Raw genomic sequence first — 72089 nt, forward strand, 5'->3', positions numbered from 1 at the left:
ACAAATGAAGGAAGCCTTCATTTCATTACCATGATCTAGAAATCTAGATGTAACCTCAATGGGAAAGAAGACTCGCCAACAAAGGAGGAAAAAGAAGGCTAAAGCCAAAATAACACTAAAAATGGATGGTGCGACCACACTAAAAACAAGAGGAAAATGAGTCACAGATGTAGAGGCTGAGACTTTAGCACCCAAGATAGTAGAAAAGAAGAGTGCTAAGATTAGAGAATATCCTAATCCAAGGCACTAATTGGAAATGGTTGACAAGGTTAAGGAGTGGGTGAGGGAAGCCCAAGAGCATCTAAACAATGCCCAACCCATCTTAGAAGAAGAGGTTGACGAACTCTCCAGTGTGAGCATTCATGTCTCACCAACACACATAGAATCAAGAGATGCATCCACATCTCATGCAACACCATAAAACTAGACACCATAGGTAGGCAAATTGCCCAAGATCAGTGGCAAAAGAGTGTAGAGCATGATGAAAGGCAAGTGGCTAGCAGTCTACTTACAACATTGATATTGGCCCTTGTAACTTTGCCAATAGGGGATCTTCTTAGGCAAGTCGCCCATTATGGCAAGAGTTAAAGTAGTTGTGGGTAGAGGGATCTAATGAGTTGAGAGTAGATGACTTGCATGTACATGATGTCGCCACTCAGATACCTAGCCTAATACTAAACTCAGTGCTGCCTAAGTCCTTGCATGTAAATGCTTTTTGGTAGAGCATAGAGATGCACACATTCCTACCAATGGTAGCATTAGGAGATGTCACAAGAAATGGGATCATAAACACAAGAGTGGAAATCAGTGTACTTAGCCATGCAGTCCTGTATGCTTGGGGTAAGCCATTGGTGGGGAGACAATAAGGTTTACTAATGGCATGAAAGTTAAACCATTCACAGTATTGAAGGAATGGCCCTTGAAAATAGCATGTGCCCAGTTCTCAATGAACTTCATAGTTATGAAGGGAGTAGACTATGATATTTTGCTAGGCAGACCCTAGATGTGCAATGCAAAAGTGATCAAAGACTAGGTTAATAGTCCTATATTCTTAGGTAACAAATCAAAGGTAGTAAAAGTCAAGATGGATACCTACAATACCATGCCGATTGACTTAGATGACATCTCCTTTTGAGGGGAGACTCACAAGCCAAAAACTCTTACAGACCACTAATGAATTATATCCCTTGTACTGAGGATAAGTGGGATTGGATGCATGTGCTAGCCACCATCAACTTGCCAGTCTCAAATGATGAAGAGGATTATAAGAAAGCTACAAGGATAGTCAATGAGTCCCATAGAGCCACCACATCTCAGCTGTTACCAAAGGGAAAGACCCTACCATCAGTGCCACTTTGTATGGTAGCCAAAATCCCTAGCAGACAACCAACACCTACTCCTTTCCATATCCCATCTAATAGACTCGAGCTGCAGGGGATCCTTGAGTATTTGACAAGGGAGCTAGCTGCTCACCTAGTTGCCAATCTTAAGTCACTCCAAGACCTCATGGATGAACCAAAATGGTGATGGACTAAAGTGCATGACCTAAACCTGATGTACAACTGGGCATTATTCACGGATGAGAATAGAGGCCTAAACAACAATGGCCAGTCAAAATGTAGCAATTCAAATGATGAGTACAAAGACTGCTATTCCACAAATGAGGAAAGTGAAAATGAGACCGAGATGATAGAGTGCGATTACATAGACGACATAGTGATCGAACAAATAAGAGTGGACTCCAAGTCACGAAAAGTCAATGCCTTTAGAATCAAGACAAGAGTCTTCAGAACAAAATGCGATTGCACTTGGCTAGATCACTTAGGCGTGATAGACTATGAGCAAGCAAGATTGGTCGAGTCAAGCATCATACCTCTCCTTAGAACAGAATCATCATTAGAGCTGCGGACCATTAGGGGAAACCCTTTCCTCTAGCGAGGGTTGTGAGTTTAACTTGGATTAAATGGAAGTAAGCTCTGAGAGCGACCTAGAGATACCTATACCACCTAAGACCAAATGCACCAAAGGGGGACTTGCCAGTCCATCTATAGTGCAAACAGTTGAGGGAGGAAAGAGAGGACAACCAAAGGGGATGGAAGCCAAACAGCCAAAGAAACCCCAAGACCTACCAAAATGCTTCACTAAATTTAAAAAAGGAGACAAGGTAGTTATCTTGTTGGGAGTAAAGAGACCGGAATACGCAAGTGAACCAATTGAAGGGCTACCAAGGTCAAGGTCAACTTAGCAGGGGAAGGAGAAAATCCTCGACATGTGTTTATAGCTGATGACTTGACTGAAGCAAGAGGAGATTGATCTTCTTTCTTTCTTGTAAGAGTACATAGCATATTTTCTTGGAACTCAAGGGAGTCAATCCAAGAGCCATAATGCATAATATCCCAATGATTCTGTATGCAACCCTAGTGAAGTAGTGACCTTATGCGATGAATCCAAAACATACTCATGCAGTAAAGGAAGATATTGATAAACTATTAAAGGCCGGATTTATTTACAAGATTGATCATACAAACAAAGTGTCACCCATTGTGATCATCCTAAAAAAGAATAGTAAAATCTGAGTGTACGTAAACTACAAGAAAGTCAATGCAGCGGCTAAAAGAGACAATTATCCATTGCCACATAGAGCACATGCTGGAGAGAGAGTAGTAGGAAAAGAAGCCTATAATTTCTTAGATGGCTTCTCAAGTTATAACCAAGTTCAAGTGCATCCTGACAATAGGCATAAGATGGCATTCACCATAGAACGGGACATATTTGCTTACATAGTCATGCCATTGGGCTGACGAACACACCTACTACTTTTCAATGTCTAATGTGTGCCATTTTCAAGGACATGCTCAAGCAAGAGCTAGAGATATTCGTTAATAATTTATGAGTACAGTCCAATTGGAAAGAACACCTAGACAAGCTTCACGTAATCTTTGAATGGTGTAGATTGTATAGTCTCTCTTTGAACCCCTTAAAGTGTCAATTTTGGGTGAAACACAAATGTACCTTAGGAAACGTGGTGTCCAGGAATGGCATTGCCCCCATTGACTCCTCCAAACTCAGCCACCCCCAACAACTATAAGGGAGTTTAGCGCTTCTTGGAACACATAGGGTACTATCAGCGCTTCATCCTAAACTATGCATTGATTGCTAAACTACTTTATAAGTTGCTGATTGTATTCAAATGGAACAAGGAGTGCCAATGTGCTCTTACCATAGCACCAATCTTACGAGGCCCATATTGGAGCATAACATTCCATGTGCATATTGATGCATTGAAGTTTACCATGGGAGCTATTCTGTGCTAGCCTGGCAAACATAGCCTTGACTATCGAGTGAGCTTTGCTAGTAGACAAATCATGGATACTGAGATAAATTACTCCATTAAAAAGAGAGAAGGCCTAGCCATGGTATTTGTTGTGAAGAAATTTTGGCATTTTCTTTTGGCTACTCCCTTCACCATCTTTGTTGATGTAGTGGGAGCTCACACTCAACCGCCAAAACCCACGGACCTCTTATTGCTTCAAGCATTTCAAGAAAGCACAAATGGCTATCTCTTACATAGCCGATGCACCCTTCGATCCTATGGGGGTGTAGTGAGCTTACCTTGATGCTTGAATGAGTAGCCTCCTCCCTCAAGCAAGCTAGTAGCTCCACGATTCAACATGAAAGCTCAAGCAACCTCAAGCCTCCTTCTTCAAGCTCCATCCTCCATAGCCACGTGCAACAAGAGAGAGAAGAAAAGAGAAGAAGAAGAGAGGAGATGATTGAGAGCTTCTTCATCATCACGATTCCACACCCTTACACACTGTGGGAGCTTTCACTCAATCGCCAAGTCCCACGGACCGCTTATTGTTCAAGCGTTCCAAGCCGAGCACTAATGGATATCTCTCACATAATCGACACGCCATCCAATCTCTCACATAATCGACACGCCATCCATATCTACGGGTGTAGTGAGCTTATCTCCGTGCCATTCAAGTTACCTCCTCTCCCGTGCACTCCGGTAGCTCCACGATCCAAGTGCAAGCTTCAAGCAAGCTCCATCCTCAAGCTCCACGCTCCAAGCTCCATTGCCACGAGCAAGACAAGACAAGAGAAGAGAAGAGAAGAGAAGAAGAGAGGAGAAGATAGAGAGCTTCTCCTTCTCGGTCCCTCACCCTCACACACTCACTCCCTCACACTCTCACACTCCCTCTCTCAAGCACAAGCTCAAGCAAGCAAGAACATGAAGAAGAAGAAGAAGAAGAGAGCTACTTTTGGCCACACACAAGAATGAGCTTCTCATTCACTTTTCAACTTTATATACAAAACCCTACATCCCTTTTGGGCGGTCATCCCCTTTTTTACATGGCCGGCCGTAGCCTAGGCCCTTTTTTCCATTGTCCTTCTATCTTCCTAGCTTCCTTTCCACCGCCCGTCTACATTTACAAATTGCACGGGTGAGAGCTCGGTGCTCCTTGAATTAAACCATGATGTGCTTGTGCTATTGCGCTTTTCCTTGTGCACCTTTCTCCCTTATTTAGGACTCTTCTCCTTGTGCGTCTTTGTCTTCCATTTCTCTTTGCCTTGGCCTTTGTCTTTGTCTTCTAGTTTAGCTTTTCCGGATTTTCCACCTTCGTTTGTTTGAGGGTTAACATTACCCCCTCCTAGACGAGTGCCAGTTCCATGGCACTCACCGTCGTAGGTAGCAGGTTGTAGCATGCACTAAAGACGTGGGTGACAAGGATGCCTGTGGTTTACGTGGAGGAGTGTTGGTGGTGGTGTGAAAGAAGGTCCTGGGGGCCTGTTGGTGGCCAAGGTGGCTGGTGGAAGGGTTGTTGGAGTTGGCGGTAGGGTGTTCTGTGTTGGGGATTGCATTGATGGTCAGCACAAGTGTAGGTTTGTTGGGGATTCTGCACATGATGATTCTTTGCGGGCTTGTCGGATGGTAAGGGATAAGCATTTAGAGTTGGGTGTTGATGAAGAGAGAACAACACTTTCGTTGGAGTCTTCAACACCTGCAATTGAAAACCTCTCATGTGGTCTCTCCCTAAGGGTAGTGCTAGTCTTCTCTATTGTGCACAAGATATAGTGCAATTAGTTTGGGAGACGGGTCGAACTCTAAGCAAGCTGAGAGTATTGTCTTGTACTTGAGGACCCAAACTGTGTATATACTTTGGTGTAGGTATTATGTGAGTGCTTGTGCATACTTAGATATTACTTAGTTAGAAGACTATCGGCCTGGTTCCTTGTATAGCAATGGGTCAGTGAAGCGAGGGGCTAATTTGATGGAAAATTTTGTCGATGAAGACGGGGAGTACACTTGAAGATTGCTTGAGACATCATTATGGTCTTGTCAAGGTCATGTAGCATAATTGAGCTCCTTGATGTCTAGCTCTCGGTAGATAGTGACTACTTGTAGTGCTTGAAAAGTATGGTGTACTTTTCCATTGTCTTTCATGCCTTGCTTACCACTGTTGATTGTAATGGCATTGAGATGGAGTGCAAAAGAAATGGCAAGTGGTTCAAGGTGACATGTCTAACCATAGGCGAGGCGAGCTCCCTAGGTATATCCTGCCCTTGATGTGCCCTGAACAATTGTGGGGGATGTACAAAGGGCTAGGGAATTAGGGACGGAGCCAGCCGACCAAGGTCACTGGGTGTACCTAATTTGAGGACCCCTAGGTGTGGTGCTGTGATCGTGTGCGTTTTCATTTTTCTTTTTCTTTATTTATTTCTTTCTCTTTCTTTTTTCGTTTCTTTTCTTTTATTTTTATTTTTATTTTATATTATTATTATTTTTTCTTTTTTTTGTGGGAAAAGTGAATACAATCAATGCCATACATTGAGACTGTTAGCCTTTCATTTGGATTGAGAAATGTTGGGATTCAAAGGCTATGAAGAATTGATATTATAGAGATGATTGTGTCACGAGCCTTGATGCTAGAGGAACTATTGTTGAGATGAAGAGATACACTTGAGATTTTACAAACCTCTTTGTAACATGCAAGACATCGAACAGTTGAGGTAGCACTTGGAGTGAGCTGTGCACGGACAAGGGCAGAGCATCTTGCGAATTGAATCTTGGATGATGAAGAGACGTTCGCCCTTGTTAAGAGCATGGCTCTTGCCCAAACATTGAGTTTGACCAAGAAGGAGGGGGTAATCGACGATTATGCTTTGGCCATGCTCAGTTGCAATATGTACTTTTTCTACAGAGGTGTCCTTGGGTTCTCATCCAGTGGCGTTTCCGTCATGGCTTTGGTTTCTTGGTATGTTTGTCACTTCTTCCATAATGGTTCTTTGTGGGGTTGGTGGTCTTGTGGTGTCTTGGATATTAAACGCTTCTAGACCTTAACCTATGTCATTTTGCATCCACTTGTCACTTCGTGAGAGTATATGCTTGCTTGTGTTAAGTGCATCGAACCAATGTAATCATGATAAGACATAATTTTTTAGAATTTTATGATGTTTATTGGGATGTTTATTTCATTGCTTGTTAAGGTCGCATACATTAACAAGAAGTAACAGGAATGTGTACAAATGGGGATCTTGCCCCTTTACTCATAAAAAAACAAAATGTTCTGGCATGTTGACTTGTCGAGCTACTTGTACATCATAGGGATTTAGTCAATAGGTACGAGGCGGGGTGAGTCCGGTTGGCTAGGTGATCGGGGCGGTGCTAGTGCGGGGCTTCCGTGAGGCTAGGCAGGGAACATGTCGGCCGGGACATGAATGGTGTAGTCTCGGGCCGCGACCGTTTCCAAAATGTCCTTAAATAGTTCATTAAATTCTTCCCTGTCCCGGGCCGCCTTTTTTGCCCTTGAGCATCTGGTGCCCGAGCGTACATTGGGGTTTTGTGCCACTGGCATTGCCACCTGCTGCGCGTTTCTTTGAGTCTCGACTTTCTTGACTCGAGAATTCTTCGGCCTTCGTCTGGGATGGTGTCGCTTAGGGCCTCGCTTCTTGGCATACCTCTTGAGGGTAGGCACATAGTGCTCTGGTGGAGGGGCGCGTGCCACATTCTCTCATCGTCTGTGAAGAGTGTCTTTGCATGCCAGATGTCCATGGTTCTCCATGTGTTCCGTCTGGAAGCCTGCAAGATGCAATCCAAGGGTTAGATCTTAATACATGATACAACTGTTAGCATGGAAGGGATTTTAGTGTGGTTTATCAAGCGCATATGATAAGAAGGGGAGGGGTGAGGCATGCAGTGTTTGTCGTAAAGGGATGGCCCCCATGATGATGTTCGTTTTGCCTCCAACCATTAGCTGATATTGGCTTATGCTAAGTTGTGTGGACTGGTTGTCATGGAGTGGGATAGGGCACATCCTCGGAAGGATAGACCAAAAAGGGAAGGTGTATAGAAAGGGGTTGCACCCTGTCTACATCATCAGTGTTGTTGGTCAAGGCTTCCTATGGCGGTAATGTGGGTTGCATGCCCTTCACTTGGAGGTGGGGATGGTCACACGGCTTTTAAATGTGTGACGAGAGGAGGACTTGAGGAGCTTAACCTATCAGTCCCAACTCTTCTCCCTGTGCTTGACTATCATTACTTGTGTGTGTTGATATTGTTTATACAGGGTGACACAAGAATCAGTGTTTATTTATATACATAATGTCACTTCACGAGGATAAAAACCAATTGTAGAACTCGGGGTTGTACTAGAGCGTGGCACATGCATCCAGCACTCGTGGCAGCTTACTTAGTACCAATAGATATTTTTCCACATCGAGCAGCATGGAACCTTGTCCGAGTCTACTGGCAACATGTAACTCCTTCTCAGTGAGAACCTTATTAATCAAAGGGCTCTCTAGGCTAGTTCCAGCTAAGTTCGTACACCGAATGGCAGTCAGCACTCGAAGGGAAGTTGGTGCTACATATGTTGGGTCCCTTTGGGATCGCCATTTGGCCAATCGCTCCTCAAAGACTGTCATGATTTGAGCCCCTACTTCGGCCATTTGCAACGTGGCGTTCACACCAACGTTGTTCAAATTGACTTCGGCCCTCCGTTAGTCGCTTTAGTTGCTCTATGTCTATGAGATTCAGTTGGCAGAGCACTTCATTGAACGTGACGGTTAAGCGCAGTTTGTTAGCCTCCTCGTCAGAGATGAGTTGCATGCGTTCATGTAAGAGCTTGTTATAGTGCTTGTCAAGATGTTTTTGCTCTTCCCAAGATAAGGGAAATGGCAAGTATTCTTCAAGCTGCTCCTTAGGGCATGCGCCCATGTCTGCAAGGATGTAGATACGTGCGAACACTTTGAGCTTAGCATCCAACTCAGTTAAGCATTCTGCGACACTTCTATGTTCAGCGAGGGCTTGCTCGGTTGCCATATCATGCAAGGTTCTAGGAGTTTGCCTGGGCTTTAGCATAGATGGGGGCTCAGGCCTAGATGAGCAAGATTGGTCAACGTTGGGGTTGCTCATGCCCTTGGGGTTTCCATGTTTCTCTAGAGGCTTCGTTGTTGCGTTATGGTTCTTCTTGGATGTGACTAGTATGGTCTTGTCACCCTGTTGTGAGGACGTTGTATCCACTCTTGATTGGTCGATGTGAGTTTTATTGTTGGTGGATTGAGTGTTGAAAGCAACTGTTGATGGCAACGACTGCTTTGATTTTTCAGAGCACACAGATGTGCCTGAGGTTTCACCACTATTAGGGGAGACATCTATGGGTTCATTGGTGGATGGACTCCATGCTTTATTCATCAGCTCTCCATTGCTCTTGGTCTTAATGCTCTTGGGGTCCACAACTACCTGCAACAATTGTTGTTTTCGCTATTTTCTCCTCTTTTTCTTGGTCAGCGCAGGTGCATCTAATGGCTCAGGACCCTGGGCTAGGTCGACCACTGATGTGCTTGGTTGGGCCTCAACATTCTCCTTCTCTAGAGTATCCTTACGGGACATGGCCATGGCCTGCTGAATAGCCTCGCTAGGTTGTGAGAGCACAACTATCTCCCTTTTCGGAGAGTCTAGCTCTTCAGCCAACTCCCTTGTGTTTAACTCCTCTAGCCTAGGCTTTAGGCACTTTGGAAGTGCTGGAGTTGTCAAGGAAGCCAGTTGCGACACCTCCTCCTCCACAGGTAGACTACTAAGGACACGTTCTGCAAGGGGAATTGTCATGGACAAGGGCTGTGACGGCTGTGATCCCTAAGTGGAAGTAGTAGCGGCTAGTCCAGTAGGCTGGCTACTCTTAGTGGATTGTGGTGTGAGGTCCCTGGGGCGATCGAAAGTGGTCGTGTCTTTTGTTGCCCTTTGAGCATTCATTTGTGTAGATCCAACATGAGTTGATCTAGTCACATTAGGTTGCATAGGCATATCCTTGGGCTGAGAGCTACGGCTAGTGTCATGTCCTACCTCTTGGACATTTGGAAGCTTTGATATAGGTAGAGATTGGGATCGAGTAGCTACACTTGACAATTGTTGTGCTTCCTGTGTCCGTTTAGGGGAAGAGGGTATAGCAGATCTAGGACTCTTAGGTGGACTTGGCACTGGCTGAATGATTTGCTCGAGGCTATTAGACGATTGTGCCATTTGCTTTGTTGAGCAATCAGCCTTGCCTTGAGCAATGTTGTGCCTATGATGCTTGTTCTCCCCTTGGGAAATCAAAGGCTCTTTGGGCACTAATGATTTTTGTGCATGTTCAATGGCTACATATGACATCTGTCTATTTAGCATGCTAGGTTGAGGCTCTTTCTTTCAAACAATCATGTCTGGTTTGTTGCCTCGAGACCTAGAGTTTCTCTTAGATTTCCTCCTGTGCTTCATTGCTTTTGATGCACTCTGGCCTTCAGCTTCTGCTGATGGAGGCGGTTTAGCAAGGGATTTTGGTACCTAGATCCATCGGTTACCTACATAATACCCTTGAGCACGTAGCAACGCTTTAGATATCCATCGCGGCGTTGCGCTGACCCTCCATCGATGCCTTCGTCTATAAGGCTTGGGCTTCTTTTAGGGTCTTCTATGATATTTGTAAGTCAAAAGGCTATCCTTGGCATTGTCTCCTGACCTTCTTATTTCCGGCATGGCCTCACTCACTGGTTCTCGTTGTTCGACCTACGCTTGTATTAGCTCTTCCAACAAGTCCTTGCTCTCATCCGCAGGCTTGACTGTTATGTCAGTACCTTGCTTGCCTTTCCCTCGAGGTTCGATGAGGTCACCCTTGCTAAAGGTCGTGACTATCCTCACACCTGGTAGTGTCAGGTGTATCCTCTGTGCTACATAGTCGGCCTCACACTTGGTCGCCCTTTTGAAGGGTCTACCTAGGAGGGTTTCTTTCCCACAATTCTCGCTATTTGGAGGAACATAGAACATGACTGGCAAGCTTTCTGTTTCAATAGTTACAAGGATTCTGCACTTCCCTAGAAGTTCTTGTGGGTGTTCCCCGTAAGGGTTAAGAGTTGCATCAGTCGGTTTGAGCTCTGGTTGACCTAGTAGAGTCCATGCTTCGTAAGTCAAGATATTGAAATTTGCTCCTTCATTAATGAGAGCATCAACACTATGCTCTTTTTCTGCGGTGAGTTTGATCCTAAGATAAGCAGGTGGTACTATGTCTTCATCTTCCGGGTCTTGGCTTGTAAATTTAAGCCTTCTGACAAATGCCCTTGAGTCCTCGACTGTATGACCAGATGTGGATTCTCCACTGGTGCCTTGGATCGTCAGTGCAGTGTTGCTCAAGGTACATCTCTCGACAAGAGTGTCATGTCTAGTCATCCTGGCATTTGTAGCTTGCTGATGTTGCCTTCCGCTCTGACTAGACATGGTCTGAACACAATGTCTTTGTGTTCTCATGGTGTGGCCTTTCTGCCCTTGATGGCTAGATTGGCCCATTGAGGTTCTAGGGTCTCTGTTTCTCTCTGTTCGGGTATGGGCTTTTGGTTGCTCTTTTGTAAGTGAGAATCCATGCTCGTGTAGAGCCATTACTACACTCGGGTCCAATTTGAAGGACTTGTCACGGTGCGCGTTTTCTCTCCAACTACTTGGGGGAGGTGCGGAGGGGACAGAGCCCCCTCTGTAGGGGTCTGGGGGGGCAATCCCCCTCGGCCCGCAGGGCCGTTACGGTAAACACCATGTGCAATTTGGAGAACCGTTTATAGCCAAATTTTGAACTACTTGCTCTAAGTTTCAGCCTAATGATGGATCTGTGATGTGCCTTTAGCTCTACGTGGTCTTTGGGGTCGATTTCGGGGTTTAGATGCGTCAGAATTTGTGTTCTTGATACCTGTCCAATTTTGACAGTTTTTGGTCTGATTCTAAGATGTTCGATTTTCAGGAGTCCGATTATCAGAATCGGACGTCCGATTATCAGAATCGGACGTCCGATTATCAGAATCGGACGTCCGATTTTGGGTTGGTCCGATCAGCCCAGTGGTCCGATTTTGGTCACGTCCGATTCTCGGAGTCGGATCGAAAAAGTGGTCCGATTTTCAAAGTGGTCCGATTCTGGGACTCGGACAGGGCTGGTCCAACTCCCTTAGTCGGACGGTCCGATTTCGAGGATCGGACGGTCCGACCCCAGGATTCTGGTGGCCCGATTCTGGGAATTGGACCGCTGCAAGTTGGTCCGACTGCGTCGGCGGCGGGCGCGATTTCGGCACGTTTGAATCCTTCTCAATGTCTGCTGCACACAATCACCACAGACTTGCCATATTTGATTAGAGCACTATTGGAAAACACCAGACTCACCTGGAGCAGCACGAATCGCTGACGCTTAGAATCGGGGTAGCGCTTCCTCGTCCTGTGAACCAGAAGCTCTCTCTCCCTCTCTCTCTCTCTCACAAAGCTAACCAGAGAAATGAGGTTTGTGTCCTGGACTCCCAAGCCTCTTAAGGTCCTTTCCCAGCATTGCAAAACCTTACAGCCAGTTTCCTGTCCCTGTTTCACCCAGAAAATTGAATCTGGTCCCCTGTTTCCCTGTTTTAGCCTGTTATACAGCAACATAAAACCCTACTGTTTGCTTCTTTTTCTTTGTTTTTCTCCTATCCTAAATGCATACAAATCACAAAGCAATCACCTACACTACTCCAATGTGCTTTCCCAAATCCAAAAAACCAAAAACCTACTTGCTAAGGAGATCAAATACCTCTTCAAACTTCCTCACTTCCTACCTATCTACCTCAAGCACCGGTTCGGGGAAAACCCTACTCCAATGCTCGATTTGAAGTGCACAAGCGCTCAAGGCTTGAATCCATTGGTCCCGGCAACGGAACCAAAATGTGGGAGCTTTCACTCAACCTCCAAGACCCACAGACCGCTTATTATTCAAGCGTTCCAAGTCGAGCACTAATGGCTACCTCTCACATAACCGACGCGCCATCCATATCTAGGGTGTAGTGAGCTTACCTCCGTGCCGTTCGAGTTACCTCCTCTCTCGCGCACTCCGGTACCTCCACAATCCAAGTGCAAGCTTCAAGCAAGCTCCATCCTCAAGCTCCACGCTCCAAGCTCCATTGCCACAAGCAAGAGAAGAGAAGAGAAGAGAAGAGAAGAGAAGAAGAGAGGAGAAGATGGAGAGCTTCTCCTCCTCGGTTCCTCACCCTCACACACTCACTCCCTCACACTCTCACACTCCCTCTCTCAAGCACAAGCTCAAGCAAGCAAGAACATGAAGAATAAGAAGAAGAAGAGAGCTACTTTTGGCCACACACAAGAATGAGCTTCTCATTAATTTTTCAACTTTATATACAAAACTCTAAATCCCTTTTGGGCGGTCATCCCCTTTTTTACGTGGCCGGCCATAGCCTAGGCCCTTTTTCCCATTGTCCTTCTATATTCCTAGCTTCCTTTCCACCGCCCATCTACATTTACAAATTGCACGCGTGAGAGCCCAGTGCTCCTTGAATTAAACCATGATGTGCTTGCGCTCTTGCGCTTTTTCTTGTGCGCCTTTCTCCCTTATTTAGGACTCTTCTCCTTGTGCGTCTTTGTCTTCTGTTTCTCTTTGCCTTGGCCTTTGTCTTTGTCTTCTACTTTAGCTTTTCCAGATTTTCCACCTTCGTTCGTTTGAGGGTTAACACACACTCACTCCTTGACACTCCCTCTCTCAAGCACACACAAGTAAGCAAGAAGGAGAGAAGAAGAAGAGATTACTTTTGCCACACACCAAGAATGAGCTTTTCATCCACTTTTTGAGTTTATATGCAAAACCCTAAATCCCTTGGGATCCCATTCCCTTTTTTACATGATCAAGCATCTTGCCACGGTCCTCTTTCTCCACTCCCTTCTAGTCACCTTATCCCTTCACCCGTGTCCATTTAGACTTTACAACTTGCATAGGAGGGAGCCTAGCGCTCTTATAAAATGAATTATGTTGCACTCCTTACTTTCCTTCTGAGAGCCCTCAGAGATTCTCCCTCATCCTTTAGAGAGCATCATTCATCTTTGAGAGGATCTTCTTCATCCTTGACAAGACGTCCTTCATCCTTGAGAGAGCCCTGATAGAATATTTAGTGCTCTCTTTCATCCTTGAGAGTTGTGAGAGCAGCTTGTTAGAATATTTGGTACTTTCCTTCATCCTTCAGAGCACCTTGCTAGAATATTTAGTGGTCTCCTACATTTTTTCTAAGCTTTCCTTCTCCTTCACTTTTCCTGCTTGTGTTGAATGAGATTCTTCATTCACTTTTTGACTTGGGCTTCCTTGATCTTTCTCTGGTTCCTTTTGGCTACGTCATTCTTATCTGTGACATGTCCTGTAACATTGTAACATTACCCCCTCCTAGATGAGTACCAGTCCCATGGCACTTGCAGGTTTAAACTAGGGAAGATTTGCTGAGTTGATAGGCAGTCATGTGCATTGATGATGATAGGGCCTCTAAAGTTGGCGGCTTGCATTGTTTGGAGGTACCTATAAAGAAAAGAAGGTGCAATGCCTAGGGGTGTGTCTATCTTACCGTGTCGTTCTTTGTGGCTCGTGATGGTGGAATTGGGAGTTGGTTCAAACTACAAGCAAGCCTAAGTGTTGTCCCACACTTGAGGATCTAGTTCATGCATAAGGGTGGTGTGGTGAATGTGGCTTAGGGAGATAGGTCTAACCATAGGTGAGGGTGTCCTCCCTAGGTATGTCTTGCCCTGATGTGCCCTAAGCATGATGTGGGGAATCAAAATGGGCTAGGGGGCTAGGGATGGAGCCGTCCGTCGATCGAAGCCACTAGAAATTCCTAACTTGAGGACCCATAGGTGTAATGATTGTGGCCTACATGTGGTTCATTTCCCTTGTGATTTCATTGGGAGTGAGCTCTTGCTCTTTTCTTTTCTCTCTCTTTTCTTTTCCTTTTTTCTTCTTTTCTTTTCTCCCTTTTTTTAAGGGCTCTGAAAAAGGATGGTAAGAGGGTCACACACATCATTGACCTAGCTATTGCACAGCTATCTTTGTCGACGTTGAGATAAAAAAGAGTGGTAGGAGGCGGTATTCTTGCGAAGTAGGGTCTTGTCTTAATAACCTTCCACTAAGGAGTCGTGTCTTGTTGCCCCCTTTCAAAAATTGGCCATGTGTTTTCAAAACTTCTCCCCTATGCCTAATGGCTCTGCTTCTTTGGGCCTTGCATTTTGCGTAGTTGGACGTGTAGCTCGTGTTTTAGAGCCCTATGGGTGATCTCCAGCTTTCTCCTCAATGATTCAACTGCTCATCCTCCTCAGATTGAATGGAGTCCAAGAGAGTGTTGAGGAAGGTGCATTTTTGGGCTTCCAAAGTCACTTATGCAGCATGTGCCCTGCTCTCTACTGATTCCCTGTCACCTTTTGCAAGGGCTAGCCATTCATCTGCTTTTTTCTTCATTTCTTCCCAGCTTTCGTTATGCCTGTAGGCTAACGCCCTTAGCCTCCTCCCCTATTCCTCGATTTCTCTTTCCAAGCATTGTTGCTCTTCACACTCTGAGGCCATGCTCTTTTCCAGATCTTCTATGTGCTTTTGGTGCCATCAACTCTCTCTTCTTCTTTTGCTACTAGCTGCTCCGTGGAATTTTGTATCTTTTCATTTTCCTTTTGCAAGTATTTATATAGCACTACTAGCTCATCATAATGGTAGTAAACTCATGAGGCTTTGTGTTTCTGCCATGAGCTTTTCTTGCCACCTCTCTTCTTCTCCTCCCTTGGCCTTGAGCTTCTCCTTTAGCTCCTTGATCTCTTTTTAATACATGGCCACTTGACGGGTTCTTTCTAATTAAGAGGTTGCCATGAATCCTTTTCAGCCTCCTCAAGCTTAGTGATCACTATTTTCTTGTCTTCTTTCACCTGCTCCCATTGTGATAGGAGTTCGTAAACATAGTCGTCATAGTTAGTAGACAACGGCAGTGCGGTGGGGTCAGTGGTTATAGATGCTTCTATCTTTTGCCTTTTGGGGTCCCGCCTAGATTCTGCATCCGCAGCTACCTATCTTTTTGCTCTTGTCTTACGGCAGTTCCACCACTTGTGCCTTGAGTTGTCTCTTTATTGGCTAGAAATTACACCCATGCCACAAGGTTGTTGGCATCCACCATGGTAGAAGAGCCTTGGGTGGGTGTAGAGACTTGGTGGTGGGCACTAGGACAGGTAGGAAGGGGTTAAGTGGACCCTTGCCCTCTACTACTAGGGGTGGCAAGCTTTTGGGAGCTTGGGAGCTTGTGTTTGGGCGTTCTTCTTCACAAGGGTTCATGACAGCCAGCTCCTCCTTTCTGGAGGGCTGCTCCACTGAGAGGCGGATGGCTAGGGCTATGTCTTCTTTCTTTTTTTTCCTGAGATCTTCATCTTCTTCCTCAGCTTTTCTCTTTCTCTCCCCTTTGGCTTTCATGGATTCCTCTTTTATTCTTTTTGCCTCATTCTTTCCTTTTCTCTTTCTTCATTCTTTAACACTTTTGGAATCATTATGGGTTCTTCATAGGTCTGCTTTCTCTTTCTTCCTACTCTCCTTTTTAGCCTTCTTTTGCAAAGTCTCTTTCTTTGCTTTCTTGGACCCTCCTCAGCTAGATTTCACTTCTCACCCTTCTTCTTTGTTGCTCCCCATCCTCTTGTTGGATTGCTCTTGTTTTGTAGGAGGGGACCTATTTGGTGTCTCACCGACTTCCTCATCTTCTTGTGCTTCCCCTAGTGCCTCTCTTATGATGGCCATTAAGACCCCTTCAAAGCCAATGGTAGAGTCCTTAGACGACAACAACTTTCTAGCTTTTCCGGCCAAGGACTCTCCCCCCACGCGGGTCTTCCTCCAGTGGCCAATGATTTTCTGAAGTTTCTATTGTTTTTCGCACAAAGCCATTTAGGTTTACTTTGTCCAGGGATTTGGCGATGATGCTCTCCAACATAAGCACATTGATTTGGCTCATCATTGCATTGTACCAATGGCTGGAGAACAACGCAATGGACCATCTTCGCACTTCTGCGTCCGAGATGTATGCAAGACTGATGCCATCATTGGTGTGGACTTAGATCTTTTCCATCCCCACCATATCATATACGTTTCTTTTGGGCTGTCTCTTGACCTTGTTGGGCAGGCCCAACGCTCTTTGCACCAATTCAAGGCTCTGTTTGATCTCCACCTAGCGAGTTTCATTTTTGTCACGCATTGTTACAGTGTCGCGATTCCTGTGGAAAGTTTAGAGGAATTCCATGCATTTCTCGTAGTCCACAACTTGGCTGACTTTGTCTAAGTATTCCTGCATGTTGCATTGCTCTACAATGTATTTTATGGCCGGTTTCTCCATGGCCACATCCTCCAGGTTTAGGATATACCTAAATCCGAACTGGTTGAAGGTCCTTGTCTCTACTGAGAGACCATATTTAGTCTATTCCTCTTGGAAGTTTGTTGCTCTTTTCTACCTGCCATTGTGGATGCCTATCAAAAAACCACAACCCACTATTAGTATTCTTCAGATCATCTTTTCGGAAAGACATGTAGGCAATGGAAGAAATGCTTATGGATAGTGAAATGCTTAAATATGAATATAATTTTTTCATTTAAATAGTCCATGCATTCCTCAAAATTTTTGACGCTTTGACTCAATCATGAGTTGATTTTTATGCATTCTTTTCTACTTTTGAATGTTGATTGAGGTTTTAGGGTTTGTTTTTTATGTTCCTCACCTTTTATGTTTGTTTTTAGGGTTTGTTTTTTATATTCCTCACCTTTTATGTTCCATGATGTTTCATACCATTCACACCTGCTTTTCGGTATTCAATTTTGAAGTTTTGAAGTTCAAGTCATGTTCCCTTTTCCTTTTTCATCTTACCCTCTCCCCCCCCCCCCCCCAAGGAATGATAAGAATCATTTTAATATTGTAGGATAAAGGGTTAAAGGCATTTAAGTGCATGCTTGTTGTGCTTTACTTCATCATGAACCAATTGTAGAAGTTTGAGTTATACTCCAAGTGGGTGTGATAGTCCATATCATGAGGTCTAATGTCTATGTGCGTAATGTAGGTTAGGACATCAGTGAGAAATTCATCGTAGTTCATCTTGCTAGAAACATGAAATTCTTCCTCGGTTAGGATTCGATCAAAATAGGAGTGGGCCATGACATATTTCTCTAAAGGTCATTTGCACACGTGATTGCCAAGACTCGAAGCAAGATAAGGAAGGCAGAAAGAGCTACATAGCATGCAATTCCAAAGACAATATTTATCAGAGTTGTTAAAGATATTTCTTATAGATTATCAAGGGTGTCCACTGAAGTTAGCATGCAAAAAAAAAGGCAGCTTGTAGCCATTCTTTCCCTTCAGGATGCTATTGAAGACTTCATTATTGATTTTATGAACGATGCTTATATTGCTGATACCCATACTCATAGAGTGACTTTGATGAACAAAGACTTTAGTATGGTCATCAAAATCGACAAGGTATTGAAGCCCTTGCCCACTACTGATAAAAAAGCATTAGAGGTCCTTAACGTTCCTCCAAAATTATCTAAGAGAGTGAAATGGCTAGTGATTGAGGAGGTGATACATTTATACCCTACAAAGACCGCCCCCGAACAAGTATCTGCCCATCAAGAACGTGAATAAGTGTCTGCCCCTCAAGAATGACCACAAGAGATTATAGAGTCAGAGGATGAAGTTTGCAAGAGGAAAATCATTGTTCTTGGTCCTATCAATTTGAAGAGAATGGGGACGCATACGGAAAAATGGTTGTGAATGTCTCTTGCACTTCTTTAGAAGAAGACTATCTTAGTATTTCCCTTGAGGACGAATCCATGTTTGTTAAGAAAGATATTCAATTGTCAGATTCAGTAGTCTTTTGTTGCATAAGGTAAGGCTTTTTTGACTCTCTCTCTCTCTTTTGGAATAATAGTGTTGTTCATTGCAACTGACTTTCCTTTTTTTTTTTCTATTGGCTTTAGGGCGTTGATTGCTTCTCTCAGCCAAGAAATCTCTAAAAGTATATTCTTCATTGATCCATTATAATCAGTGGAATTGTTTTCAAGATCTCGTTCAAACATAGAATTATTTTTCAGAATGTTCAATCCAATTACAAACTACCATATTTTTTTTCCTTACGTCGAAAGGTATGCAATTTTGCAAAGGGATTAATGTATACTTCTTTATAGTATGCATTTCTTACTAACATTTTACTTTGCAGAGGACATTGGAGCTTCATATATATTGATATTCTCACTAGAGAAATTATCCTTATGAACTCTCTTAGTGGTATCCACGGTCAAGCAAAAATGTGTGTTGAACACAAATCCTCACTTTTTGGTTTATTATTTATTTTATTTTATTATCTTTTTTAAATAACATATTTCCATTTATAGTGTTGGCAAGTTGGTGGTTACCTTTTTGGACACCACATATGAGGATCTTGTTAATCCTCAAAAACCATATAGCTTTCTCTTACAAGAAGTGCCCTTACAAAATGATGTGTATTATTGTGGATAGAGAGTGATTTCAAATGTTCGTAGGACAATAGATTCAAAGATTTTAAAGATAGATGGGATTAATGCAAGTATCTTTCACATTCTTTTTTTAGCAACATGTCTTTCAATTTTCACAATTGTTGCATTATCATCAAATTTTATCATCATTTCATTTCTTTGTTTTTACTCCCTATAAGTACAAACTATCACTGCTTATAACTTTCCTTGCATTGCTAAGATTACCCAGATTCATACACATGGTGGATAAGAGAGAGATGTATGGCAATCACGCCAATCGACCTCGACTCTCTTGCACTTAAATCCTTAACTAAGAGTAAAAGTAAGGCAAAAGGCAAGTCATGTGGAAAGACAACTAAGGTAAGCTCCAAAAAGATAGAAATGCCAACACTTTCTCATCCATCTCCTCATTAGCCCCCTGAAGAGAAGAGGTCCCCTGTCCAAGTCAAATTCTTCAACCAACCAAAGAAAAAAGCCACTGCAAGGAGATTAGATATCTTTTTAGAAAGTGATGAAGACTTACTGAAAGAAGAAAAATAGATGCAAATGGCAAGATCCTTGTATATCTACACTTCAATTTTGTAACACTTCATTCAATGAAAAGATTTTTGTCAAATGTGAATATCATCAATATTTTCATATTTATGGCTCGAAGCTTACAATTATGGGAGGCAAGCAACTCATATAAGAGAAAGAGCATTTAGCTCTTTTCCCAACTATTGTACTATTTACTTTGAACTTATATTCTAGGGATATACAGTCTAGCATCTCCAAGGTATCCCTTACATCTTTAAGATTCCATTTGGAAATGATATTTACCTCCTTTTCTATAACTTGCAACTTAATATTGAAGGGCGTGCAATCTGTATCCGAATCCAAGAGAATCCTGATGCCTAGTTTAAGTTTGTATCTCCTATAATCAAAACCCTAAACAAGAGTTTGTCGTGCTATATTATAATACAGAGACAAGGATTGGGGGCATACAATACACCTCATGGTATCGCCCTTATGGTTAACCTCTCTAAATTTCCAAAGCTTTCCTATAATGTTATCTAGTTCTACTTCTGCAAAATTTCTACTTAGCCAAGATACTTTTGTTCTCTATAAGTTTTCTATTTTGAAGTAGCCCACAAAGACATGTAAGGGGATAAACCATGATAGTTGTATTCTTCTTGAGATCCTTCCAGCTGTCATGGACTTTTGAATATCTTGACATATTTTTAATTTAAAACTATACATGGTTGCCTTATCAAGAACCTCCCAAATAAGAGATGAGAGACTTGGAAATGGCAAATCCTCGATATGTCCATATGTACTCTCTTTAGACGGAACCATATATTGTGTGTAATATATAAAATTCTTCTCTCACTAAAAGAATCAACGGTCTCATTAGCATATATAATGTTTGCAAAAGCCTTATGAATCGCATTGAAAGTTCTACTCAAACTCTCCACACATTGCCATTCAGTACTTGTTGATGAAAATATATCTACAACCAAGAATTCAATATTAATACTTGCTTAAATGAAAAAAAATATCATATATGTTATCAACCTAAGACTTACAATGTGTCTGCTAGCAAACCGCATTCATTAGCAAACAAGTACATATCTTTGGCCATGTAAACATGTTGCACTTTGACTAACCACCCTTCATGCGTAATTTTGAAAGCAATGATACGCCCTTTCCAGTGATGTTTTATATCCTCTCTTTTTCTTCTTTTGACCTTGTGAGAGCCTTTGCAAGAGGGCAACATGGTCACCCAATCGTTCATGCAAAAGGTTTTGGGCTCCCAATTTCCATCTACTCCTTGGCTATAGATAGTGCAAAAGTTTATTAAAAGAGACGAGCCCCTTTTGGATGCCACACTTAGATTGAATTCACAGAGAAAAGTGCTCACTAAGAAAGGCAAATGAGCAAAGAAAGAAGCTCACCGAGAAAGATGAATGAACAAAGAAGAAATATTGAAAAGACTAATGAAAATATATTGGGAGCACCAAAAGCTCCCAACTTTCAAAAAAATCATTATTAACTTCACAACATCTTCATCATAACAAGTTTTGTCATACTTTATAAGTAAATAAGGACTTTGGGACTACCAAAACATTCAGAGTTTGGAGATTTTGGCTAAAAGAGAGGAGAAAATCACAAAGTGGACTCTACTATCTCCAAAAAGGAGGAGACAAGAATACCATATCCTTGTACACATGACAAACTCTCTTTGGTCCTTTCCTTAATCCCGTGATTAACAAAAGTGTATTTTTTGAAGCGTTTTTTGCCTTAATGGTCTAAACGGACATAGGTGAAGGGATAAGGCAACTAGAAGTGAATAGGGAAAGAGGACCTTGGCAAGCTACCCGATCATGTAAAAAAGGGGGCATGTGCCCAAGGGATTTATGGCTTGTATATAAACCTGAATAGTGAATGAGGAGCTCATTCTTTGAGTGCGGAAAAAGTGGTCTCCTCTTCTTCTCTTATTCTCTCCTTCTTGCTTGCTTGTGTGTTCTTGAGAGAGAGAGTGTGTGTGAGGGTGACGGACCTTGGAGAAGAAGCTCTCCATCACCTCCTCTCTTCTTCTTCTTCTTCTTCTTCTTCTTCTTCTTCTTCTTCTTCTTCTTCTCTTATCTCACATGTGGCTATGGAGGATGGAGCTCTACAAAGGAGGCTTGAGCTTGCATCCTAAATTGTGGAGCTACTGGCTTGCTTGAGGGAGGAGGCTACTCATTTGGGCATCAAGGTAAGTTCACTACACCCCCACATGATCAAAGGTGTATCCACTAGGTGAGAGATAGCCATTTGTGCTTACTTGAAATACTTGAAGCAATAAGTGATCCGTGGTCTTGGCAGTTGAGCGTGAGCTCCCACTATAGTTATATAGTGATTTTTCATCAACCCAAGTGGCATCCTCTTCAAGATATTCTTTCCACTAGATGAGATACTCCTAAGGGTTTTACTTCTTAGAACCCTCTCTCACATGTCAAGTATCCTATGTGCTTGAAGTTCGACTCCTTGACTTGGCATCACAAGTTGTTGGTTGTTAAGTACATGATCAGGGTTAGGAACATAAGCTTGACATGGAATGCATTATGCACTTTCAAGTTGTCAAGGAGTTATAGCTTATAAGCATTAGGTCCTAGACACTTTAGCACCTTATATGGTCCACAATATCTGGGACTTAGCTTCTTGAATCCCCCCCCAGAGATAAGGAACTTTTCTTTGGGAAAATTCAAATAAAAACCGTCGCCTTCTTTCAAAATGTGTTCTCAAGATACAAAATAATAAAATGCTAATCAAGCTGATGACATGGTAGCCTAATGATGGCTCTAGAACAACAAAACATAGCTATAGAAGGCTTGAATCAAGCACCATGCAATAGTCAATTTCAAATGCAATAGTGTGGATGCGATTAGTTGATAGGTAACAACTATCTAGAAAAATCATAGGAGGAGTCTGTACAGCTACAAACATAACACTTTAGGGCTGGTAGAGAATAGGCAATAGTTGGAATAAGTATGAACAGTAGTCATTTGGTTGGATAGCAATGAGAAGCGGGCTAAAAATATCCACTAACAATAGTAGAAGGCTAGGCAGTTGTAATATTTCCACGCAATTAAAAGTTAGTTAGTTATTTCGAAAGTTAGTTAATTAATTAATAAGTTAGTAAGGCTACTAAATAAGGACTAACTAAAGTAAAAACTAACTAACATTAATAAGTAATAATCTTTATTTAATTAAATATATATTTAAAAAAATAGAGAGTCGTAACCTAACATTTTTCTCAAATTGATAGGGACCGTAGCCACCCTTCACAGAAGTTACAGCATGAACAAGAGTTATGAGCCATACTAATCACTAGTGCTAATGTGTATAGTATGGATGGTCCAAAAATATTAGATTTTTGGGCAAAAAATAGTATATTTTAGATATTCTAGATATTAATTATTATAAACGTCCTAAAAATATATGAAAATTTCTAGAACTAGATGTCATTTAAAAAAAAGTAAGTGATTTTATTTTTAAAAAAAGGAAAAAAAGAGAGAGATTGGCAAAATCGTGCACATCCCAATCGTAGTTTATAGGCAGTAAATAGCACCTTCGAATAAGAAGAAGAAAAAGGAGTGATCTGAAAGATTTCTAAACAAGTATCTTGAAGTTTTACCCCCCTTTGGAGTCAAAGGAACCATCAAATTTATGATTTGAGCATCAAATCATTGATTTTTTCAAGATCCTATCCACAAAGAGCTCTTCTTCTCAACCACAACCCTTTTTCTCTTGTTTAGCTATGAATATGAGGTATGGGAAGACACAAGGAAGCACAAGGAGACCCTAAGAGGCTATGATAAGGAGCTAGAGAGAGAGAGAGAGAGAGAGAGAGAGAGAGAGAGAGAGAGAGAGAGAGAGAGAGAGAGAGAGAGAGAGAGAGAGAGAGAGAGAGAGAGAGAGAGAGAGAGAGAGAGAGAGAGAGGGAGGAGTTATCCCGAGAGGTTGCGAGGGAGAGAGTAGCTTAATTCTCCATATCTCGATCTTTGACTAAGCCATCTTCTCTTACGCTCTCCCATCTCAAATTCATTCCTCCTTTATCCCTCAAATCTACTTGCGGATGATGGCCCCCAAGCGAAGAATGTCGCGTGCGGATGGCAATCCCACAACCAACAATGAAGCTTCGAGCAAGGGTATCACTGTCAATACAACTACGGTACCGCATATAAATAATACATTTCTAAGGCTGCTTGCTTTAGTTTTGCATGAGACACATCAGGCCCATACTATGCCGCATGAGAATGGGTTATTGAAAATGATAAATTCATGGCAAATATTCAAAAGATGGAGTTTGTGAAGTGCATGTATCAAGGGAAGTTAATTGCACCTAATTGCATATGGATTATTCGTTCATAGAGCAATTACAAGGAAGATTTGGTCAGGGGTTATGAATGGCATAATCGTAAAAAGAATAACATTAAGAATTGTGCATACAAGTGTTAAGTAAATTTTGCATATAATTGCTCTTTGATCCCAAGGGGGAGAGCGAATATGCGATGGAATTGTTATTGCATCTATTCTTGTATTATTTGGGAAAAATACAGTTGGTTTTGTTGGTTGATCGAACAACACCCTAAATACTTTTACAATCAGCTGATTGTTGGATTGTGGTTTGATGATTATTCCAAATGCTTGTGATTGATGGTAAATTCATGGCGGGGGTCGGTGATGACAACTTGCCATGAGAATAAAGAAATGTTTTCTTGGAAGATGATACTAGGGTTGATTGCCTTGACTATGCTTAATTCTTAAATGAATTAATTAAGGAAAGATAATTTTGCATGGGTGGATCATCTCCAAGATCACATCACAGATTAACCCGAGAAGGGCACTACTTGATTCGTGGACCGAAGGTTGAAAAGGCCAACCACGGGAATGGTGTTTCACTCCTAGGTAGCTTCCAAGTTCGGTGGAGCTCTAGACAGAGCTTTGGACACCCCTTGCCAAGTTGGGAATGGAGTTGAAGACTATCATAGCCCTAATGTCTATGGCGTTGGAAGATCCTATTCTAGATAAAGGATAGAAATTATGGTGTCATGTGATTTGGACCAGGTACTTCTGCAGGGTAGAAAGGACATATAACTTCTCCTGTATGGGCAGGATGCAAAGATTAACTTGAAGATAAGTTAAGGAACTTGATTGACAAAAGGATTGCTTGTTCTGTTTTCGTGTTGGTGCTATAAATTATGCAAACGAACCATGTTCCCTAAAAGGTTTAATTAAGAAAGATGATTTTAAATGTCACACATAAATGTGATAGGACCTAATTAGATAACTAAAGAACGTCCATTGAGGGAAGCGGGTGGATGGAGCCCCTGATAGGTCTATCCTATGGCAGGGTGGTCCCAGAGAACCACGAGGCTTCTCACAAGGTTTACATCATTTGACCCTTAGGTATTATTAGGTTAGAACCCCAATTCGTACCATTTTAGGGGACCATAATGGGACTATGCCCTATGGGCAGAGAGGTTGAGCGGTGCATCCCTCTCGTTTTCCATTCTCTTTGAACCAAGTTCAACATGGATCTACTTCGGCTTGGATATCTCTACATAAAGTAGGATGTCCAAGACCGACACTAGAATGCTGTCAAGAGACCTTGACCACTAGGAACCCAAATTTCAAGTCGATCCTAGTGGGTTTTGGCTGCAAACATTCCGTTGCGAGGTGGTTAGAGAAACCCTAGGTGACAAACCCCATAACACTCCATGGAAGTGCCGGGCGGCGTCGCTTAGATTCGTCTCTCAATGTACCACTAAAAACATGCCTGGATATGAGCACGTTACAGCAGTGGACGCCAAATGGTAGGCAACAATGGTGGACAACTTGGATTGAGATTTCCTCTATGAACAGGGTCTAAAAAACAAAGGTGTGGTACTACAAATTGCAGAAAAATTATTGGATTGAGTGGAGGGTAGCCGATCTATTTATAAAAATTTTATGTCCTCCCCAAGAGGATTTGTGGTTATGGAATGTAGACATTCTCTAGATTGCATTTATTTTTAGTAAAGAGGTTTAATTCATTAATTAAGCATATTTTGGGGTTATTTGAAAGGGGCTAAGATATTTTTAGCTCAATACCCATTCTTAGACACAAAACTAGAACCACAAAGGAACTATACCAGCGCAAGCCCAAATAATTTTCTTTTTCTTTTCCCCAAGGTGTCCCACCTAAATGTAGCTAGGGCATCAGGCAAACAATGCACATTGGCTACCCCTAGTAACCAACCAAGACTATAGAGGTGATGGCTATCTTACCAATTGAGCCTAGCTAATCACCCCAAAAAGGCCAAGGCATCTAGCAAAGGGTGCTTGTTGGCTACCCAATGGCCTACTACGACCTACAAAGGCAAATGGAACCATAGTAGACTCTGCCTCTTTTTATTGTTGAGGCCTTTTTAATTGTCTTAAAATTTATTTAACTTTAAGTGAGGGTTTCAATTAGTGTTTTCCCTATTGAGTGATATGCACCCCTTAGGGAAAATAAATAAATGGTCAAATCCAATACTTTCACAAGATGAACAAGCTAGCCCAATCACCACTAAGCGTCAATGATGAGAAAGATTGTGTGAAGAAGTTATGGGGAGTATATATACATGCTAAGTGAAGCAAGGAAGTGAGAATACTCTACGATACTAAAGTGTGACACCTGTTGCAAATATGGTGGACCTAGAGTATACCATTACAGCAAGAGGTATCAACTAAAGAAAAACCAAGTATGGTTATTTCTTTATAGGCTTTAATTAAGATGAAAGATCCTATGGAAGATTCTGATGTTACTATCCTACATGATGATGGTAGTTTTTATGACATTATTTCAAAAATAGTGGTCATCAAGGAGATTACAACTAACTAGTCCTTCCTTATATAGGTTAAGTCTTCATTTCAAGGTATTAGATATAATGGAATATGAGAAATCAAAGGGTTAGAAATTTTTATGGCTACATACAAAGAGAAATGTGGTTTCCTAGTTGCACCTCTCTAACCAATAGAGGTCATCGTTAGTATATCAAGATTGTGGGAGAGAAGGAAGGAGTCTCACTTGAAGCTTTCGTGCTTGCACAATGGGGGAATACACACAAGGGTGGAGGCTGAAAACAGTTTTCCTCTTCTTAGTTGTGTAAGCCAAAAGAACTCTAGTACAAAGAAATAGAAGAACCCTATATATGGGTCTCAAACCAAACTCAACTAACTAAGGTGGCATACTAACTGAGCCACGAACTAGAGTAGATAAGGATAGCTATCATGTAGCTATTATTCATGGGCGGTGTATCAACCGCGTCTGCAACTGACAAGTCGGTGACATAAATACACAACGGTCACCCTGGCGTATCACGAGTGGAGCTCGATATCTCAACACTCCCCCTCGAGCTCAATCCCAATTCCTGCACACCAAGCAGGTCTCTAAACTTGCACAGCTTCTCTGCGCCCAATGCCTTCGTGAATATGTCAGCTACATGATCCTCTGTGCTGACATAAACTAGATCAATAAGACCTAGTAAAACCCTCTCTCGCACATTGTGATAATGCACCTCAATGTGCTTTGTTCTAGCATGATAGACTGGGTTATTTGCCAAGTGTATACTACTCATGTTGTCACAATAAATGACAACTGGCCCATCTGTAGACTGATGCATATCATAAAGTAGCTTATGCAACCAAGCTACCTCACATGCAGCCATTGCTGCACCCCTGTACTCAGCCTCTGTGCTCAACAAGGCAACTGTAGGCTGTTTCTTGCTGCTCCAAGTGACTGCAGCACTCCCAAAAGAGAACACATATCCACTGGTAGATCGTCTATCATAGATACTACCAGCCCAATCAGCATCAGTGTATCCATGCAACTGTATCTGAACCCCAGTCTCATAAAATAGTCCATACTGCAATGTGGACTTCACATACCTGAGTATGCGTCTAGCCGCATCCAAATGTGGTTTTCTTGGAGCCTGCATAAACTGACTTACCAATCCAACAACATAGCTCAAATCTGGCCTGGTAATAGTCATATAAATCAAACTTCCTACTATGCGTCTGTACATAGTAGGGTCTTCTAGAAGCTCACCTGCATCTGTGCTCAGCTTCACATTCTGCTCCAAAGGAACTGAAATAGGCTTACAGCTTGTCATCCCATATTTGGACAGCATGTCCAATCCATACTGCCTCTGCAAGAGCTGTATCCCACTTGGTGATCTAGTCACCTTAATGCCCAAGAAATAACGCAGCTCTCCCAAATCCTTCATCTCAAACTTCTACTTCAATAGCATTTTCATATGAAGGATATCTTCATCACTGTCACCTGTCATAATCAAATCATCAACATAAATGACAAGTAGCATAATACCTTTCTCTGTTTTTCTCACATAAAGTGAGAAATCTGCCTTGGAAATTTGAAAGCCAATAGTGACAAGATACTGTCCTATCTTGTCAGACCATGCTCTAGGTGCTTGCTTCAAGCCATACAAGGCTTTTTTCAACCTGCAAACAAACTCAGGATGAACAGCATGCACATAACCTGGTGGCTGCTCCATATAGACCTCTTCTTGCAAATCACCATGCAAGAAGGTATTCTTTACATCCATCTGATGTAAAGACCATCCCTTTGATGCATCCATAGCAATGACTGCTCTTACAGTTGCCATCCTTGCAACAGGACTGAATATTTCTTCATAGTGAATGCCATATGTTTGTGCATACCCCTTCACTACTAATCTTGCATTGTATCTGTTCACAGAACCATCTGCATTGTGCTTCACCTTATAAACCCACTTACAGCCAATTGCATTTTTACCTTTAGGCAAAGGTACCAATTCCCATGTAGCATTTGCTTCCAAGGCATCCATTTCTTCATCCATGGCTTTCTCCCATTTTTCTTTTCCCATGGCTTGCTCAAAAGAAGTGGGTTCTGGTTCTTGTATCACTTTGACCATATATGCATAGTGAATGGCTGTAAATCCATTATATTTCAGCCTATCCACAGGATACCTAGCTCTGGTAGACCTGCGCAAAGTAGGTTCACTCCCAGGTGCTCTCAAAACATCCCTGGTCTTCCTTACTCCAGGTGTAACAATAGAAGGAATACCCAACTCATCATCAATGCTCTGTTCTGAGCCACTGGATTCACCATCCACATAAGAGTGACCTGCATTCACATCAAACATGGGTTGATCAACCTTCTCTTTTCCTTTTTGTGATACCTGCACACCACTATCTGCATTACTTTGAGAAGATTCTCCTGATCTCAATCTGCCTGTCCATGGCGAAGAATGTGAACCACTACTAGAGGACGCTCCAGGTCCACTAATATTTTGTGACTGCTGCTGTGAATTCTGTGCAGCATTACCATTTTGTGCATCTACATCATCAATCACATTTACTGGTTTATACCAGCTACTCATCTCATCAAAAACAACATCTCTGCTCACTGTAAACTTACGAGTAGAAGGGTTATAACATCTATACCCTTTTTGCTGCAGAGAGTAACCAATAAAGATGCACTTCTCAGCTTTTGGATCCAACTTGGATCTCAACTCATCTGGCACATGTACATAGGCAATGCAACAAAAAATTTTCAAATGAGAAATATCTGGTTTCCTACCAGTATACCTCTCCTCTGGAGTCATTCCATGTATTGCTGCAGTGGGAGTCTTGTTCATTATGTAGACTGTTGTAGCAACTGCTTCAGCCCAATAAAAATCTGGCAAGTCTTTTTCATTGAGCATGGCACGAGATACCTCTCCAATATGCCTGTTTTTCCTTTCTGCAATTCCATTTTGTTGTGGTGTATGACTACATGAATATTGCTGCTTTATGCCATGCTCCTGTAGGAACCTTCCAAACTCATTTGAGAGGTACTCTCCCCCTCCATCTAACCTTAGGCATTTTATCTGTAGGCCTATTTCTTTTTCAACCATCGCTTTAAGAGTTTTGAAATGCCCATAAACTTCACTTTTCTTTTTCATAAAATACACCCAAACTTTTCTGCTATAGTCATCAATAAAACTGACAAAATAATGACAACCTCCAAGAGATGCAGCTTTAGTTGTCCACACATCACAGTGGATTAATTCCAATGGCTTCTTACTCTCTTGAACATGTCTAGGAAATGGTTTCCTTGCATGTTTTCCAAACTGACAGGCTTCACATACCTTATGCATTTCTGTAACCTTGAATTTTGGCAAACCTGCAACAATATTTTGGGCCTGCATTGATTTAAGTCGATGTACATTAACATGACCAATGTGTTTATGCCAGATATCAATATCTGCAACTACACCGGTCCCATGTGCGAACATTGCTACACTCAATTCAGACATGTCTGCATCCAATGTAAACATTTTGCCCTTCTTCTTTCCTTTTGCTATCAAGCGACCTTTATTTTTCATATCCTCAACAAAGCATCCATGAGGATTAAATCTGACCTGCAAGCCCTGCTCAACCATTTGACCAACAGAAACCAAAATCTTGGTGATATTCGGGATATGAAATACATCGGACAGGTATTTCTTTTTCCCATCCTGCATAGACAAGGGAATTTTTCCAATCTGCACAATAGGATGTGCAGTATCATCACCAGTCTCCACAAATCTTGGTTTTTCCATTTTTCTTGCATCCTCCATCCATTTTGCATGACCTGTCATGTGGTTTGATGCACCTAAGTCAACATACCATACATCATTGCTTTCTTCTGCACTTGTCACAGAATTGTTCATGTGCTGCACCATAAACAAGTGCTCATTTCTATCATCACCCTGTCTACTAGAAGATGCATAATTCCCTTGTTGCAGTTTTCCATTCATGATGTCATTCTGCTTTTTATAGCAGTCTTTAGCCATATGACCCATTTTACCACAGTAGTAGTATTCAACATTACTGTTTGCATTTTGGCCTCTTTACCATCCACCACGACCTCTTTGGCTCCCCCTGCCTCTAGAGTTACTACGTCCTCCTCCATAGGACTGGTTTTCTTGAGTTTGCTGCATATTCTGATTTCTGCCACGGCCTCCAAATGGGCCTCCTCTACCTTTGCCTCTACCTCTTCCAGCATTTGAGTAGAAGACAGCTTCTTTTGAAGTTCCTCCTGAAGAAGATGCACTACCATTTCTCTGCTCCTCAGAAATTAGAAGAGCAATCAACTCCTCAAAATCAGGAAATCTTTCACGGACGGAAATGGATGTTCGGAACTGTGCATAATCCTTTCCTAGACCATTCAAGGTCACGGAAACTAAATCATCATCTTCCACTGGCGACCCAATGGAAGCAAGTGCATCTGCAATCTTCTTCACCTTCATGTGGTAGTCGTTAATGCTCATACTTTCTCTTTGCACATTATGCAACTCTTGCTTGAGCTGCATTTTCCTGGCTTGCGTATTTGTGCTATACATTTTTGACAAAGTATCCCATGCCTCCTTTGGCGTACTTGCATCCTGAATATGCACAATCATAGAGTCTGAAATACTGATAGACAGCCAATACATAACTTTCCTGGCTCTCTCATGCCATGTTTTGAATGCCTGCATTTGCTGTTGATTGGGAACATCAGGAAGAACTGGTTCTTCTTCATTTCCTACAACAAATTCCCAATATCCTTTTCCCATAAGGAAATTTGTCATTCTAAACTTCCATGCTTGGAAGTTGTTCTTGTCAAGCTTTTCAGTGACAATCTGTGAAAGAGAATCAGACGCCATTACAGAACACTGCAAAAAATTCTGTCACTGCAAAGAACACAGCTTCAACCTCACAAGGGCAAATCTGCAAAACTGACGAAAGTGGTATTTGACCACACAGTCACTTCCTAGTGATGATTTTGCATCAACAGGCAACAGGGATGATTCTGTAACTCCCAATGTCTCTGCGCATAGGCATACAATGCAATTTCTACAGTAACTTTTCACCGACCTGTAGAACAGTGATCGCACAGCATAAAACTGGGCCTTTTCCTGAGTGCATGCAGAAAACTTCCGCCTCCAAAACAGGCCTCGAAATGGCCTCAAATAAAAAAAACAAGGTCGCCAAGGGCTAAAGCCCTTGTCCCGCAGCATATATTGCCCTCTTGCTTCATCGCGAAGGGCGTCTCAACCTGAGACAATGCACTCCTGCACTTTCCGGATGTGCTACCTGCAGAGATCTGCTCCCAAAACAGAAAATGAAAGCAACACTGCTCCTCTTACCAGAACACCGCGAGCTTGGCTTGCTTTCTTGAGCTCCTTACCACGAACAAGGCTCTGATACCATGTCAAGATTGTGGGAGAGAAGGAAGGAGTCTCACTTGAAGCTTTCTTGCTTGCACAATGGGGGAATACACACAAGGGTGGAGGCTGAAAATAGTTTTCCTCTTCTTAGTTGTGTAAGCCAAAAGAACTCTAGTACAAAGAAATAGAAGAACCCTATATATGGGTCTCAAACCAAACTCAACTAACTAAGGTGGCATACTAACTGAGCCACGAACTAGAGTAGATAAGGATAGCTATCATGTAGCTATTATTCATGGGCAGTGTACCAACCGCGTCTGCAACTGACAAGTCGGTGACATAAATACACAACGGTCACCTTGGCGTATCACGAGTGGAGCTCGATATCTCAACATAGTATGCCATCTGTCAGCTTTCAGGGATGCAGGTAGTGAGCAAGACACAGAGTGAAGCAACATGCTTCCTCTCTCAATTCTTCTCATTATTCATTCAACACACACTTTGTGCATATACAACCTAAGGTCATAAAGACCATTCACACCAGAAGTAGAACCGACTTATTTAATGTACCTAACTGATCTAGCCAGACTAGCTGTGTCTAGATCATGTCGGTCAAACACACATGTAAGAGCTTGATATTCTAACACTCCCCCTCAAGCTTAAGACAACATCTGTACTCCAAGCAGCTGTCTAAAGCCACAGAACTTATCTTTACCCAAGGACTTAGTAAAGATATCCACAACCTATTCATATGTCTTTACATGCATAAGATCAACTCGTCCTACAAGAACCATCTCTCTGATGAAATGGTAGTGTACTCTATGTGTTTCGTCCTGGCATGATAGACTGGATTCATAGCCAGGAGTACACTACTCAGATTATCACATAGTAACTTCACTCGAGCATCTACTTGTATGTCCAAATCAGCCATAAGCTTGAGTGGCCATGAAATTTCACATGCTGCCAATGCAGCACCCCTATACTCGACAAAGCAACCATAGGCTGCTTCTTGCTGCTCCAACTAATCATGCCGCTACCAAATCCAAATGCATATCCACTCGTAGATCTACGATCATATGAGCAACCTGCTCAATCTGCATCCGTGTATCCAGTCAATATCAAGGGCTTATCTTTGACATAGAACATCCCATACTCTACAGTGGACTTAACATATCTCATAATGCGTCTAACCGCATCCAAGTGCAGCTTTCTAGGCTTTTGCATAAACTGGCTTATGAGCCCTACAACATAGCTCAAATCAGGCCTAGTGATGGTCAAGTAAATTAAGCTGCCAACCATCTGCCTGTACATAGTCACATCCTCTACTTCAGCCCCAGTGTTCATGTCTAGCTTGACATTCTGATCAAGAGGTGTATCCAGCGGTTTGCATTCAGCCATGCCATACTTCTTCAGCATCTCTATGGCATAGTGCTTCTGCATCAGCCATAACCCATTGTAAGTTGGAACTACCTCAATGCCCAAGAAATACTTTAGTTCTCGTAGGTCTTTCATGTCAAATTCAGATTTCAACATCTTCATTACATGCTGTATGCCTAAGTCATCATCACTAGTGATTATCAAATCATCAACATATATGACCAGCACTACTAAACCATTGTCAGTCTTCTTTGTAAATAGGTTGTGATCAGCCCTGCCAACAGCAAAACCCAATCTCTGCAAGTAGTTGCTGATCCTAGCATGCCAAGCTCTCGGAGCCTGCTTCAGCCTGTACAATGCCTTTTTTAGCATGCATACATAATGCTGAAAATCGGGGTGAACATACCCTTCCGGCTGAACCATATAAACATCCTCTGCTAGGTCACCATTAAGAAATGCATTCTTAACATCCATCTGCTACAATTTCCAGCCTTTAGCAGCAGCCAAGGCAATCACAGTGCGAATGGTTGCCATCATGGCAATAGGGCTGAATGTTTCCTCATAATCAAGTCCATATTCTTGGGCATACCCCTTTGCGACCAGCCTGGCTTTGTATCTCTCCACACTGCCATCTGACTTGCATTTGATTTTGTAGACCCATTTGCAGCCAATGGTCTTTTCCCCTTCAAGCAGTGGCACTAAATCCCATGTCTTATTTTCAGCCAAGGCATTCATTTCTGCATCCATGGCTACACACCAATTCTCATCTTTCACTGCTTCAGCATATGTACCTGGTTCTTTGACCTCCATCACTTTTGTCATGTAAGCATAATGCTTTGCGGAGTAGCCACTGTATGTCAACCTGTCAACAGGGTATCTGACCCTCTGCGAGCGTCTAAGCTGTGGTGCACTACTCAATTCCCCTCTCTCATGAGGCAGAATATACCTGCTCTGCCTTGTGCCAGGCGTATAGACAATCGGAATACCAAGTTCGCTGTCTAAAGTATCACCAGACTCATAGCCAGAAGTCATTCTGCGAGGTGTCATCATACCACATGCATCCTCAATAACTTTCTCTTTTCCTTTGCTATCCAAGACATCATGTCTCCCCCTCACTGACATACTGGTGTCAGTGGATGGCGAGCTCCTCAATCTCCATGTCCATGGGGATACTGTCTGACTACGAGGTCCTCTTATAGTAGTGCTCTGCTATAAATCAACTGTAGAAACATGAGTGGAAGGCATATCCGCTGGCACTGCAACTGGTGATACATACCAAGAGCGCATCTTATCAAAGATAACATCCCTGCTTACCAAAGTCTCCCTGGTAGAGGAATCATAGCATTTGTATGCCTTTTTCTTCTGTGAATATCCAATGAAAACACACTTATGCGCTTTGGGATCCAGCTTCTTCCTTTTCTCATCTGGAATATGCACATAAGCAAGACAGCCAAAGACTTTCATGTGACTTACATCTGGCTTATAGCCATACAGCTTCTCAAACGGTGTCATCTCATGAATACCTGCAGTGGGAGTCCTGTTCAAAATGTATACGGCTGTCATAACAGCCTCTACCCAATAGTAAAGCGGTATATTCTTTTCATTCATCATGGCCCTAGCAGCTTCCATCAGAACCCTATTCTTCCTTTCAGCTACTCCGTTCTGCTGCGAAGTGTAGCTGCAGGTGAGCTACCTACGAATGCCATTTTCAGCCAAGAAATCATCAAATTCATTTGATATATACTCCCCACCACTATCAGATCTCAAGCAAGAGATGTTGCATTCAAACTCCTTCTCAACCTGTGCTTTAAATTGCTGAAAAATAACAAAGACCTCATCTTTTATTTTCAATATGTAAAGCCAGGTATAGCGACTGTAGTCGTCAATGAAAGATACATAATATCTGGAACCTCCCATAGATACATTATGAGTTGCCCCCCAAACATCAGAGTGCACTAACTACAATGGACGTGTACTCTGTCTTACATGCTTGGCAAACGACAATCATGACATCTTACCGAACTGGCAAGCCTCGCATACATGACCAATATCTGAATATTGAAACTTGGGTAACCTGTAACCAGCTGTTTGTTTTGCATAATTTGCAGCCTTTGCAAATTGACATGCCCCACTCTCTTGTGCCATATTTCCAAATCCCTAACAGTGTCAGAACCATGGGCAAACATAGCTGAATTCAGCTCTGGCAAAGAAGCATCAAGAGTAAACATTTTGCCATTCCTGTGACCACGAGCTATCAACTTGCAGCCATTGCCAAACTCTTCAATAAAGCAGCCATGCTTATTGAATCTAACCTGCAAGTTCTGCTTCATCATCTAACCGACAAACAACAAGTTCTTCGTAATTGAAGGGACATGCAATACATCATGCAAATTTTTCTTTCTGCCATCATGAACCACAAGAGGCACTTTGCCTTTATGCTCAATGCTATGCTGCGTGTCATCACCTGTGCATACATAGCCATGCTTTTTAGCCACCATATCCGTGAACCAATCACCACGAGGGGTCATGTGATTCGACGCCCCTGAGTCAATTTACCACACTGCATCATCAGATGATTTTTCAGCAGCCTTATCTTTGACATATTGCATGGCAAACAATCTATCACCAGAGTCATTTGCCTGACTGGATGTAGCATAATGTCCATGCTGCTTGCCCTTCTAGTTTCCTTGCTTCTTCCAGTAGTCCTTTGCAATATGCCCATACTTTTCGCAGTAATGACAATCCTTATCTTTATTTGGATTGTTTGACTGAAGCTGTTGCCATGAACCTCTGCCACGGGAGTTAGATCTCCCCCTGCCTCGAAAATTTCCACCACCTCTTGCATTTGATGACTGCTAATTGCTATTACCATAGGATGCATTATGCTGGCCTCCTCTGCCAGATCCATAACCCCTGCCACGGCTGGCACGGCCATGCTGATTCGAGTAAAAAACTGCATCCTTACTCTTTGAACTACTTGACCCTGTAGCTAAGCCAAGCTTCACCTCTTCATGAATCAATAATGCAACCAACTCATTAAAGTCAGGCATTTCATCCCGCACAGACACTGAAGTTTCAAAAGGCTTGTACTCAGGACCCAAGCCATTTAAGGTCACTGCAACCATATCCTCATCTTCAACCTATAAACCAACAGATGCCAGCTGATCTGCTATGGTCTTAACCTCTGTGATATAATCTTGTATGGATCTGTTCTTCCTCTCCATGTTGTTGAATTTCTGCTTCAATTGTATCTTCTTGGCACTTGTGGTTGTGCCATAGTATTTGACCAATATACTCCATGAATCTACTGGGCTCTTACAGTTCATGATCTGCATCACCATAGCATCCGAGATACATAATGACAGCAAATGTAAAACTCTATGAGCTCTTTCCGTCCAAGCTCGATGCGCTCGTCTTTGATCAGCTGTAGGATTCCTTTTTGGAACTTCAGGTTCAGCCTCAACACCTGTCACTAAGTTCCAGTATCCTTTGCCTATTAGAAATTTCTCCATGCAGAACTTCCATATTGCATAATTGTTGCTATCAAGCTTTTCTCCCACAATCTGGGTTACATTATCAACTCTATCAGCATTTGCCATGTTGTAGACCTTGCCTGACTACTTGCAAACCAAGATCTTCTTAACAGTTCTTCAACCCGAAACTGTTTATGACAGTTTTCTGCAATTAATTGCAGTAAAAAATAGGGTATTTCAGCCCACTGACAATCCAAAACAGGCCACAAGCAAGTGGCCTAACTTGTAGGCAAAACAGTCAGTACAGATGCAATGTATTTACTTCAGTTGAACCTCTTCCAACCTCATTGCCAGGAGACATACATGCAGTCTGAAAACTGTAATTCTGTGAATGACCAGCAGTGATTTCAAGCCCAAAACTGAGTGATATATATGTCATACATGTCCCAAACCTTCATAGACATCTGCTAGTACATGTAGCAATCCAAGCATAACCAACGGGGCACAAGTCAGTGCATAGATAGTAGGTATAAGTATCAAACCTTCTGCTTACAGATTGCAATCAGCAATTTCTCAATAAACCAAAGTCTATCCAGCTCCAAAACAACCTCAACTCATGTTAGACATTCACTTTGAAGTGTTAGATTCAATACATGAGCATTCAGGTAACTATAGGCATCCTGCCTTCATGAATCCAATTCATAGATTGCATTTACTACTCGCAACCACTGAGACAATGCCACTGCAGTAATTACCAGCCTTAGACTTCAACTTCCATGATCACTTAATGCTCAACTCAATCCATAAACCTCCAGCAGACATATCCCATGTCATACATATGATAAATGCCAGCCAAGTGTTGTGTAATGCTTCAATGGAAGCTAATGCTTGCTGCCCACTGTTTTGAGACAGGTTTCCAGCCTGTTTACACTTCCAGATTTGAGTACTTCCTTCAAGAAATTTCAGCTCAAAGGCATGAGAACTGATACATATGTCTTCCAGAGTGCTCTTAGGCTCCAATGAGGTCCATAAAGCATGTCAGAGAGCTTCAAGCTCCAACCAAGATCAGATACAAGCTGCCCTATCACTGTTTACAACTGAACTGCTGCTATTTCAGATCTGTAGATCATATCTATAGCTCATAACTGAGCACACATCCAAGTAATAGCATGCCAAGACCTTCAACCACCTTCCAAGGTGTATAAGAAAGCTGTAGATTGCTTGATGAGCTCCCAATGCCTTGTGTTGCAGTGAGATATGCCTTCAGCCACAGTAGGCGCAAACATGTAGACTGGTCTGGAGTATGCAGCAGTAGCATTCGATGACAATGATGACCATAGAGCACACTCTAGTGCTTAATGATGCCCTGAGAGACTGCCCAACAAGCTATAATAAGCTCTTGCATAGATAGAATGCATAGACTCTGACACATACCTTGATAGAGTAACAATGGCAGCCTTGCTACTTCATAGATACACTCTATCTTCAAGCTTCAAGTCTTCTTTTCCAGTGCATTCCACCAGTGAGCCCATTCATGGCTCTGATACCATGTTAGCTTTCAGGGATACAGGTAGTGAGCAAGACACAGAGTAAAGCAACATGCTTTCTCTCTCAATTCTTCTCATTATTCATTCAACACACACTTTGTGCATATACAACCTAAGGTAATAAAGACCATTCACACTAGAAGTAGAACGTACTTATTTAATGTACCTAACTGATCTAGCCAGACTAGCTGTGTCCAGCTCATGTTCAAACACACATGTAAGAGCTTGATATTCTAACACCATCTAGATATCAATTTAATCCTAGCATTGACTAACATACTTATACTATCACTTTTGAATTTCAAAGCCAAACTATCTCTTTGATTAGTGACCATGAAATTGAATTGTTTCAATTGAATAGTCACACACAAGCTAAAAGAGTATTTAAATAGGAACAAAAGGGATGTATGATTTTTGTGATGACTGAAGTAGAATCACCTAAATCTTCTACAACATTGACACATACATAGAAAAAGTTCTTAGATTCCTATAAGGACTATTTTGTGGATGATTATCCAACCTAAATTGTCACCATCTCGTGGAGACTAGATTACAAAATTGAACTTGTTCCTACACTACAAGGGAAAGGGAGAATAGCGACACCATGTTCCGATGCAAATTAGCAGTGTCGCTATTTGCATCGCTACTTGCATTGCAAATGTGACACAAATAGCGACGATGCTCAGACAAAAAAAAAGTGGCCAAAAACTAAGTGCAACATTTTGTGAAAGAGTTTGTGAAAGAGAGAGTGAAAGAAAGAGCGAAAGACGGAGGGAGAGGGAGAGAAAGAGAAGGAAAAAGAGCTTATCCCCGCTACCGCCACCATCTTCGCGCCGCCATTCGCGAAGAAGAGAAGAAAGTGTATGAAGGGCGAAGAGGAGCTGTCGCGAAGAGGAGACGAAGAATCCATCTTCGAGCCTTTGCGGTGAGTACATTGCTCCCTCTTTCTTTGTTCTTGTTCTTTCTCCTTTTCTTTATTTTTATTTTTATTGAGAATGAGATGCATTGAGGGAGAAAGAGAGGAAATGAGAGAGGGAGAAGAAAAAAGGAAAAGGAAAATGAAGAAAGAATAAGAGAGAGAGGGAATAAACATGAAACATAATAAAGAAAGAGAGAAAGTGAGAGAGAGAGAGAGAGGGAGGGAGGGAGAGATGAGAATGAATGAGAAAACACGAGGGGGTAGAGAAAAACAAAGAGAGACCGTAGTCATGCAAGAGGAAATTTCATGGTTAAAATCTTGGTGAAAGAAACTCCCTACACCTTAACACATCACAAGGGCCATTGCACTTGAGAAGGAGTAACCAAGTCTTCACTAATAGGAAGCTCAACTCAACTCACTTTTTTGGACACCTTTAAGAGTGTTTTCAAAGTGCTAGATAGAGACAAAAGAGATTATGTTAACACTTTTGATACACTCACTTCCAAAGTAAGTGCTAAAGGCTCACTTCATACCTCGAGAAGTGAACTTTCACATAGTCAACTTAAAACTATTCTTAAGCTCACATGGAACCATTTGGTGAGTGGAGGTAGCACTAATAGTGATAGTCAAGCCCTCGGACCTCATGCAGCTAGATCATCAAAAGTAACTACATCTAAGACATGAAAACCCTAAGAAAACTAGGATCTCACCTTAATTAGCCTACAAAATCACTCACAAGTGGTTGGATCATCAAAAAAGGGAGTTCACACATTGTGTAGCGTTGTAAAAATTGTGATTGAATGCTTGTTTGCATATGTCATAATTGAATTGGAAGCTTAAGCACCATCATCATGAAGATACTTGCATTTATATTGAATCACATTGATTGTGGAAAACAAAAGCCTAGTTGTGCATGGTGCACTTACATACACTTGCAAGTTAGAAAAATGGACCTTATCATAAAAAATATTCTTAATCTTACACACCATGCAACAGAGACCACATCACTAAATGAGCCTTACTAGCCAACAATGACAAATTAGGCAACAAGATTTTTAACACCTAGAATACTACATATCGAGCATATAACAAATTTGGAGAGCAAGAGGTGTCTTCCTCCACTTCCTTGCCTGAACTAATCACTTATTAAGATCGTAGTCATGCGGGGGTAGAGAAAAACAAAGAGAGGGGGAGAGAGGAGAATAAGTGAGAAAACGTAAGGGGGTGGATAGAAACAAAGAGAGAGGCAAAAAAGAAAGAGAGAGAGATTAAGATAGGAAATGAGAGAGGGAGAAGAATAAATAAAAATGAAGAGAGAATGTGTGTGTGTGTGTGTGTGTGTGAGAGAGAGAGAGAGAGAGAGAGAGAGAGAGAGAGAGAGAGAGAGAGAGAGAGAGAGAGAGAGAGAGAGAGAGAGAGAGAGAGAGAGAGAATAAACTTGAAAGACAACAAAGAAATGGAGAGAGAGAGAGGGAGAGAGGGAGACATGAGACTGAGTGAGAAAACATAAGGGGGTGGAGAGAAATAAAGAGAGGGGCAACATAGAGAGAGAGAGAGAGAGAAAGAAAGAGAAATGGGAGAGAACATAAAACGAAGAGCACAAAGAAAGGTGCAAAGAATGTGGGAGAATTAAAGAAATGGGGAGAAAACCAAGATGATAGTTGACGTTATTTTTGTTGAGTTACAAGAGAAGAAATCCCTTCTCAAAAAAATTCAAAAGAAAAAGAGAATGATAACAAAAACAAATTGTTTGTCGTAACGTAGACAAAATGGAAAACGATGAAGGTCGTGATGTTCAAGATTGCGAGGCGTATCTTAATCAGTGTGTCCCATGTCCTTGCTCTCAATGCAATCTGGCAATCAAACGAAAGCATCGCTTATCTATAGGACACGTAGACGCTTCAACAAGTTCAATCGGAGATCATTGATCAGTCGATCTCAGAATTTGAGCAAATGGTAAGAAAAGTGTGTATCAATCATGCATTATATTCGCAAACTAATTGAATATCATATACAACAACATTGGATGCGACCGTAAAATTTATACAGGGAGGTGATGTCTCATCCCAAGGAGGAGTGCACCTATTGCAGGCAATTAGAAGAGTTTGTGAGCATGCGATGGATGGAGTGCCTAAGCCAATCCATTCTTGGAAGGCAACTTAATGCTGAGTGAACTTATCACAAAGAAGCGACTTATAGAAAATATGTCGCTGGCAAAGCAAAGCGCTGCAGAGCTAGCAACATCATTACTGGTGGCAAGATTAGGAGTTAACCAAGGCTCAAGAACCAATTGAGAATCCTTGAAACTGCAAAACAAATATAAATTACCAATCGAGTAATGACCCATATAGTTTTGTAGAGTCTTTTGAGCAGGTCTGTGAGGCTAATGGCCTCATGGATCTTGCCCAACACTCACAAGCTTTTAGCCTGTACTTACATGATAAAGGACGGATGTGGTACACCAGTTTGGACAATGCTGAACGCAATGAATTTAACACCCTCAAGAGTCTCTTCATCAAGAGGTTCTCTGAGGCGGGATACTTTGACAACCTCATAGTTAGATAAATGGATGTCAAGCAGAAGGACAAGGAGGATATCCGAGACTACATCACCCATGTGCGGAGTCTTTTCAAGAGACCTAGCAAGCGAGCAGTCTCCACTGTGTTCATAAGTGGAATCCAAAGTGAAGAGCTTTACAAGGCCTTGGTGAGCAACTCAACCCTGCAAAGGGATGTGCTAGCTAGGGTCTTCAAAGAAGCCATACATGTGGATGATCTGCTCAAAGAGAGGAGCTTAAGATCCACAACTTGAGACATCACTGCTCCTGGAACCTTAAGAAGAAATCTGAGCGCTAGTGATGGATCCAGCCAAGGTACTCAAGACAAAGGAAAGAATGTCGATTACATCCAGGACTTGGTAGACATGAAGCTAGAGTTGGCTAAGCTACAGGAGATGATGAGAAGGCCTACGCGGTCCCATGTCCAATGTGTGTATTGCGGTGGAAACCACCTTCTAGCTAAGTGTCAAGACCCAAGATCCTGACATTGCGCTAACTGCGGTAGGTTAGGTCCATGATGCCATGCACTACAGACAACCTTGCAGAGACTCCCATATTCACAACTTTACAGCCATCCTTACATAGGGAATAGACTCCCATATTCACAACTTTACAACTAGCCTTACCTAGGGAATAGACCTTCGAATTTCTTTCGGAGAGGAGCCCCATTGGCCCTCGCACAACCTAGCGATGCAAAGCCATCCATCCCTAGGATAGAGATCAATCCCATAGGCATACCTAGGCCATTTGGACCCTACATAACCCATCCACCACCTCCAATCCACTACCTTGAGGAGCCTAATGATGAGGAGTCATATGTGAACCCTTATGTCTCATACGACAAAGAGAGAAATCCAGTCCTCATGGACTATCCAATGGTGTCAGTGATGGCATTAGGAAGGGGGAGAGGTAGAGGCTTAGGAGGCCAGGCCCAAGAACCAATTTCTTATTGGACTTCTGGTCACCTAAGACACATCTCCTCGTGCTGTAGGAAGCAAGAAAATCAAGATAAGACTGATCTCAAATACACTCAATGTGGAACCACTCACCTTTTAACCGATTGCCCTAGGCAAAAGCCATCCTCTAGTTTGGCAATCATGCTATTAATACCACTTTGCATGATAGCTAGAAACTCTAGTAATCAACCAACACCAGTGCACTTACCACAAGCACCTCATGCTAGAACCACCCACAAATGTAAGAGTAGCCACCATAACTGAGATTGAGGAAGAGGGTGAGGAAGTGGTGTCCCTTACCTACCTGTGCATATCAATGACCACCGAGAACACACACGTCTTTGATGCACTTATTGATGAGGGGGATGACTATAACATCTTTACACATGATTGTTGGACCCTCATTGGTCAGCCCCAACTACAGTCGACCAACACTAAACCCAGTCCATTTAGAGGACAGTCCTACTCACTGTTGGGAAAGTGCAAAATAGTGGTCTCTATTAAGACTGAAAGCCTATCTATGATCTTCTACATGATGCTTAACAGCAAGGCTGCTAGTAAGGAATGGTTGCTACTAGGATGCACATTCAAGAAATAAGTACACTGCAGTGTCAACTATGAATTGTAATTCATTCACCTTGCCATTGGCAATGTTCCGATAGTTACAGCTTTCAGTAAAGGCAACACAACTCCATCAAAGCCTGCAATCTCACTAGCATAGAAACCTAATGCAAGGTCTAAGGAGGGGGGTTGTAACTTGACCCATCCTGGAAAGACAAGTCGGCTACAACCTATGGGAGATACACCAAAGACCACTCAAACACAATCAATAGATTGCAAAGTGTCTATGCAATGAGTATGTAATTCAACACAAACCATCGATAGTACCCCGTGTGGTCGCACTGAACTCCCTTGTAGTTGTTGGCAATGGTAAATCAACAACCACTAACTTTGGAAAAGTTGATAGCAATGTTGTTTTTTGAGACCACATGTCCTAGGATACATCCATGCTTTACCCAGAATTGGCATTTTAAGGGGAAAAAGTATATATATGAACATTTGTAAGAGGAATTGAAAGAATTGGATCCCATATATCTTCATTGTTTTTTTAAAAAACTTAGATCTGTAGAGTCTCTAGTTGGGGCTCTTCTTACACGGCGCAAGTTGCTCCAATCTTTAGACCCAACACTTTCCATGCAATAAATACAATGATATTTTACATTTGCCCCATTGCATATTTCAAGCATACATTTGATAGTTTTCACGTCAGCGCTCATGTGCCATTCTACATTAAAATTACCAACCCCATCAACAACCAACATTTCTCCTTCACTTTGAGACTTAATAATTTTTGGAATACCTGCATGAGTAAACAACCCTTACAGTGTTTGATGATTCTCAATTGGTACCTGAGCTGCATCAACCCACCAAATCTCCATCTCAGACTGGAACTTATGCATTGATGCTTGACCCCCACCATTGATGTATTCCAATACCATGTTCATGATGCAAATGTTGACTATTTTCATCTTTTGTCCTTTTTGAATATGTGCTTCATCTAACTTCAAGGCAAACTTCAAAACACCATGACATTCCTCTAACGTGAGTCTATACATGTGAACCATTGCAATCTGCACTCTTCTTAGATCAATCCATATATTGTTAAATATATTGTATTCAAAACTAGATTTTCTTTTTGTCTTTTTATATGGCATAGATGCTTCAATATGAATGCATTCCCTGAAAACTTGTGGAATGTTGCGATTCATGGTAGTCCTTGCAACCGATACTGTTAGGGCTCGAGGTAACCCAAATGTAGTTATTCTATTACATTTTAGATTTTATAACCATAATCTTGAGATAGCTCGATAACCTTTTTGACTAATGCCCACAGTATCATATGTCTTTAGAATTTTTTTTGGTTTTATTGTGTCCTTTAAGTCCTTCACCAATTCTTTGAGAGTTAGGCCTCTCAAATTCATATTCATAGGTGACCTAAGAATCCTCAAAATACCATTCTTATTCATGGTCTCTTTTAAAAAACCAATTCTCTCCTCACTCTCTCAAATATTAATACCTGACATGTTAGAGACATATTTCTTTGCAAGATTCAATCTTCTTTTCTTTACTCTCTTAATGGTCTATTTCTCTCTCTTAATCCTATTGGAGTTTTCTTTAAGTGTACTAGCTTGTCTCGTAATGACTTATTAGCATTTTCCAAAATGCCAATCTTATTTGTATGTGTAAGATGTAGAGTACAACCTTTTACAATAGCCAAACATCCCATTATAACCTTCCCCAACATATCTCAGGTAGTCATGAATATTAAAAAAATTAGGAGGTTTACATGTTGAAGGATCCTTGAAATAAATATTTCCATCCACCCGCAAATATATATGTTTCTTTCCTTGAGTTTGCAATCTGTCGGCCTCCATCTCATTTGTTAGTACTCAACGATGTATACGTCTCCAAGATGAATAAATTGGATCTAGTTGGATGGTAAGTTTGTATTTGCATGTGCTTGCATCTATATTACTTGCAGAGGTATTGCTAAACATTTTGACAGATCAACGATCACAGTGATAAGAAAGTGAGCAGAAGGAAGAGAATGGCGAAAGAGAATAAAGAAAGAGCGTGTGAAAAGAAGACGTGGAAGTAGACAAATCGCGATATAGGTGGACCTTTCTCGAAAGTACAAATTCTCCCAAGTTCCAAGACAAAAAATGATTGCAAAGGTGACCCTGACATAAATTAAAGATAAGGGACATTTAATGTTGAGCTCTTTAATGAATTCAATATTATCTCATTAATCACATCTGAGCAACCAAATTTGGTGTTTCATTCTTCCAAAATCTCAACTAATTAGCAACTTAATCATTTTCTTACAAGTGTCTTTTTTGAAGCGTTTTTGGCCCTAATGCTTTACAACTTGCACAGGAGGAAAACTGACGCTCTTATAAAATGAATTACATTGCGGCCTGCACTTTCCTTGCAAGATCCCTTGGAGGTTCTCCTTGATCCTTGAGAGAGAATTCTTCATCCTTGAGAGAGCCTCCTTGATCCTTGAGACGACCTCCTTCATCTTTGAGAGGACCTCCTTCATATTTGAGAGAGCATTGCTAGGCAAAACTGTTTCCAACAAAGCTTAGCTTCACCAGTAAGACGAAGACGAGCAGTCATGGACTGATTTGCATCAGTAGTTTCAATGGCTAGGAAATAGTCATCCAAAGCCTCAATCCACGCTTTTGCATCTTGCTCCACTTTGGGTCTTTCACTACTAAACCTAGGTATCGGTGTCTGCTTGAGAAGAAACTTCTTCTCTTGGAGTTCCTTGTATGTTTCATCAATTTGCACTAGTTTGGTGATTCTGATTATCTCTGTAACTTCTTTATTACAAAATGAGGTGTCTCTAGGAATCAAGCATATTTTGGGAGATTAGGATACTCTGGAAGCTCATAAATTTTTGACTTTACACTCTCGGGTAAGGGTTATCCTATCGGGAGAGATAACCTTCGTATATTGGTCGTCATACACCCAATGATGTAGGGTCATCGGCTCCCCATTAATTGCCACAGTATCATTAACCCTATGTTCTTCAAATAAGAAAAATTGAACTAGTTTTAGTTTTTCAAGCCATTTCAACAACTTGAGATGGACTTTCACATCTTTGCATAGAGTACAGGTAAGGGTCGTCCCTTCCCCAGATTTGGGCTCCAGTTTTAGCCCTTTTGTAAGCTTAAGCAATTCCATAAATGAGTCTTCTCTAAGATAGCCATTACGTTTTCTCTTAATTCCAACATGTTTGACTGGCACACAAGCAGTGGAGTACATGATCTCAAAAATAACTTGCATAAAGTGTACTTCATCATTAACTTATCAAAGCAGCTCAATTATCATCATACGCTCAAAAGCTCATAACTCACACTCTTCAAAAACAATAATGAGGCTTTATATTTATGAAAAGTACTTACAAATATGTATTTAATCATACTATGATCTACCAATACATCATCTCATGGATCATTTCCTCATGAAAAGTATCAGCGTCTATATTCTCATATCTTGGGGGATCCTCATGTACATGGCAAACAACATAATGTGGTGGCTCTTGGGGATAGCCAAAGCATCCAGTACCAAAATAAGGCCTTCTTGATACTACAACTCTCTCATATGGTACTATTTGTAGCACTTTCTGATATACCCTCAAAGTTTCAGGTATAGGCCCAATGTCCAGTAACTGTTCAAAAAAGGCATTGAACACAAGATATATTTTAACTATCCTTAGTCGTTCAGCCCATCAAATCCTCCATAACTCATAATGAAGAAGGATGTTCTGCCCACAATATATCCCCATATGTGATCTATTCATTGGCTAGAAATCTCTCATGTATCATGAGTTAGGATGAGGTTGCAATATAATTGGAGGAATAAAGATCATTTCCATTATCTTAAATATAGCCTCGCAAAATGAGAAATTATTCGACCCTAAGGCTACTTCATACATGATGGGAAAAATATCCCACAAACATGTAACTTCCTCATCACTAAGTTCCTGATGAGCACAATATGGATATTCAACAATAGTTTTCTTCAAATAATTGTGGTTATTTTATTAATTCATTTTATACGTTGACTAATTAACCTTACACTAAAATCTCTTTTGAAACCTAGGCTTTGATACCATGTGTGAGGTTCCTCCTCCAACAGACCCGGAGGAGTTCTCTAGTAGTTGACTAAAAATTATATCCATGCACATCACCATCCCGTCTCCCCATGGGAAACCTTATACTTAGTTGAACATGGGAATCTCAGTTCTACTTCACAAGGGAAGTGTGGATAAGTCACCCCTAATAGAAATCTAATGCCCACCTAAGAAAGACCACTTTATAATTAATCAAAGGTAGGAGTGAGGTCAACACTGCACTTGGTTCAAAGAGAGTGAGAGATAGGGGAGAGTGTAACTCGATCCCCCTACCCATAAGGTAAAATCTCAGCTCCGGCCCCCTAAAACGGTGTTAAAATTGATAATTAATCCTACCCGTATTGGGAGGGTCACAATTTAATAAGCTCTATCTAATGTTGAAAAGTTACCAACTTATCGGGTCCACCCAGCCATAGACATCCAATCATCAGGATCGAAACCTCCCACTTTCCTCAATGGGTTTGCTTAGTTTTCTAATTAGCAAAGCATACTATCACACTGTTTAGATATATACAATCACCTTTCTTTTATTACCATGTTAGAATAGGTTCATTAAACTCAATCTTTAGCACACCAAAAAACAATTTGAAAAATCAGATACTTTATTTCATAATAACATCCAGAGCCATCACTCCACAAACTGGTACAAAACTGTCTTTCCACAGAAAGACACCATCCAACCTAGGATAGGACCTTCCAATCCCTCGAGATTGGGATGTATGTAATTGCACTTCGTCCGTGGTCAATAGGGAAATTTACTGGCTCAGAGCCCCTCTAAGCTTCCCTAAGCCTCAAGAGCCATCCTACATAACAGGTGTACTTACCACTCGTCCCTTTGTCCTCTAAGGTGCTCGAGTGATCAAATAAAAAACACCTACCTCCCTCGGGAGCATAGGACCCCCATCCACAGGTGAGTTTTTCCACACTCTGCAGAGTGTAAGGGAGCATTGGGTTGGGGATCCCAATGTCCCAAACCATCACAATCCACAATTCATCCGGTTGTGCAAACTCGGAATCATAAGAGCCATAATTCATCATTCACAAATCCAAAAGCAGTCATAACCATAAGACATTTTAATATAGTTGTCAATGTGATGCATATAATCTATCCTCTTCATCAATTTTTGTGTTCCTTCCTAAAAAGCACTTGATAATACTAACGTGCTTTTACAAGTCTAAGTAAGTTTTAACTAATCATGATCCATATCTTAGGTACTAACCTGATTATCTCTGTTTGGCCATCCATCATGACTACGGTTTATAACCGCAACCTCGATTTGTTGTGGGATGGTTGCGGTTTGAATGGGTTTGGGGTTAACTTCTACTTGTGCTTCAGCATTGTGTTGAGTTTCGTCAGTAACAGTGGTGACCACATCCTTGTGTTGGGGAGGTCTTTGAGTGTGACCTTGCTTAGTATCTTGATGTCTCTTGGGATCCATGAAAGAAGCTTGATGGGTTTGGGCAGAGCTTCCACATAGGGGTGGAGAGAGAGAGAGAAAGAGAGACTCGAATGACTGTAGCAGAGCTTCATCGCATAAATAGCAGCAGCAGAGAGACTTCTACATGGGTTGTTGTGTGTCTGTGTCTTCTGATGTGATGCTCTATCCCTGTTTATATAGTAATCAAGGGGGGAGGGTAAATAGAGGGCGTATGCTTTTTGGCATTTTTTATGACATCATCGGTGTCAAATATTTTCATTTATTTTTGTCTTACAACTTGTTCGAATCATAACTTCGTCATATGAACTCCAAATATAGATATTCGAGTACTCAAAATGATCGGAACATATATGGTCAACAACCTTGCATGGGTGAAATTGCAAAAAATCCATAAAAAATAGGTAAAAATAATTATTATTTAAATCATATTATTTTAAATGATATTTTGTCTTGGATGACTTAGTCTCTTCAAAATAAGTCACAGTATAGATTTGGATCCATCTAAAGTGGAAATTAAGTCATCTAAACATGATACTAGAGATTTCAAACTATTCTAGTAAACTAGTCCTACTTCCTGTAAATCCTGTAGAGATTCTATAGTTTTTTTCGATGTGTGGATATGCAACATAAATCAATTTTCTTTGAAATGTATACACACATTGTTTATTAAAATAAACTAAGTAATGGGGACATTACAATTACTCTCCCTTATCGACAGTAGGATTGGTTCAACAATAGGATGAAAAGAGAGATTCAAGTGAAAGTAATAGAGTTACCTCTTAATGTTGATAAAGAGTAGTACATGAATCCCAACTAATCAATATTTAACATAATCCATCATCAATGGATTAAGATTGAAGATCATAAGGCTAGCTTCAAGAAGACTTTGTCCCATAATGATTACTTCCATGTAATTTCAACTCCTAGTCATTAGATTACTCCAATGCATCAAGAGAATCCAATGCTTGAATAGAAGTTTGCAATGATTTGTTGGAGAAGATCCTTTGAGCCTTGAAGAATGCAAATTCTTGATAGAATCAAGGTGATAGAATTAAGAATTCCAAGAATTTTCAGACATTGCTATATTCAAGAGGCTGAAAATGCTTTCAATCTTGAAGGAATGCTTCAATGTAAGCCCAATCTTGATAGAATCTAAGGCATTGAGATATTTTTGAACTATTCCAATGCCCAATTTTTTGAGGTGGATGTCCAATCGGATAGAGAGGCCTAGTCCGATTCTGATTTTTAAGAATCTGATATTCCTAACCAAATCAGATTGTCCAATTTTGGAAATCGAACCATTCGATCCCATCTGCATGTGTCAAGAATCACGTGTGGTGGGGAACTTTTCTTGAGCTATTGCACCAAACACACACTATTGCATACACAAGAGGAAGCTCACTCAAGAACACAAGAAGAGAGATGGAGACCAAAACATTTTCTTGCTAATTTTTTCTTCTTCTTCCACACACTATACAATGTACACAAAGTATAGATAAGATACAACATAAAGGAAAGTTGCCTTCTAAGTCAAACACTGCATGACCGGCTACACTAATCGACTGGCGCTATATCTTTTCCAGCTGTAGGTAGGTGTAATGACCTAAATATAATAAGTGATAAGCTAGTGGTCATGTGAGTGTCATAATGACCACCAACATGCTAAGTGTAGACGTGCGAACCCATCTAGCTAGGCGGTCCATCATCAATGTCTGCACGTGTTGAGCTTGCCATCTCAACACTCCCCCTCAAGCTCAACTCTATCTCTGCAACTCCAAGTAAGCTTCGGAACTTTCGAAGCTTCTCTACACCCAATGCCTTTGTGAAAATGTTAGCTATTTGATCATGTGTGCTAACATATACCAAGTCAATCTCTCTTGCTAGTACCTTCTCATTCACAAAGTGGTAGTGCACCTCAATGTATTTTGTCCTGGCATGGAACACTGGATTCCTAGCTAACTGTATTCTACTCATGTTGTCACAATGAATGACAATTGGACCATCTCCCTACACATCCAAATAACCTATTAACTTTTGCAGCCACACCAACTCACATGCTGCCATAGCAACACCTCTATACTCAGCCTCTGTACTCGATAAAGTAACTGTAGGTTGCTTTTTGCTGCTCCATGTAACTACTGCACTACCAAGGGAAACAATGAATTCACTAGAAGATCTTTTGTCTGACATGCTACTAGCCCAATCTGCATATGTGTATCCAAAGACCTATATATCCTTACCCACCTCATAAAAAAGTCCATAATGTAAAGTGGACTTCACATATCTCAATATACGTCTAACTGCATCCAAATGAGGCTTTCTAGGCATCTGCATAAACTGACTAACAAGGCCAACATCATAGCTCAAGTCTAGCCTTGTGATAGTCATGTAAATCAAACTCCCTACTATCCTCTTGAACATAGTAGAAACTTCTATCTCATCCCCAAAGTTGGCACTCAACTTCACATTTTGCTCCAATGGTACTGAAAGAGGCTTACATGCTGTCATACCATACTTGGATAACATATCTAAGTCATACTGCCTTTGGAATAGCCATATACCATCATCACATCTGATCACCTCAATACCAAGAAAATATCTCAGCTCACCCAAATCTTTCATCTCAAACTTCTTCTTCAAGAAGTCCTTAACTTCAGTAATCCCATTGTCACTGTCACCTGTAATAATCAAGTCATCCACATAGATGACTATGATGACCAAACTTGCATCTCCCTTTCTCACATAAAGTGATTCATCATCATCAGAAATACAAAATCCAATATTGACAAGATACTCTCCAATCTTGTCAGACTATGCTCTAGATGCTTGCTTCAGCCCGTAGAGTGCATTCTTTAACCTGCACACATATATGAGATGCTCTAAATCCTCATAACCTACTGGCTACTCCATATACACTTCTTACCATTCACCATGCAAGAAGACATTCTTAACATCCATTTGCTGCAAAATCCAACCTTTGGCTTCTGCCAAGGCAATCACACATCTAATAATTGCCATCCTAGCAACTGGACTAAATGTCTCTTCATAATCTATGTCATATGTTTGAGCATAGCCTTTTGCAACCCAGCCTAGCTTTATACATGCTAATTGAACCATCTGCATTATGCTTGACTTTGTAAACCCACTTACAACTAATAGCTTTCTTACCCTTAGGTAAGGGTACCAAATCCCAAGTTTTATTGGCTTCTAATGTATCCATCTCCTCATCCATTGCTGCATCCCAATGAGCATGACCAGCAGCATCCTAAAAAGAAGTGGGCTCAACATCCTTAACTAATTTTACCATATAAGCATAATGGTGAGCTGCATAACCTTCAAAACCAAATCTTTTAATAGGGTATCTAACCCAGCTAGATCTGCGTACCACCGGATCACTCAATGGAGCCTTTACATTAATATGAGCTCTTTGTACACCTAGTGTCCTGACTGAAGGAATACCAAGCTCATCATCCAAACTCTCTGAACCACTAAAATCTCCGTCAAATCCCAAATGATTGGTAGGTGCATTATTACCATCCAGCACTTTCTTATTTCCTTTGTCCTTCCCTGCAACACTTATAGATCCACCTGAAGATGTGGGGCTACTCCTTAGTCTCCCAAACCAAGGGCTCACTGTAGATATAGTACTAGATGATATTTTTGGTCCACTAAGACTCTATGATTCTTGTTTTTCTTTCTGCACATAGCTGTTCTAATCATTATCATCATCTAATATATCACCATCAGGTGCATACCAACTGCCCATCTCATCAAAGATAACATCCCTGCTCACTTTGAAATCACCTGTGACAGGGTTATAATAGCGATACCCTTTCTGATCTAAAGAGTATCCAATAAAAATATATTTTTTTGTCTTTGGATCAAGCTTCTTCTATAGCTCATATGATACATGAACATATGCAACACATCTAAATACCTTCAAGTGTGATACATTGGGCTTCTTGTTAGTAAAGTATTCTTTAGGAGTCATCCCATGAACTACAGATGTAGGGGTTCTGTTCATGATATAGATAGCAGTATGGATAGCCTCAGACCAAAAATGTTTGGGTATATTCTTTTCAGCCATTAATGTCCGTGCGACTTCTGCAATATGCCTATTTTTTCTTTCTGCAACCCCATTTTGCTGTGGGGTATACCTACAACAAGTAAATTGCCTCTTTATCCCATGAGTCCTCAAGAAGCCACTAAACTCATTAGAGAGGTACTCTCCCCCTCCTACTGATCTCAAGCACTTCACTTTTAAGCCTGTTTCTATTTCAACAGGTGCCTTAAAAGATTTGAAGTACTTAAACACATCACTCTTTTCCTTTATGAAGTATACCCATAACTTCCTTGAATAGTCATCATTAAATGTGACAAAGTATTTGCTGCCACCAAGAGATACATTCTGCGTAGGCCCCCAAATATCTATATGCACTACATCAAGTATTTTTCTACTCACTTCTCTATCATGTGAGAAGGGTTGCCTTGCCTACTTACCAAACTTGCATGCTTCACAGACTTTATGCAATTCTACAACTCTAAGTGAAGGCAACCCTGTAACCAATCCTCTGGACTGCATTAATTTTAGCCTTTGCACATTTGCATGTACAATATGTTTATGCCATATTTTAATATCTGCAACTACTCATTTTTCTTTAGCATACATAGTAGCATCCATTGCAAGAATTCCAACATTTAAAGTGAACATGCGGCCAACTCTACTTCCTTTTGCAACCAACATGCACTTATCAGTAAAGTCTTCTACAAAAAAAACTTTTGCATTGAATCGGACTTGCAACCCCTACTAGATTATTTGTGATTGATGACACATGTAATACATCTGTCAGACTCTTTGTCTGGCCATCATACAAGGACAAGGAAACCTTTCCAATGTGTGAAATTGGGTGGCATGAATCATTACCCGTCTGCACATAAACTGGATTTTGTAAGTCCTGCATCTCTCCAAACTATTCAACATGACTGGCCATATGATTAGATGCACCTGAATCGACATACCATACATAATCATGTGTCCCCTTTCCTGTAACTGCATTCATCATATACTACATAACAAACAAACGCTCATTTTTATCTTCATTCTGCCATAAAGACGATGCATAGTTTCCTTGTTGCAATTTACCACTGCGAATATCATCATTCTTAGCATAACAATTGGCTGCAATATGACCTGTTTTGCCACAATAATGGTAAAAAATAGCAAAATTTCAAGAACCTCTATTCTACCATCCACCTCTTCCTCTAGAGCTCCCCATGTCTCTAAAGTTTCCTCGACCTCTTGAAACATGCATTTCACCAAATTGCTTATTGAACATGTTTTGCTGGTTATCACCAGCATGGTCCCATACCACGACCTCTCGAAGAGAATCTACCACGTCCCCTTTCTCAACTTGAGTAAAATGCTTGAACCCATTCACCATTTTTTCACATGAGTCACCCTGCATATTGATCTCTTCAGTAATCATGAGAGAGATCAACTCATCAAAATCTGAAAATGGCTTTTGTATGTATACTGAAGTAACAAATGATTTCCATGCCTTCTCATTTATTAAGGCCACTCAAAGTGGATGAAATCAAATCATCATCATCAGGCATTGCATCAATCACTGCTAAAGTATCTGCAATGCTCCTTATCTTCAACAAATACTCATTGACAGACATTTTTCCTTTCTTCAAGGCATTCAACTCTTGATCGAGTTGAATCTTTCGTGCCTTTGTATTTACTAAAAACCTGTTCTCAAAAATTGTCCAAGCTGCATGTGAAGTTTCTGCATTCTTAATATGTCCCAACATCATATTATCAATTACTGCAGATAACCAGTACATCACCTTTTTGTCTTTCGCATTCCATTCTTTCCATGCTTTTAATTCATATGCAGTTGGAGGGATGCCCAGATCTAGCTCATTTTCTTCACCTGAAACAAACTCATAAAGGTCATTTCCAATGAGGAAGTTCGTTATACGGAACTTCCATGAAGGGTACTTGTTCTTATCGAGCTTCTCAATAATGGGATTTCCACTGTTCTCTGTCATTATCACAAACAAGGATACAACACATCAAACTACTCTTCTGCAATCTTTCACAACACGTGCACAACAATATACCAAGTAATCTTTTTCACTGATTGCTCAATAGTACATGTAATTTGCAACCTGTTTGCAGATAAATCTTATGTTTGTTTCCTATAAACACCTGAAAAATTACAGATTCGAAATCTGTAACTTGTGCACCCACTTTCGATCAATACAACCGAAATCACAGTGTACCCTAAAACTACTGTCCGCAAACTTGCGGCTCTAAAATGGAGCTTGAAATGGCCTCAGTCGCCAAAAATAATTGCGGTGGAAAAGCACTAAAGGGTTAATCTGCTGAATATACAGTGCTCTGCTCGCACACCAAATCTCACAGCAATCTGAGTTTTTTTCTCTATCCTGCTTCCGGTGCCTCCACAATCACTATCTAAGAGAGAGAGTGGAAGAATGGGAGAGCTTCTTACCCATTTCTTGCTTGCTCGAACATTGCTTCTTCTCCTTCACTTTACCTTCAAAATCAGCCTCTCTTAGTGGTGCGGCTCTAATACCATGTCAAGAATGGCGTGATGGGGGACTTTACTTGAGCTGCTGCGCCAAACACACACTGTATACACAAGAGGAAGCTCACTCAAGAACACAAGAAGAGAGATGGAGGCCAAAACATTTTCTTGCTGATTTTTTCTTCTTTTTCCACACACTATACAATGTACACAAAGTATAGATAAGATACAATATAAAGGAAAGTGGCCTTCTAAGTCAAACAGTGCATAACCGATTACACTAATTGATTGGCGCTATATCTTTGCTAGTTGTAGGTAGGTGTAACGACCTAAATATAATAAGTGATAAGTTAGTGGCCATGTGAGTGTCATAATGACCACCAATGTGCTAAGTGTAGATGTGCGGACCCATCTAGCCAGGCGGTCCAATCATCAATGTCTGCACGTTTTGAGCGTTGCTTTCTTTTTCTTTGTCCAACACTAGGGTTAACAAGTAGATGCATCATTACCATTCGATAGTTTCTTCTTTCCTTTGTCCTTGCAACACTTATAGATGCACTTGAAGATATGAGGCTACTCCTTAGTCTCTTAGACCAAGGTAACTATAGATGTAGTACTAGATTGTATTTCTAGTCCACTAAGGCTCTATGATTCTTGTTTTTCTTTCTATACATACCTATCATGATTATTATCATTATTTAATGCATCACCACTAGATGCAAATTAACTACTCATCTCATAAAAAATAATATTCATGCTCACTCAAAACTCACATGTGATAGGGTTATAATAATGATACCCTTTCTGCTCTAAAGAGTATCCAATAAAAATACATTTTTCTATTTTTAGATCAAGCTTCTTTTGTAGCTCATATGGTATATGAACATATGCAATACAGACAAATACTTTCAAAGTGTCTGAATTGGGCTTCTTGCATGTAAAGCATTCTTTAGGGATCATCCCATGAACTATAGCTACTGTGGAAGTTATGTTCATAATATAGAGAGGAGTATGAAAAGCTTCAAACTAAGAATATTTTGGCATATTTTTTTCAGCCCATCAATGCTTATGAAACTTCTATAATATAATTATTTTTTATTTCTGCAAACCCATTTTGCTATGCGATATACCTAAGTAAATTGTCTCCTTATCCCATGAGATCTCCAAAAGTCACTAAACTCATTAGAGAGATACTCTCCTCCTCCATTTGATCTCAAACACTTAACTTTCAAGCATGTGTCTATTTTAATAATAGCCTTGAATGTAATATTTCTATTAAAAAATATCAATGACCCTAGATCCCATGCAAAAGCGATTCAAAGTAATCTCCCCCAGCAAGAAAACTTTGGGCTAAGTGCTCCATCCTCGTGCATTAACAATACCAGCCCCTGCGTTGTGCATAGGAAAATGTGGGTCAAAACCATAACCCACTGCGGGAACTCCCCTTCAAGGGAAAAATGATAATGAATTAATTATAATTTTTTTTATAAACTCCCTCCCCTTCACCCATTTCATGGTGGGGAGAGGGAGTATGTGTAGGAGCTTGTGGAGGGGCATGGGGAGGAGGGCATGCAATCTGCCACCTATGTGGCCACCCCCCCTCCACCTTCATCCTATAAAAACCCCCCCTCCCAAGTTGGAGGGGGCATCATGAGGGAGCTTCCCGCTGTCAACAGCCTGCGCCACGCCATCGATATGCCGCCGCCGCCAGTCTTCGCCACGGGCTGCTACCGCCGCCAACACCATCATCATCATCATCCTCCTCATCGTCATCCTCACCATCATCACTCCAATCATCTCCCCATCACGTCTCCACGTCCTCTCCCTGTTCATCTAGAAGCTTGAGAAGCTTCTATTGAAGCTTCTCTAGGCTAAGTTCACCTGTGTCTCCCGGGGTTTTTAAACCGTGTTCCCCAAGGCCTATTTCCCGTGTCGTGAGGGAGATCTCGAGCAGTAGGCAATTTCGGAAATCGAAAAAGGGGAACAAGGGAGAGTTTGCTGAGTCGAATTTTACTTCATCAATGGCTCCTAAGCAAAAGTCGAGAGGAGTGCACGACGTGGGAGCTTCCACCCAAAGTACGAGAGTGGACAATGCCCCGCTATTGAATGCCCAGGTTCCGAAAAATATTCCCGCATGGAAAGGATGCATAAAGCATGTTTTAATTCACGTAGGGAAACTTAAATCCATTGGAAAATTTATATACTTGTTCGATTTACAAAGTTCAGTGCATGACGAGTACTTGCATTTGCTTGCATTTCCATGGTCAAGGGTAGTCGCATTTTGGAACGTATGATGCATAAGTTATAAGTTGAAATTGTGCGAAGGCGTCCTTATTGCATCATACAAAGGATAGGGCATAAACACATAATACACTTATGTAATAATTTCCTGGTTGTGACTCGTGTATAAGATAATCATAGACAGTCATTAAATGATGTCTAAATAGTTGCAATGAAAGTAAAAGATTTATGAACTTTGACAAAAAAAAACATATAGTATGCAATTCACATGCAATTGTAGCTATATTTTAGGTTGAGAAAAGTGATAAAGGTGAATTGAATCTATGATGTATTCATAGGCATCTGGTCATGAAAGAATGTTGCGTCTATGCATAGAGTTATATTATCAAATTCGCAATCGGGAAAGGATGCATCTTCATTAAAATACTAAAGCTTTGAATTCGATGCATCAACGTAGGGTTTATAAGAATTAGCTCTGAATGTCAATCATTATAGTATAGGGAAAGAAAAAGAAGGATCACTGTAGATCCTATAGTTGCATAAAGGCAAAAAGATCTATGTTCTAGAAATTGTATGGAATGATACATCTCACACATCTTGCAGTTACTTACATCTTTTAGGGAAAGTACTTGCAAGTTTAGAAGAAAGTATTTGCATCTTTAAAGGGAAGATCATCTTTAATCGTGGGTTGGTTAGACCAACTAAATAATTCAGATGTAATTGAGTAACTTACATGAAATTCATAAAGATATGATTAGTTAGCATATGACGATCACCCCAATGTGTTAGATAGGGTTAAGCTATGGTAAAATTCTGCTTAGTATCACACTTGGGATGCCGATTTAATATTTTTTATCTTAAAAGTTCTACCCACATTCATGAAATGTTAGGGTTATCAAATCGCTCGTGTAAGAATGATCTAGGGTTCTCACTCTAAGGATCAGTTGACCAAATGCTAGACTTCCGCAAGGAATTTACGACCCTAGGGCCAAAACGTTTATCAACCTAGTAGGATTAGGGTTTTGGATTGGGGTCAATAGGACTCCCAAACCCTATATCGTGATCAAGAAATACCGAATGATGGGAGATATAATCCCACAAGTTAGATATTGACACCTATCTCATGCAACAAGCTGCAACGTCATATGCCCTTGCGTCTAAATCACAAATAGTATTGCTACACCTTAGACCGAGTTTTGCGAATTCTAATTACAAGTCAAATTTTCTAGGAATTGAGTAGTTGCCCTACTACAATACTCCCGAACTATTTTGTTAAGTTTAGGGCAGTGGTGAATTGCCAAGAAGCAATTTGACCAACCAAGTTAGGACGAGGGGTTGTCAGCTATTCAACTATAATATAAGGAAACCTAAGGTAGTGAAAATTTGGGGTCAACAGGGCATAAACCCTGACCCAAGGAAAAAGATAAACAAGCAACTCAGCTTACGAAACCCTCAGGATCTTACCAAGTCGCGATTGATCCAAGATCGAATGATGGAGGTATTCGGGGAGAAGGAATCACAAGTTAGCAGTTGGCCATACGAATGACCACTGGAATGCTCGTGATTGTACACTTAGGTGCACTGTTCGTACTTCTTTGCTCAAAGAACTAATTCAGGAAAAACAACTAATGCTTCAAGTTAAAAGCCTGGAGGGAGAGGCAGTATCAATTACCTCCGACTGTCTGCATGACCCTATCCAAGGGGGTTGTTAGCCGCGTCGGGTACGTGGATGGAACCCGCCGCGAGAGGTCTCTCCGTGGGTGCTACTTGGAGCAAGAGGATGCTTGGGTGCCAAGGGAGGCTCTCACCATAAATTCCTTGCCTTCGAATCCTGCACAAGAGGTCGACGTGATTCGAGATGGGATTTTGAGGCCCGCATACTAGTAAACGGGCGGAACTTGGAATAACAATCCCTGAGCATTGTTGGGATAGCCTTCGGGCAGGTTATTTCATGTATTCCAAAGACCGATAAATAAAGATCAAATGTTGAAAAAGGAACTTGCTTGACATTGTTTTTCTGTGTCAGTGCCTAAGTTACGTGAAGGAACCAGTGATTAATTGGTTAATTAAGGAAGTTGTTTTTGCTTGTCAAACTAAATGTGGTAGGTAATTAGGTAACTAAGCAACCCGAGGAAAGTGCGGTGGACATGACTCTAGGTCTGTCCTACGAAAAGGTGGTCCCGGTTGGCTGGGAACTTTTCTCGAAGGAATTGATAGTAAGGTAGCAATGACCTAGAATCAATAGAGTTAGAGTCCCGATTTATGCTGTTTTAGGGGAACGGAATCGGACTAGGCCTTACGGGTAGAGAGGTCGAGCTTCGCATCCGTCTCATTTTCCATTCTCCTTGAACCAAGTGCAGTTTAAATCCGCTTCAACCCTGATGTTTCTGTGCAAAGTGGTTCATCTGGGGCTCGACGCTAGCTACTTCCTAGAAACTTGACAATTAGGAAAACCCTGATACAGGTCGGTCCTAAGTGGCAACGGCCAGTTGCTTCCACTTCGTGGCAGACTTCGGAAGATCTTGATCGCAAACCCCGTGACATTCCTTGTGAGTGCCGGGTGGCTCTTTCTAGACTCTCTTCCCGATGGGATGCTAAGACTTGTCCTACAAGTGGACAGGGGGACACATTACAGTTGGTATCAAAGTGAACCAACATGATCTAATATTTACAAGGAAACTTAATGAGGGAAAGTAGAGTAATGTTGCCGTTAAGAACATTTCATTACTTACTTATGGATGTTGGGCACTGTAGAGTCGTGAAGCATGGAACAAATTCTTGGTGTTCCAAGTTATGTTTATGACTGCAATGCGTGCTTTGGAGTATCGACAGCGGCTAGGCATGATGAATATTCTAGACCCCATCTACAATCCTTCACCCCTGTACGTGGAACAGAGATGAACGGGTGAATCAGGAATATATTACATAGCGGCCCTCCAACTTACGTACCTTCAGACCAACTTGAAGAGAATCAAGTGGATGGAGGATTTAAAGATCATGAAGCTGTTCATCTTTGTCGAGGCTCATGCAGACGCAACCCTACATGTTGGTAGTTGGAAAGTCAAGCAGAACAAGTATGTGTACGAAGAAGTGACTCGAGTAATCCCTGCCGACAGAATCAAGGTGTTGGGACGTTATGAGAAGAACGGGTATCAAAGGAAGGGATGCCCCAAGCTTCCTATGACCTATCGATTCCTGAAAATCCATGACCCCTCTCCATATTATTACTCAGTCCCCATGGTCGAATGTAACACAATCTTATTTTTCCCAAACTGATGTGCCAATTAGCTTGTTCTACCTTCCCAAAATAAATATACTCAAAAGGGCTATGTCCACATGAATGAATAAGATTTTTTATCACAGTCTGCCATGGTTATAAGGGTTGGTAAAGGAGTTAAGTGATTAGGTCACTTGGCTAAAAGATGAACTGGGCATATTAATGTAATGAGAGAAAAGTTTAGCAAGTTTTTAACGTAAAGAATCTTATTGCCTAGGCGCAACCTCAAGTGCAGATTCCTAGTTTGACCCCTGCACTAAGTACAGCTGTAATTCAAGAGAAGAAACTCATTCTCAAACAAATCAAGCCACATGAATTCGATGGTAAAAGAAGGGCTGTTCAAATTGATGCCGAGGTCTGGATCGAATCCATGGAAGATTATTTCGAGGCAGCAGGAACTGCACCCACTAACCAAGCTATTCTCACCAAATTGAAGCTTACCGACGAAGCAAGACATTGGTGGAAACAATGGTGCAAAGATAAAGGGATCTCGGAAGGGTCAGTTACTTGGGAGAAGCAAAAAAAAGCTGTGTGAGGGAGATATCTGCCACCTGCCTACCACACACAGAAGATGAACGAATTCTATGAATTAAAGCAGCTTGGACTATCCCTAGATGCATATTATTCAAAGTTCGTCTCTCTCTTAAAATACGTGCCACAAATGGATATGACACAAGTGTCAAAGTTTTGTGCTGGGTTAAATCCACCCATAAACACTCGCTTGGAATCAATGCGCCCAATGGACCTCCAAGACGCACTCATTCGAGCTACTCCCGTAATACAGGAGCTGCAAACCAAGCCAAGGAATAACAGGACTTGGTCTTACAAGGATCAGAACAAGGGAATGTATAGGTCTCAGGCTAAGAGAGCATAGGGTCAAAATCAGGGACATAGGAAGAAAGCTAGGGCCAACACTGTCAACAACTTCGTTCCTACACAAGGTAATGGCTGCAATCTCCATTGTTTTCATTGTAACGAGCCTGGACACTTCAAAAGGCAGTGTCCCAAGCTTAGCAGAGCACAACGTCAAGGGCCATTCCAAGGAGCCATCCATGGCATCATCCTCACCATCATCACTCCATCAATCATCTCCCCATCACGTCTCCACATCATCTCCCTGTTCATCCAGAAGCTTGAGAAGCTTCTATTGAAGCTTCTCTATGCCAAGTTCACCCACATCTCCCGGGGTTTTTAAACCATGTTCCCCAAGGCCTATTTCCCATGCCGCGAGGGAGATCTTGAGCAGTAGCAATTTTGGAAATCGAAAAAGGGGACTAAGGAAGAGTTTGCTAAGTCGAAGTTTACTTCATCAATAGCTCTTAAGCAAAAGTCGAGAGGAGTGCACGCGGGAGCTTCCACCCAAAGTACGAGAGTGGACAACGCCCCGATATTGAATGCCCAGGTTCCAAAAAATATTCCTGCATGGAAAGGATGCATAAATCATGTTTTAATTCACGTAGGGAAACTTAAATCCATTGGAAAATTTATATACTTGTTCGATTTACAAAGTTCAGTGCGTGACGAGTACTTGCATTTGCTTGCACTTCCATCATCAAGGGTAATCACATTTTGGAACGTATGATGCATAAGTTATAAGTTGAAATTGTGCGAAGGCATCCTTGTTGCATCACGCAAAGAATAGGGCATAAACACATAATGCACTTATGTAACAATTTCCTAGTTGTAACCCGTGTATAAGATAATCATAGACGGTCATTAAATGATGTCTAAATAGTTGCAATGAAAGGAAAAGATTTATGAACTTTGACAAAAAAAAAAAGTATGCAATTCACATGCAATGGTAGCTACATTTTAGGTTGAGAAAAGTGATAAAGGATGGATTGAATCTATGATGTATTCATTGGCATCTGGTCATGAAAGAATGTTGCGTCTATGCATAGAGTTCTATTATCAAATTCACAATTGGGAAAGGATGCATCTTCATTAAAATACTAAAGCTTTGAATTTGATGCATCAACGTAGGGTTTATAAGAATTAGCTCTGAATGTCAATCACTATAGTATAGGGCAAGGAAAAGAAGGATCACTGTAGATCCTATAGTTGCATAAAGGAAAAAAGATCTATGGTCTTGAAATTGTATGGAATGATATATCTCACACATCTTGCAGTTACTTACATCTTTTAGGGAAAGTACTTGCAAGTTTAGAAGAAAGTATTTGCATCTTTAAAGGGAATATCATCTTTAATCATGGGTTGGTTAGACCAACTTGTCAAGATTGTGGGAGAGAAGGAAGGAGTCTCGCTTGAAGCTTTCTTGCTTGCACAATGGGGGAAGACACACAAGGGTGGAGGTTGAAAACAGTTTTCCTCTTCTTAGTTGTGTAAGCCAAAAGAAATCAAGTACAAAGAAATAGAAGAACCCTATATATGGGTCTCAAACAAAACTCAACTAACTAAGGTGGCATACTAACTGAGCCACGAACTAGAGTAGATAAGGATAGCTATCATGTAGCTATTATTCATGGGTGGTGTACCAACCGCGTCTGCAACTGACAAGTCGGTGACATAAATACACAACGGTCACCCTGGCGTATCACGAGTGGAGCTCGATATCTCAACACTCCCCCTCGAGCTCAATCCCAATTCCTGCACACCAAGCAGGTCTCTGAACTTGCGCAGCTTCTCTGCGCCCAATGCCTTCGTGAATATGTCAGCTACATGATCCTCTGTGCTGACATAAACTAGATCAATAAGACCTAGTAAAACCCTCTCTCGCACATAGTGATAATGCACCTCAATGTGCTTTGTTCTAGCATGATAGACTGGGTTATTTGCCAAGTGTATACTACTCATGTTGTCACAATAAATGACAACTGGCCCATCTGTAGACTGATGCATATCATAAAGTAGCTTATGCAACCAAGCTACCTCACATGCAGCCATTGCTGCACCCCTGTACTCAGCCTCTGTGCTCGACAATGCAACTGTAGGCTATTTCTTGCTGCTCCAAGTGACTGCAGCACTCCCAAAAGAGAACACATATCCACTGGTAGATCGTCTATCATAGATACTACCAGCCCAATCAGCATCAGTGTATCCATGCAACTGTATCTGAACCCCAGTCTCATAAAATAGTCCATACTGCAATGTGGACTTCACATACCTGAGTATGTGTCTAGCCGCATCCAAATGTGGTTTCCTTGGAGCCTGCATAAACTGACTTACCAATCCAACAGCATAGCTCAAATCTGGCCTGGTAATAGTCATATAAATCAAACTTCCTACTATGCGTCTGTACATAGTAGGGTCTTCTAGAAGCTCACCTGCATCTGTGCTCAGCTTCACATTTTGCTCCAAAGGAACTAAAATAGGCTTACAGCCTGTCATCCCATATTTGGACAGCATGTCCAATCCATACTGCCTCTGCAAGAGCTGTATCCCACTTGGTGATCTAATCACCTCAATGCCCAAGAAATAACACAGCTCTCCCAAATCCTTCATCTCAAACTTCTGCTTCAATAGCATTTTCACATGAAGGATATCTTCATCACTGTCACCTGTCATAATCAAATCATCAACATAAATGACAAGTAGCATAATACCTTTCTCTGTTTTTCTCACATAAAGTGAGAAATCTGCCTTGGAAATCTGAAAGCCAATAGTAACAAGATACTGTCCTATCTTGTCAGACCATGCTCTAGGTGCTTGCTTCAAGCCATACAAAGCTTTCTTCAACCTGCAAACAAACTCAGGATGAACAGCATGCACATAACCTGGTGGCTGCTCCATATAGACCTCTTCTTGCAAATCACCATGCAAGAAGGCATTCTTTACATCCATCTGATGTAAAGACCATCCCTTTGATGCAGCCATAGCAATGACTGGTCTTACAGTTGCCATCCTTGCAACTGGACTGAATGTTTCTTCATAGTGAATGCCATATGTTTGTGCATACCCCTTCACTACTAATCTTGCCTTGTATCTGTTCACAGAACCATCTGCATTGTGCTTCACCTTATAAACCCACTTACAGTCAATTGCATTCTTACCTTTAGGCAAAGGTACTAACTCCCATGTAGCATTTTCTTCCAAGGCATCCATTTCTTCATCCATGGCTTTCTCCCATTTTTCTTTTCCCATGGCTTGCTCAAAAGATGTGGGTTCTGGTTCCTGTATCACTTTGACCATATATGCATAGTGAATGGCTATAAATCCATCATATTTCAGCCTATCCACAGGATACCTAGCTCTCGTAGACCTGCGCAAAGTAGGTTCACTCCCAGGTGCTCTCAAAACATCCCTGGTCTTCCTTACTCCAGGTGTAACAATAGAAGGAATACCCAACTCATCATCAATGCTCTGTTCTGAGCCACTGGATTCACCATCCACATAAGAGTGACCTGCATTCACATCAAACATGGACTGATCAACCTTCTCTTTTCCTTTTCGTGATACGTGCATACCACTATCTGCATTACTTTGAGAAGATTCTCCTGATCTCAATCTGCCTGTCCATGGTGAAGAATGTGAACCACTACTAGAGGACGCTCCAGGTCCACTAATATTTTGTGACTGCTGCTGTGAATTTTGTGCAGCATTACCATTTTGTGCATCTACATCATCAATCACATTTACTGGTTTATGCCAGCTACTCATCTCATCAAAAACAACATCTCTGCTCACTGTAAACTTACGAGTAGAAGGGTTATAGCATCTATACCCTTTTTGCTGCAGAGAGTAACCAATAAAGATGCACTTCTCAGCTTTTGGATCCAACTTGGATCTCAACTCATCTGGCACATGTACATAGGCAATGCAACCAAAAATTTTCAAATGAGAAATATCTGGTTTCCTACCAGTATACCTCTCCTCTGGAGTCATTCCATGTATTGCTGCAGTGGGAGTCCTGTTCATTATGTAGCCTGCTGTAGCAACTGCTTCAGCCCAATAAAAATCTGGCAAGTCTTTTTCATTAAGTATGGCACGAGATACCTCTCCAATATGCATGTTTTTCCTTTCTGCAATTCCATTTTGTTGTGGGGTATAACTGTATGAATATTGCTGCTTTATGCCATGCTCCTGCAGGAACCTTGCAAACTCATTTGAGAGGTACTCTCCCCCTCCATCTGACCTTAGGCATTTTATCTGCAGGCCTGTTTCTTTTTCAACCATCGCTTTAAGAGTTTTGAAATGCCCAAAAACTTCACTTTTCTTTTTCATAAAATACACCCAAACTTTTCTGCTATAGTCATCAATAAAACTGACAAAATAATGACAGCCTCCAAGAGATGCAGCTTTAGTTGTCCACACATCAGAGTGGATTAATTCCAATGGCTTCTCTCTCTTGAACATGTCTAGGAAATGGTTTCCTTGCCTGTTTTCCAAACTGACAGGCTTCACATACCTTATGCATTTCTGCAACCTTGAATTTCGGCAAACCTGCAACAATATTTTGGGCCTGCATTGATTTAAGTCGCTGTACATTAACATGACCAATGCGTTTATGCCAGATATCAATATCTGCAACTACACCGGTCCCATGTGCAAACATTGCTGCACTCAATTCAGACATGTCTGCATCCAATGTAAACATTCTGCCCTTCTTATTTCCTTTTGCTATCACGCAACCTTTATTTTTCATATCCTCAACAAAGCATCCATGAGGATTAAATCTGACCTGCAAGCCCTGCTCAACCATTTGACCAACAGAAACGAGATTCTTGGTGATATTCGGGACATGAAATACATCGGACAGGTATTTCTTTTTCCCATCCTGCATAGACAAAGGATTTTTTCCAATCTGCACAATAGGATGTGCAGTATCATCACCAGTCTCCACAAATTTTGGTTTTTCCATTTTCCTTGCATCCTCCATCCATTCTGCATGACCTGTCATATGGTTTGATGCACCTGAGTCAACATACCATACATCGTTGCTTTCTTCTGCACTTGTCACAGAATTATTCATGTGCTGTACCATAAACAGATGCTCATTTCTGTCATCACCCTGTCTACTAGAGGATGCATAATTCCCTTGTTGCAGTTTTCCATTCATGATGTCATTTTGCTTTTTATAGCAGTCTTTAGCCATATGACCCATTTTACCACAATAGTAGCATTCAACATTACTGTTTGCATTTTGGCCTCTTTGCCATCCACCACGACCTCTTTGGCTCCCCCTGCCTCTAGAGTTACCACGTCCTCCTCCATAGGACTGGTTTTCTTGAGTTTGCTGCATATTCTGATTTCTACCACGACCTCCATATCGGCCTCCTCTACCTCTGCCTCTACCTCTTCCAGCATTTGAGTAGAAGACAACTTCTTTTGAAGTTCCTCCTAAAGAAGATGCACCACCATTTCTTTGCTCCTCAGAAATTAGAAGAGAAATCAGCTCCTCAAAATAAGGAAATCTTTCACGAACTGAAATGGATATCCGAAACTGTGCATAATCATTTCCTAGACCATTCAAGGTCACAGAAACTAAATCATCATCTTCCACTGGTGACCCAATGGAAGCAAGTTCTTCTGCAATCTTCTTCACCTTCATGTGGTAGTCGTTGATGCTCATATTTTCTCTTTGCACATTGTGCAACTCTTGCTTGAGCTGCATTTTCCTGGCTTGTATATTTGTGCTATACATTTTTGACAAAGTATCCCATGCCTCCTTTGGCGTACTTGCATCCTGAATATGCACAATCATAGAGTCTGAAATGCTGATAGACAGCCAATACATAACTTTCCTGGCTCTCTCATGCCATGCTTTAAATGCCTGCATTTGCTGTTGATTGGGAACATCAGGAAGAACTGGTTCTTCTTCATTTCCTGCAACAAATTCCCAATATCCTTTTCCCATAAGGAAATTCGTCATTCTAAACTTCCATGCTTGGAAGTTGTTCTTGTCAAGCTTTTCAGTGACAATCTGTGAAAGAGAATCAGATGCCATTACAGAAGACTGCAAAAAATTCTGTCACTGCAAAAACCACAGCTTCACCCTCACAAGGAAAAATCTGCAAAACTGGCGAAAGTGGTATTTGACCACACAATCACTTCCTAGTGACGATTTTGCATCAACAGGCAACAGGGATGATTCTGTAACTCCCAATGTCTCTGCGCACAAGCATACAATGCAATTTTTACAGTAACTATTCACCGACCTGTAGAACAGTGGCTGCACAGCATAAAACTGAGCCTTTTCCTGAGTGCGTGCAGAAAACTTCCGCCTCCAAAACAGGCCCCTAAATGGCCTCAAATAAAAAAAACAAGGTCGCCAAGCTAAAGCTCTTTCCCGCAGCATATACTGCCCTCTTGCTTCACCGCGAAGGGCGTCTCAACCTGAGACAATGCACTCCTGCACTTTCCGGCTGTGCTACCTGCAGAGATCTGCTCCCAAAACAAAAAATGAAAGCAACACTGCTCCTCTTACCAGAACACCGCGAGCTTGGCTTGCTTTCTTGAGCTCCTTACCACAAACAAGGCTTTGATACCATGTCAAGATTGTGGGAGAGAAGGAAGGAGTCTCGCTTGAAGCTTTCTTGCTTGCACAATGGGGGAAGACAAGGGTGGAGGCTGAAAACAGTTTTCCTCTTCTTAGTTGTGTAAGCCAAAAGAAATCAAGTACAAAGAAATAGAAGAACCCTATATATGGGTCTCAAACCAAACTCAACTAACTAAGGTGGCATACTAACTGAGCCACGAACTAGAGTAGATAAGGATAGCTATCATGTAGCTATTATTCATGGGCGGTGTACCAACCGCGTCTGCAACTGACAAGTCGGTGACATAAATACACAACGGTCACCCTGGCATATCACGAGTGGAGCTCGATATCTCAACACAACTAAGTAATTTGCGTGTAATTGAGTAACTTACATGAAATTCATAAAGATATGATTAGTTAGCATATGACGGTCACCCCAATGTGTTAGGTAGGGTTAAGCTATGGTAAAATTCTGTTTAGTATCGCACTTGGGATGCCGATTTAATATTTTTTATCTTAAAAGTTCTACCCACATTCATGAAATGTTAGGGTTATCAAATTGCCTGTGTAAGAATGATCTAGGGTTCTCACCCTAAGGATCAACTTCCACAAAGAATTTAGGGACCCTAGGGCCAAAACATTTATCAGCCTAGTAGGATTAGGGTTTTGGAATTGGGGTCAATAGGACTCCCAAAGCCTATATCGTGATCAAGAAATACCATATGATGGGAGATATAATCCCACAAGTTAGATATTGACACCTATCTCGTGCAACAAGATGCAACGTCATATGCCCTTGCGTCTAAATCACAAATAGTACTGCTACACCTTTGACCGAGTTTGGTGAATTCTAATTACAAGTCAAATTTCCTAGGAATTGAGTAGTTGCCCTACTACAACACTCCCTCTTGGGAACTGTTTTGTCAAGTTTAGAGCAGTGGTGAATTGCCAAGAAGCAATTTGACCAACCAAGCTAGGACGATGAGGTTATCCAGGAGCTTTTCAACTATAATATAAGGAAACCTAAGGTAGTGACAATTTGGGGTTAATAGGGTATAAATCCTGACCCAAGGAAAAAGGGTAAACAAGCAACTCAGCTTACGAAACCCTCAGGATCTTGCCAAGTTGCGATTGATCTAGGATCGAATGCTGGAGGTATTCGGGGAGAAGGAATCACACCTTAGCAGTTGGCCGCACGAACGACCACTGGAATGCTCGTGATTGTACACTTAGGTGCACTATTTGTACTTCTTTGTTCAAAGAACTAATTTAGGAAAAACAACTAATGCTTCAGGCTAAAAGCTTGGAGGGAGAGGCAATATCAGCTACCTTCGACTGTCTGCCTGACCCTATCCAAGGGGGTTGTTAGACGCACCAGGTATAGCTTGAGCACTTGCACGCCTCATATCAAGAGTCGAAGTAAGGGATTCATCCCTGAACTGGAGCTTGAGATAGGTAGGAAGTTGGGGCTTTTGATCTTCGATACAAGTAAGTATTCTAGTTATTTTGGTTGTTTAATGATTGGGAAAGAAGGGGAGATCATTTCAATCATTTGATTTTGATTCTAGTTGCATTTAGCATAGGATAGGATTACGAAATCGATTTGGAGAAGCATAGGGTTACTACTGTAAAACAAGGCAAAACAAGCACAAATCGGGGTGAATGGGAAAAAAAGAGTGGCTGGAACGATTAATGACGGCAAGTGAGTGATTGGGGATGAAAAAACCCTGCTTGGAAAGGGGTTTAAGGGCCAAGGGACTATAGAGGAGCTCATTTTTCACCCTAGGAGTGAGCAAGAGAGAGAGAGAGTGTGTGTGTGTTTCCACCATTGATTCGATTTAACCTTGCCATTGGGGAGTTCTTCGCACGATTCAAGTACATCAGAACCTCCTTGTTGTGTATTTGTTGTGATCTGGAAGGCGGCATGCTTGGTGCTTGTGTGGATCGTTGAATTCAACAAGATCATTCCTGGCACAATCGTCATCGCATGCAGCTCGACTCATCTGAGTGGATTGGGTTTGGGCCAAGTCCCAGAATCGGACCATTTGGCACTCGGACCAGTCAATCTACTCGGCCACTCGGCCACTCGACCCTCGGCCCACTCAGACACTAAGCTCTCGACCAATCCCACTTACCAATCGGCACTTTACCGAATCAACCATTTGTCCCATTGTACTCGCACGCCCTTCGCTCAGCCCATCCGAATCAAGCATTCGAACCAACTTGATATTCGGCCCTTGGCCCGGTGTCCTGTATTCGGCCCTCGGACCACTTTTGTCACTCGACCCACTTTTTTCACTTGGCCCTCGGTCCACTCGGCCCTCTTTTGTCACTCGACCTTGTCTTACTTGGCCCTCGAACATATCTATTTGGTCATCTGAGCTACAAGTTCTATCGGTGCCCTTATTCAACCATTCGGCCATCCAAGGTCACCATTTGGCCCCTACAACTTGGACGAGTTGGGCCGAGTCAAACTATCGCGCATCTTGTAGAAGTTTACACCAGACCTAGTTAGATCTTAATGGTGCTAACCTTTATGAGCCACCTGACAGTCGGAACTCAATTCTGGCGCAAGGAATAGGCAATTTCGCAAGATGCAGCTACTTAGTAACTAGAGTAGGTTGTCAAGAGAGTCAACGCCTTAATGACAGCTAATGGAGGCATAGATGGACAATTGGAGCTTAGTGTAGGACTAAGCGAATAGCAACAAGACACTTGGCTCTACCCAACCTCTTTGGACTTATCGACAACTTAGTGGAGCAAGAGAACCCAACCATGTCGAAGGAAAGCTCAGATCGCAAGGAGAACGAGGAATTTGACTTATGAACTTTTCCAGAAGCGATCTAGAAGTTGGTGAGTAGCTATGACTCTCACACTTGGTGTGAGCACTGTGGTAGAGCGGCAGAAGCCATTATAGTTGACCTAGAGGAGGAAAGAAAACTAGCCCACAAAGCACTGCGAGGCATAATGGAATACAACCGGGACCAGCAGACTAGGAGCTTGAGGCAGAATGTAGAGCTGCGAGAGATACAGTGAGTGCTAAACCTAGCAGGTAGAAATCAAACTGACCATGAGAGAGCGCTAGAAGGAGATTTGACGCTAAGTGAGCTTCTCACGAAGTGATTACTAGACATCACTGCAATAGAGTAGAGAGTTGTAGCATTGGCCACGTCACTACTAGTGGGGTTGGGGGTGAACTAAGGCTCCAAGAGCTAGCCTAAGATACCAGTGGTCATGAAGCAGCTCGATAAGTACTAGTCCTAGGATGATCCATACTGCTTTATAGAGTAGTTTGAGCAGGCCTATGAGCCCAAATGGTCTCACCGACTTGACTCAACACTCTCAAGCATTCAGGCTTTGCTTGGGAGACAAGGGTCAGACTTGGTACACGAGCCTAGATGTCGCGGAGTGAGTAAACTTTGATGGATTGAAAACCTCTTCATTTAGAGATTTTTTGAGCCCAGATACTCGGATCACCTACTAGTACATCTTATGAACGTCAGGCAGAAGGAAAAAGAGGACATCTATGACTATGTGACCACCATGTAAGGTGTCTTTTCAAGAGAATCTCAATGGGTGAATGGCCAACCAAAAGAGTAGTGTCGACGGTATTTATCAGTGGGATACGAAATAATGAGCTATATAAAGCCCTAGCGGGTAACTCGAGCTTACAATAAGACATGCTTGCAAGGGTGTTTGAAGAGGCCATTTGGATCAACGACCAGTTGAAGGAGAGGAGCTCTAGGAACTTGATCTAAGATGAGACCAACTCAAGAAATTCGGAGAGAGCTTCAACATCAGAACAAGTAATCAGGCACAAGCACCCAAGATAAGGAAAAAGTTACAAACACCAACCAAGAATTGGCCGACATGAAAATGGAAATAGCCAAGATGCAGGAAATGCTAAGATGACCAACGCGACCACCTATCCAATGCATGTACTATGGTGGGAACCACTTACTGGTCGAGTGTCAAGATCCCAGGTCATGGCCTTGTGCTAACTGCGGTAGGTTTGGTCATGATAGTGCGCATTGTAGATTGCCTAGAAGACTCCCGTACTCAC

The sequence above is a fragment of the Lygodium microphyllum genome, chromosome 22, assembly GCF_053477565.2.
Source record: "Lygodium microphyllum isolate KBCC chromosome 22, Lygodium_microphyllum_v1.1.10, whole genome shotgun sequence".
In the NCBI taxonomy this organism is placed as follows: Eukaryota; Viridiplantae; Streptophyta; class Polypodiopsida; order Schizaeales; family Lygodiaceae; genus Lygodium; species Lygodium microphyllum.